The 72,089-nt window shown below is 43.8% G+C and overlaps 1 long non-coding RNA gene across 1 annotated transcript; it reads left to right on the top strand.

Annotated features, from left to right (window-relative positions):
* The first annotated feature begins 28,775 nt into the window (after nt 1-28,775).
* Nucleotides 28,776-62,210, top strand: LOC109137394 (uncharacterized). Its single transcript, XR_002041647.1, has 3 exons — nt 28,776-28,891; nt 55,293-55,381; nt 62,162-62,210. It is a non-coding gene; the product is annotated as an uncharacterized LOC109137394 (long non-coding RNA).
* Nucleotides 62,211-72,089: the final 9,879 nt, after the last annotated feature.

Below are 72,089 nucleotides of genomic sequence, written 5' to 3'. Positions count from 1 at the left end.
CTCACCTTCTCTGTCTGTCTGTCTTTCTGTCTGTCTGCCTCTCTCTCTCTGTCTATTTCTCTCTCTCTCCTGACCAGTGTGAAGTGTAATTGAAGGAGCAGTCTTCACATGGCCCACAGGCATGGAGGGGACATTGTGTGCGCTGTGGCGGCAAATTGCTCTCCTTGCTCCTCCGAGCCTATACCTCTCCTTCACTTCTCTCCTCTTCCTCCGCCTCCTCTCTTCACACCATGCCCATACTCTCACTACTTTCTCACTACTTTATTAGTCAACCCTCTCTGTCACCGCTCTCCCACCCCGTCCCTGCTGTTTTTCTCAAGTATTCCATCTTTTTGGTGCCCCTCGACAGGTTTAAAATACTTACTTAATATGATTTTAACATATTGTAGTTGGGCATTGTTGGTGAGAATACAGTGGAAGGTGGCAAGAAGGATGAGAGAGGGAATACAACCCTCTGAGGTCATAAGCTAAATTCTCTCCAAGGATGCAGACAACACCTGCTGCAACCTCCTAGACTAGCAACCATCTTTCATTATCTTGCAACTCCACTCTCAGGTGGGGCTTCATTACAATATGGCTATGGAAAAAATAAGCAATTAATAGTTTGGTACTCAGGCTGTATATTGGCCGGCCAATCAAATAGACAACGGAAAAAAACAACGCAGCACGGTGCAAAAGTGTAAGCTGCAATTGAGGAGATATTCAAGATGCATGAAGAAGAAAGAGAGTAGAGGGGGGGAGTGAACACACACCCACTTGGGTTAGTGGAAGTGACAGAGCATCTATGATAGGGGATGCGAGAAGTCTCCAATATGAAGAGCGATTTGAGCAGCCTGCCTGGAGAGAAGCACACAGAACAGGCAAGAGCTACAGAGAATGAGTGAGCGAGATAGACGGAGGAGAAAACCTGAGGGAGGGAAAAATAGGGAGAGAGGAGAGTAGTATTCGGTCCGAGACGAAGAAGCGCATGCTTCATTAAGTGAGGAAGTAATCCTGGCTAATTAAGGCTCTCCATGACAGCACTGTCAAGGATGACTGATCCTTCAAATGGCACCTCCCTCTCCTGACTGACAGCCAGTCTGCTCTCACCGCTTTGAAGGTGAGAACTTTCTTACTTATTCCCACAGCTTTTTTTTTTCTCCCTTCGTCGCCTCTTATCCCCAATTCAAAGTGTTTTTCTTTGTTTTTGTGTCTCATTATCGTTTTGTAGGCAAGTGTACGTGAGTGAAAAGTGTGTGATGGCTTGTCTGTGTATTTGTGTGTCTGTATGTATGCTTTTTTTTTTGTTGTTGCATGGAGTATGCCCTGTAAATGCATGTGTGTACGTGTCTGCAGTACCTGGGCTAAAATACTCGAGGAAATCAGGGGATGGAAGGCGCAGCCCATTGATTGCTTGACTAATTAATCAGCTGCATTGGCTCCATGTGGATCCAGGTTTATTGAGTGGAGGCTTGGCGCAGGGCCCTTTATGAGCCCATAATGATTCCTTAGCCCACAGAGTCAGGCCTCTTCTGGCCTTTAGCACTGCTGTGGTAATACTACACAGTATAGAAGCTTAGAAAGCAACCATGCCTCTGCTAAATGTTCACCCTGTCCTTAAATGTAAACTTTGATGTGACTGTAACATCAATGCATCGACCCGAGCAATATAAACCGTGTTTGGCTGAGATCTTTTTTCTTTTTTGTGGAGCAGCATGTTTAGCTCTTATTTATAGGGTCCATTTTCACAGTGGGGTGCTCTCTCTACATGATCCATTGTGAGCACCGAAAGACAGTCTACAACCACATGTGTGCACTGACCTATGCCATTCACAGAGGAGCTATGTTGACAGTTAGTGTCCCCCTGCAGGAGAGCCCACATGAAACAGCAACCTGAGCTGAAACCAGAGAGAGCAGAGGCCATGGTATATGACCCAGACGCCCAGACAGGGTTGTACTGTCCTGCCTGACATCAATCCTTGCCAGCAGCACCCCCAGCCCCCGCCCGCCCACTCTCCAAGCACGGCTCAGCCTAGCTCAGCCCAGCCTGTCCCAAAACGGGGGGACTACGACGAAGCGCTCGTAAACATGCCTATAAAAGTCCTGTTTGTATTGCACCAGAAGGCGGCTCTGTCCCAACCCCCAGGAGCTCACGTGAGCCGAGCGCTCAGAGATGACCGACTATCTTGGGGCTATGGCAATCCGAGTGCCACAACAGGTGCCTCTGTGGGTATGTGTTGCACAACATTTGTGCATATGTACTGTATCATTGTTGTGGATTCGGTCTACGCCTAAGCACCCATGAATGATTTGCATGCAATAAAATATTGAAATGTTTAACTAAATGTTTTCATGTATCATTAGTACATTACGATGAAATCATACCACATGTCTCTGTCTGTGATTGCATGTTTTTGTGCGTGGATGCATATTTATGTGCAAGTGCAAGCCTGTTGGTATGTGTTCAGATACTTAAAGTGTATGAGTCCACTCTCCTCAGCTCCGTGGGGATTTTTTAATGGGTGGCTACATTAACACAGCCAGGCTCTAATAGCCTCCTTGAGTTTTTTTTTTTTTTCCCTCAGAGTGCCAGCAACTCATGAAATAGATGATTTAACAGCAAGAAGCCTCTCCATCACATGCAGAGTTGGAGATAAAAGCCAACTCGAGTTGGAGAGGCAGAAAGCTATCAGTCTAGGGGATTGGGCATCAGTTTATCCATAGCCTCCAACCATGGGTAAAATAGAATATACACATAACAGGTAGTGGTTTTTGGAACATGTGTGACGTACTGTATGAGGTGGGTATGAGTATATATCAGTATCAGATATTGACAGGTATACCTATTGAACAACTTGCAAAATACTGTTTCTTTATTGGCTACACGGCGGTGTCAGAACAGCTGGCTCTGTGCTGTCATACTGCTGAACAACAGTGGCTTTCTCCCATTCAATCCCGTAAGCTCCCGCCATAAGCTCCCTGGTTCCCTCGGGTGGCTGGACTGGAGTTAAAGCACTAAGACCCAGGCAGTTAAAGTTTACAATGTCGTAAAGAGGTCTCACGCGGGCCAGCTCTCTAAAGATAACGCTAAATACACAGTGATTACAGTGTCTGGTCAGCGGGTTGGAACTTTGAACTGCAGATGGACACAAATATGATTTGCAGATTGTAACTGCAGTGTGTGTGTGTGTATCAGCATCGTTTTTTCTGAGGCAATATCCTTGTGAGGTCTCACGAGTGTGTGTCCACGTGCATCTTAACACCCCCTAACATATGCTGACTTAGCTTGATTGTACAAGCATGCATGTTATTATGATCTAACTCTTCTCCCAAATTATCATTATGCCTAGTACCCAGTGAGCGTTTGGTTATAATGATGCCTGTGAGTAACACTGCAGAAATGTAGAATAAGCTTAAATTAGAGAACACAGGACCACATGAGGCTTCTGTGGCTTCACATCCCCTCGTTTCCACTTTGCAGCTCCCCAAGGAGGCCATGTGTGTGTGTGTGCATGAGAGAGAGAGAGAGATAGGGACAGAGAGAGAGAGAGAGAGGGTGATTGTGTTTTAGAGTCAGTCAGTGAGCACATTGGGCCATTTTTAACCACAGTCACAAGACGCCAGTATAAGGTTAGAACAGAGATGAGCTCCTGCTCTCAGAATAGTCCCTAGGAGGCCATGAGGCCCCCGTCACTGACCCTGGCCCGCATTCCAGTTGGCAGACACACAGTTGTTGGGTCAGACATGGTTCCTGTGCTGGCGAGGGACAAGATGACATGGAAGGAGAGGGAGGGACGGAGGCGGGGGGGTGATGCAACGTGGCCCGTTTTACCGCTTACAACTGCACTCCATCTGAAACCCCCTCCCTATATGGGGAAAGAGACAAGGTGTGATAGTGTGTGATTTTTTTTTTTCTGTTTGTAGTCTCGGTTTCGGTGTCGCCCCTCCATGTCTGTGGGCCGGTTTCTATGTAAACCTTTCTGCCTCAGTCCAACAGCGTCACGGTCCCCTAAATCAAACATCCATGCCTTTTCCATGCAACAACCCTCCCACCCCCACCTCTTTACACCCGACCACCTGAAGCTCGACCATAAAAATATCCCCCTATATCTTGCATGATGCATACCTGAAATAGCTTCCAGTGGGAATAAATAAATACACAAGGGCAGTTTTGAGTGGAGGACAGAGGGGTCAGTGCAAGGTGAAGGGGTACATTGACAGTACGGGAATAGGACTGCAGAAGACTTGATGCTCCTGACATTGAATACATGATCCTAATTAGATCCAAAAAAAGAGGTGAGGTTGGTTCAAAGTGTGCAGAGTGTGACGGCATCGCTGATTAAATTTACTCACAGCCAGTAATCAGCAGAGAATCAGCGCAACTGAGTGTTTTTTTTCCAGGTATTGTGTCTGTAAGTGCATGAATGTGAAGCACAGTGCTGATGAAACAAACAGTCATAACTGCAAGCAGCCCTGTACAACCACACCACTCGTCTGTCAGCCAGATGGAAGTCAGAGCCTTGCTCAGGGGTGTTGTGGCAGAGGCTGTTGCTTTCTCCACCCACGGTTTCCCTGCTAGTCTGGCAATTCCAACCATCGACACTTCAGTCACAATCCAGCTTCTCTGACCTCCGGGCTACGAAGCCGCCCCTGAGCACAAGTGTTACAGACATTCAGTTTGGAGACTGGCTTGTGTATATGGAGATTGAGCACTGATCTGTGTCTCCCCAGTGGGAATGAGTATATGGAGTGGTATGGAAGAGTTGTATGGACTCTGTCTTTTATTTTCAACACCCTACTCCCAGGTGGTGACAGCCCAGTGCTAAGTGCGGTAATAGCCAATTGATTTTGTTCTCTTTTTTTGTTGGTGGCTAGACATAAATCAAAGTGTCTGTCAGGACCTCGATGTAGTTGGGAGGGAGGGTGTGTGTGTGTGTGTGTGTGTGTGTGTGTGTGTGTGTGTGTAATGGGGGTAGTAAGGGTTCTGTTTGGACTGGGAGAGTGTCAACAATTAATCCAGCCTCTGATCTGCAGGCCACCGCTTTCCTGACCCGCAGTCACAATCCAATTGGGACGGCGGCTTCACGACTGTGCTAAGATCAACACAGAGAATCCTCCTGCTGGTTCCACGTGATATTTACAACATCATCTTATATTACCGCTTTATTATTTGGCTCTAAATCCCAATATAGAAACATTTTTCGTATTCAGTTTCACAAAGGTTATAATGAACATTCAGTACAATCTAAAATTGTCTTTTTAAAAGCCTGTTTTTCCTTTCTTGCACAATCCTAAAATTGGTTTTAATTATGTCAAATCTTGCATTTATTTTACAGAAAATATTTTCCAAGGAGCTCCAAATCCCCGGTCCCCCCCTCCTCCCTCAAGAATCTAAGACATAGGGAAAGAGGTGGAATCATAGAGAACACAGATGTGAGGAACACTGGAACCATGTTAATCCTTTTAATTCAATTATGGTAATAGGGACAGAGCTTCCTTCTAAACAAAACACAGTATGCAGGAGTTCAGCAGGCAGTGGCAGAGGGAGCCTCTGATGTAGGCAGGCTGCCCAGTGGGAGGCCTGGTGGTCTCCTGGGATACCTCTCAGATCCCGAACCCCCTACTGAGGCTCCCCCCCCTAAAAAAAAGGCTCTCCCTGGCCCAGCACTAGCCTGCGGAATAGGGTGGCAGGGCTGGACAATATGCCTGAGACAATGGGCTTTGAACCACACACACACAGTGTGCCTATGTGGCCAGCTGTGGCCATTCCTATACAAGACTTAGTCAGGGAGGTGGAGGAAGAGGGAGAGGAGAGGGGTTGGATGGCGTGTAATGTGTCAGGATTGAGTATTAAATGGTGATCTGCCAAAGTGCTTTGGGGCCTGGCTAGCTCATTCCTCCTGAAATGGTTCTGTGCTGCAGTAACCTGCTAACCCAGGCCAGACTGACACCAGCACCTCCTCCACTATGAAAGAGAGTGTCTGTTCCCCTGGATGAACACAGGACAGAGGTGGGGGGTGGAGCGGAGCGGGGCTTGAGAAAGGGAGTATGTTTTTGAAACAGTTAGACAATCTGTTTGGATTAGGCCCACTGCCGAAGAGACATGGAAATGATGGGCAGCCGGGAACGAGGGGAGGAGAGGAAGAGGAGGGGGGAGGAGGAGGAGAGGAGCGAGGGAGGTAGACAGATGGAGAGGAAAGGTGGTGGTGGAGGGGTTGAGTAGAGGCAAAAGGGGGGGGGGGGAGGTGAGGCGAGGAGACGAGAAGAGAGGAGAAGGGGTCGGAGACTGGAATCTCAGGATCTAAGGCTCTTTTGGCTTGATGGTTCCCAGATGTTGTAGAGCCCCCCCCCCCTCCTCACCCCTCCTTCCCCTCAGAGTTTCTCTGCTGTGGTGAATACACAGGAGCCCAGTTAGCCATGCGGGACAGATGGGTCAGTGGCTGCGTGGAGATGGGCCTCCTGTGGAACAGGGGAAATGAGAGGCGAGAGGCATCCTCTCCTCCCAACAGCCACAGGCCAGAGGGGGCAGACCTGGCTGTGTTTTCTTATCCTCTCTCCACCCCGGGCAATCTCAGAGGGTGAGGGATGTGTGTGTGTTTCTGTGTGCGCACATGTATGTCTGTGAAAGTATGCGCCCCACTCGTATGCACATGCAAACTTCTGCGACAGCTCGGATCGAACAAACAAAAGTAACGACACAGCGGCAGCTCGCACAGTTTCTGTATTTCCATCGGACGCTGTAGTGTCTACATTGCAGACTGCATAATGCAGGTGCCTGGTCGCCCTGAGCCAGTGCTGAAATTCTGACGCCGTTAGATTTACAGCCTCTGGCTAGAGCCGGCCATGTTTCAGGATGACAGCGTGTTCTCGTCCGCCTATCTGCTAAAACGCTTACACCCCTCAGCCCCTGCTCCACACCGCCTCTATCGCCTGCCTCAGACCTCCTCAGCTGCAGAGGAGGAGAGAGAGCCGTGGCCGTATATTAGCGAGTTGTTGAATGGCCACTGAAGCACACATTTGTCAACATATTAGAAGGTGTCAGCACTTGAACAACAGCCCGTTAGGCCACCCACCCTTAGTTTACTTCCAACTTTATTAACTGAGGAATTACAGGAAGGGGGGAACCCCATTAGCATAGGTGGTAATGCTGTGAGTTACTTTTTGTGGTTTTGTGGTTAACTTTTAATGGATTCATTTTCAATTAGCTCATTTAGAATCGGGGCTAATTTGAAAAAACACATTGACTAATCACATTTTACAGTTCACAAATGAAGAGTTCAGAGAGGGGAAAACATTCGCTGCTGCAGTAAAAAAAAAAAAGAAAAGCTGCGTGCCACATGGATGCATTTACAGTAACGGTAGTTTTCATTACATCTGCTCGGCTTAGAGGTGTACTACGCGGTGAACTGGATTCGTCCAAATGTTCTTATCCCTAACTTTGCGAGACAAAGCTGGGTGGCTCAGAGACAGTAAGCCCTGTAGTTAGAGAGGGCTTGAGAGGGCTGTTGTATCACTTAATTGTAAATTGACGTTCGAGTGTTCGCGCGTATGCTCGCTTCTAGTCTGAGGAGTTTTCTGTATCCTTCTGGGCACTTTTTAAAACCCCGAGCCGCACAAAGGGAATATTTCACAGAAGCCCTCACTTAATTTGTGGTCATGGTTGCCAGATATGGAGAGAGACATTCTATCTCCCTAGAGAAGGGTGGATATCCTCCTCTGGATGGGATGGGGGAGGGTATTTTTGGAGCATCTTATGGCTATTACAGGAGACCTGGGGATGGGAATAGACTTGTATATGTGTGTGTGTGTGTGTGATGTGAAGGAGGAGAAGAATTGGTTCGGGGGGGGCTGCTGTGATCAAGATTCCACAGCTGGCTCATGTCACTCCTTTGACCCTTTCCCCCCACGTATCCCCCCCACAAAATAAAAAGTCTAGACTGCGCTTTGCGTCTCGCCGCTTCGCAGAAAGACACAAAAAGGCGCACGGAGAGATGGACAAGATAAACCAAGTCGTAACTTTCTCTTTCCCTTGAAGACTCAGTTCAAGAGTCTGCTCTTCATGGCAAGACACGGTGTCTATTAAGCGCATTAATAAATAAAGAAAGGCAATAGCGCCACCAAAGAAATAGATATCACACTATTACTTATTTAACCGCTCTGCTGAATTATTTATTGTTTATTCCAAATGATCTTTTTTTTTTTTTTTCGAGTGTACACTTTCAGCTTGGGTATCCCATGTGAGTGCTACCAGCGGCGGATGATTTGGACAGCCAAGTTCAACTTGGATGAGTTTGTGAGGGGGAATGCGCGGCTGCCGGTGCAAAACTACTGCAGGGGGGGTTGGGGAAAAGATCCTTGATGATCGTGTTACTGACATCAAAGAATAAGCACACCAAAGTCAACAGCCAAGCTGCATTAAACACCCACTGAAAGACAGACACAGACACACACTCTCTCTCTCTCTTCCTCTCTCTCACACTCATTTACTCTCTACGTCTTCCTCGCTCCGTTCCTGAAACAGTCAGGGTCCGTGGAGAGAGATAAATTATGGGCCTAGTGGCTTTTTGAAGTCTGCTCGGCATCAACACCAATAAACGCCAAGCATGGCCCGCCTCCCTGCTCCTAAATTAAGTACTTATTACCTCTGGTGTGACTTGGCCATGTGGACCATAGCAACACTGCGCCTGGGCAGGGCTTGAAGGCCCGGGGTCGGCAATGATGAGAGGCAGTGGGAACAAGCAGAGCATATGTCCTCTAATGAAATAAAGACCTCGGCTATATACAAGCTGAATGATTTACGCTGATGCACGGTGACCTCTGAGGATTCATGAGTCGAACCTTGTGTGTGACTTCTTTGGCTACCTGGCTCACATGTCCTAATGGATACCAATTATTCAGCCTGTCCACGGTGTGTTTGTGGAGAGTTTTTCTTTAATTTCCATACCTCTTAGCTTGCGGCACACACTTGAAATTAATCACCATCACTAAAATATCCCAATCAAGATGATGATTGAAACCCGACAGAAGGCTTTCAGGTGGTCGGAAAATTTAAGACAGCGTTCTGGGTCGGTTATGCAAAATCTGTTTCTGCAGAACTATAAACTAGTAACAGTAGCTGGCACTCTTATCAAATTAAAAGCCATAGTACCGAGTACAAAAAAAAAAATCAACAGCTTAAAACAAAAGGATGGAGAAGTGCCAAAGCACACTGAAGAGAGGAGAGTGAAGTTGAGAGAGAGCAGGCAGCTCATTCTCTTGGAGCACCCTTTAAAGTAGTGCCAAGGCCCGTTCTGGTGCCATTGCACTGCATCTGCCTCTAGGGAGAGATGAGGTGCCGAGCCCACACCTCCTTCTCCTCTCTCCTTCCCCCTCCTCCTCTCCTCTCATAGCCTGACACACGCCTGTCTGGCTGCTGCAGAGGGGAGATTGTATAATCCAAGTGTGTAAAACAGTCTTTTACGGCATTGTAAAGATTTACTATTGGAGTAAATAACGGTGGGAGAACAGGGCTTTTAAATGGAACCCAATCAATATGTCAGAGGAGGCTGCAGTAGAGGACAGGGCTGTGTCTGACGCCACACACAGGTGGACGGGGCAGAGAGGGTGAGCAAGCACGCCCAGGAATACCGGGGAGGAGCTCTCAGAATCTTACCTCAGCAGAAAACCAAACAAAACCTTAATGTGATCAATAATTCTGGAGTTTGGATGGTAAACCGCGACCCAATCTACTACACAAGATCAGGCACAGTGAAAGTTAAACAGGACATAAACTTGTCACGCAAGATAATATCTCAAACTTGTGTGGCATAATATGTAACACTGTCAAAGATGAATAATATCCACACACACACACGCACATGCACGCACACACACACACATGCAGGCGCTGGTATAAATTCAACACTTTGCTCCCTCACACGGACGCGCACATGCAGTGGTGTTCAGAGAAATGCAGACATGCAATAAATTTCCAACCCTGTGAAAGCAGCATTGGCTCTCAGACACACACACACACACACACACACACACACACACACACACTCACACACACACAGCCCCTATAGACACCCACACACATTCACACAGAGACACCCCGGCCTCATGAGCAATAAATCGCACAGCCCATCTAACAAGTTCATTTCCGGAGGCCAGAGAGGATGGGTCCTCTGACTTTGGAGTCAGCAGCCTTGTGAGGATCAATGGCAAGAGACGGAGAGCGAGGGGCAAGGAATCGAGCTGAGATACAAAAATCAATCAGCAATTTAATCGCTTCGGGAGGGGGAGACAGAAAAAAACGGGGGGACAGAGGAGAATTCCAGTGCTTTTTTTACTTAAAAAAGCAACACTTTGATTTAACCCTTCGACATATAGTATACATCTCTCAGTTTTATTGAAGCTTTTCTCTATGACAGGAGAAGCTCCGATGGGAGCGGATCTATTTTCAGACTCAGGATCACACGACTGCTGTTCCTCTCTACAGTCTAAGATAACACTTGGTTAATGTGTCAGGTATAAGGACTGAGACATAAACGAAAAGAAAAAAAAAATCCATTGTTGGAGCTTTAGCTTTTAAGTATGTGCATGCTTTTGTCAAAGCTCGAACACAGTCATTACGAGCAATCTGTGGGCGTCAGCAACTTCACTAAAAAGATGCAGGTAAATAAATGCCTCATTCCTCCGTGTAGCAAGTGTTTCTTTGGGGTCATTTTACTGCTGCTGGAGGAACAAATTCTGCCGAGGATGTGGTTGGTTCGGGGCTGGGCGTTGAGGAGGAACTCCTTTAGGTCAATGTCCGAGGCTTGGAATTGACACTATCGAACGAGCAAGCTTTAGACTAATAAAATGAGTGACAGCCTCTGGCTTGCAGAATCGAATATATAGATCCTCTGAGGAGAAAAAAAGCAAGCTGGAAAAAGGAAAACGTAGAACCACTCCTCAAATCAGCTCGGCTAGAGGAAGAGACTTAATAGAAAGGCAGTGAGTTAATTGAAAAATGTTGCTGTCTTTCTGTGAATGCCTGGCTGTGATTAAGTGTGTATATTTTGCATTTGCGCCGCCGTGTGTGTCCATATATTATTTTTCATTTAAATAAGCATCCTAACGTGACGTCGCGTGTTGTCTCTTTTCTTTTAACTTTAGCTCATTTTAAGTTCTTTGTGTGTTATCTTAAAGGCTGTTTTTGTGTATTTGCACAAGTCCGTGATTGTGAGCCCAATTGGCTGCGGATGTACACAAGTGTAGTCATGTGTACATATGTGTGCACGTATATAGTGTGTGTGTGTGTGTGTGTGCTAGATTGGTGGGGCGTAACAGACTGATTCCTCCAGAACTCAGGCATTGCTGAAACTTAGCAACAGGAGCCAGGGGCCTCCCTCCCCAGAGAGGCTGGCTGCCGAGACACATTCATTACCAGCCCAGAATCTTGGGCTGGATTAAAAATTCATGCTGTTTACAACAACAAAAGGCCCCCCGTTAAAGAATATGAGCCCTTCTGAACAATGGCTCCACCAAACCGTGAGCAGATCGCTGACATCTCAAAGGAGACCAGCGGTTGTGTATGAGTGTGTGTGTGTTTTTGAATTTTGTGTGCAGCTAACAGCGAGTGTTGTGCTTTCTCCGTGTATGTACACCCTCATAGGCAATGGTGATATAAATAATGATACTGTTTACTGCAGCAGGGAGTGAAAACAGCTTAAGGGCACTTGAATAAGGACACGATTCCCTCAAAGTCTTGTGCCTTGTCATGCTGTTTACACCCATACTGAAGGAGCATGTATTCTCAATGTGCTGCACATGTGTCTGTAGGTGCCAGTGCGCCTTCCCTGGAATGAGCCGGGGTTTCTGTGCCGAGTGTGTGACCCCGTCTCTGCTCGGCTCATTGACAAACGCCTGTGTGCTGTGCTGTCGGCTGATTTGTTGGCAAAGGGACCGCGCTTATGAGCTCTATTCAGTGTTAATTAGCACACTCCACAGCGATCATTATATCAGGTTCCTGTGGTGACGTCTGATTGCATTGTCCCTGTGGGGGGGGTGAAACTTTACCGATGGGGGAGCACCACACACATGCAGTACACACACACACAGGACCACACATGCAAGCGCGTATAAGTATAAGCGGGCACAGAAATCCTGCACATGCCTATAAAAACATACCGTACCGCATGGGTGCACTCAAAAATACAATGTGAAGATGCAATGTGAAGTACACCAGGATATAAAAGGGGAAAGCAGAGGGGTGCGCGGCCAGGCGCTCACATGAACAGCTACCCCCCATTCCATTAATGCCACACCGAACAGGTGCAAGGTCAAACCGCCACGCCAATAATAGACGCTCCTCATCATTCTCAGAAATAGTTCTCTCATAGCCACTAAATGTTTCAGTAAGGGTTGTGTGCTGTTTGCATTACCATGACGTGGGTGAGGTGAGAGGCCATGTGTGCACAGGTCAGGGAGATCTCCTCTGTGTGTGCAGAGCCCTGACCTTTGACCTGTCTTCTCCATCAGAGGGGCTGAAGGCACATTGTTGACCACCTTGGTCTCCTGGGCTGCTGTTTTCTGTTATTTCTGCTCGTATGTAGGTTAAAAAAAAAAAAAAAGTTAACTTGCTAAAATAGGTGACAGTAGCAGCACATACTCATTACTTTTTTGACAATGTAAAAAAAAAAAAAACGTGGCCTTCAAACGCTACCATTTTTAAAAAGGTTAGTCACTCTGTTGGGACTAGAGTTCATAGAGTTGATAGGTTGGTGTTATTTCATCAGAACACTGTGTCCTAACAACTCATGGCTATTCCTGAGGGGGTTACTGGCTCAGGAGCCCACTGACATTGCATGATGAGGAGGATCGGGGGGTGATTGTCACCCCCCAACCTAACGTCAGTCGCGTCATGTGCAGGGCACCTGTTTTTTTTTTTTTTTTCCTTTTCTGTGGGCTGCTCTCTTGGGGGCCTGGTTCAGGTTTCAGCATGATTTTTCCAGAGTTCAACAACTGCCATCTCCCAGCCCTGGCATCCCACTGTAACACTGACTGACAGGACGCTACCTTTGACTGTCATGTGCTCTACAGCGCTGAGCCTTTCTCATCATGGGGCTGTCATCAGGGTAGCACATCTACCGGAATAGTGGTCGTCCTGGTATGAGTGTGTGCATGTGAATGTGTATTTATGTGCACCAAGCATTCATTATGTTTTTTTTTTTTTAAATATATATATATGTGCAGACAGAATAAGCAGCATGAATTTATTTCTCACAGTTCAGCTGGCAGTGTGCTGCACTTCACGCGTTTGGATTCTTTCGGAAATAGGCAGCGACATCGCCGTGATTCAAGTTGTAGTTTATTTTTCATACGTAGTGATTAAAAAGTTTAGTTTAATGACTTAACATGAATACAAACATTAAAGCCTGTTATGTTTTAGACCTTAAAATAACTCCTAGCTTTAACACTCCACACCAAATGGGTATGATCACCCAAAAGAAGTACGTAATGTTTTAAAGCCCTACGTCACACACGCCTATTATTAACTATTTCACTGATTTTGGTGGAACTAGATCATAATTTGTGGAAAAAGTATTCTGTTTTTTCTGCCTCTAATTCTCTGTTATTTACCTGACGGACGGAAAGCTTTACTTGTTGCTAAAGTAAGTCATCCACAAAGCTGGTTAGCTCTGTCTGTGCTGTCTGGACCGAGGGCTCAAAGCATCAGGGGAGTGTTTTCACTGCTAGCAAAAGGAGCTTTTGGACTGCTGGGAGGAGGAAATGGAGCCGGGGCGAGCGTGGCAATCTAACCGGGCTCAGCAGCCTCTGTGGACATAGAGGCTAGGAGACCCAGGAGGACATTGACGGAGGAAGCTAAGAAGAGAGTGATCGAGCAAGAGGACGCCAGACAAAAGTAAATATGGTACTGGGCTATAGGCGAGAGCTTTGTAAAATAAAAGACAGATGCCGAGCTGGGCTTCTCGCTGTTGGACTAGTGAGTAATCTTGGCTGGCTGCTGTGTCTTGTGTTATTGATGTTTGGCTGTTAGTAAAGTTTTGATTTTGTTTTGTGGTTAGGATAAAGTATTACCTCAGGTGGACTTAGAGATAATATTTAGGAACTAAATCAAAGTATGCATTCAATTTTTATAATATCAAATCAGACTGAACTCTCGAATATTTCCATATTTTCATCTTTGATTATCTTTTGCATGCCACTGTACAGTAATAATAATTGATGTGATCAATAATTAAGTTTGCCTCATGGAAGTGCACTACAACAGTGAAAAGACCATTGTTTTAAATGACCTCACCCGAACATGTGAATTCCTGTTGCTTACACGGAATGAGTGTCTGTTAGACACGAGCCTCGGGCCAAAGCGAAGAATTCATTCAAGTCCTTGAAATTCGCTGCATTCAGGAAGACTTAATTGAAGCCCTGGGTTGGTGTTACAGTAAATGAGAGAAAATAGTGTATTGCACAAATTCATTTTACAAAGTAATGTGTGTTTGTGCTAATCCAATTTATGGTTGACGAGTGGCCTGGAGAAAACCTTTACTCGAGCTCGCTCTTGTCCACTTGGATGTGGTTCCCCCTCTCATCAGATGTGAAGCTAAAAGGTTCCCGTGGCGTGCATCTACAGCACCCTGACTGCTCATCCTCATTCAAAGCCTCAGTCTTCAAGAGGCGCAGGAGAGGCCACTTGATAGCGGCGACTGAATAAAACCAGAGGAATACGATCCTGATGCTAAGCAGGTAAATGCAAAAGAATGAGCTGCCCTCTCTGTCACCTAGGAAAGAGCAAGTGGCTTTTGTATTTGTGAATGAGGCCGAGATCATTCTATGAATACTCTCCCCCGCTCTGCCTCTCTGTGGGATTGAAATGCCAACTATCTCTCCATTCCACCCCTCGTTGCTCCCAGCCCTTCGCCGTCGCTCCCTAAATGCGAGGCCCTAACTTACACAACTTGAAAGAGAGACAGAGAGAGAGACAACACACAATTTTACACTTGTGTGCACACAAACAAATAAGGCGATATTGATTGGAGCCACGGCTGCGTTCACGCTGATGCTCCTCTCAATAGATCAGTCATGCTCTTGCAGCTTGGCCCTGCTGCAGCCCTGCAGTTTAACACCACTAGCCCGCTCCAAAGGACACATTCAATCCACCTGACACCTAAATAGCCCCACTAACCTCACACGCATGCACACCGATGCTCCTCGGAGCATGAACACGGTCTGAAAGTCTAAGTGTGATTGTTTACCTAAATTATAGCAATTGTACTTCTAACATAACAATAACAAAACTCTATCGATCTCCGCGGGGACATTATTTCTTCAGGTTACAGAACACAAACCCTCAAAGTCGACTAATGTTTCAATGTGTCGGAGTCTTGATAATCATGTGGCATTCACAGTAAACGCTAATGAAAGATTACCAATATAAAAGCTTAAATTAAACTGTCAGTTTGAGAAGATCGCTCCGTCGTTACTTCAGACATCTTCTGATCACTTCATTGTTTATTTACAAGTGCTCACTTTTGCGGGTATGTGTTTGTATTGTCACATTAGGGGCACATGAGATAAACTCCCCTTGAGTGCTGCAGAGCCTCGCTAGTCACACTTACTTGCAATCCAAGAGACACATTTTTTAGTCTCAAAGTGTGGGAGTGGGAGTTGCAACAGTCCTGATTCACACTGCCACCAACCCACAGATTGGCTGGCACCTCGGAGGGAGTGAAAGCTGAATCATAACGTGACACTTTTCTGCTGCGAGAAAGGGCCACGAGCATCCTTCCTCTGCTCGTCCTGAGGGTGGTTGATTTGGAGAATGTCAACCAGAAATGCTGTTTTACACACACACACACACACACACACACATACACCTTGTTTCATGCTTTTACAAATCCGCAGTGATGCGCTTGAACACTTGCGAGATAGACAGATGCATGCGTGTAAACATGCGGGTGATACAAGCAGGGGAAAAAAAGTGATATGCAATTTCTGTTTGACCTTTTGCTGATCAAATTCCCCCCATAGCACGGCCGTTGTCTCGACATCTTGAGATAATGCCGACTGTTTCCTCCGCATAGGAGAATGTAATCGCTAATCCTCATAATATTCCTCTCATTTGTTCCTAAATTTTCAGAACATCCCCCCCAACCACACACACACACACACACAAGCGTCTCAGGCCCGACCTCACCCTCCCACATGTGCAGTTTCCCATAGAAGTGTGGCTGCATCTGTTGTCTGCGTGGCTCGTCTACGGATTAATGACTCATTAAGGAGGCTACCGCCCCTGTTCGAGGCTGTTTGACATGCACAGACGCACACACACTTGTGCACAAAAACATAAAGTTTTTCTTTATATATATATTAGCATGCATGTAAATGTTTCTCTTGTGTAAGCAAACACAAACATGATTAAGAATAATCTAAAATGAGCGAGCATGCAAAATGATTCCTCTTCCACCACAAACAATTGTCTTGGTGTTGATTTTCAGAAGAATTCTTCCATTAAGGACGTTTTAAGGCTTGTGGAGAATTATGTTTTGGGGGTGTGTTTGCTTGATTGACAGGTGTCTCAGCTCCGTCACAGTCAGCTGTGGTGGCTGCCACTTATTCCTCCTCCACGTCTGCTTCACCGAGACATCCTCCTTCTCCAACCAAAATTGGATTTTGTGGCTCTTGCGTGGCTCCGACATGATGACGGGGGCTAGCAGTAAACCCAAATCAAGAGCATGAAAACATGCCGTCAGGAACCTATGAGTGATGGCACCGATGATAAATGCATGTTTTTTTTTTTGTGATCTGTACCCACAGTTATGCCAAAGCAAAGACAGTAGCGTTACTATCCAGTGTACAGGATCTAGATTCCTTTTTAAGCGGGAAGTGAGCCTAATGATTTAATATTTCTGAGGTTATGCTGTAAATCACATCAGTCACCACTTGGGTCTCTCCTCTTCATCAGCTGACAAAATGATGTAGGGTGGAGAATAATGATGTGATTGGATGACCACAAACTACTGTATGTGAGACCAGAAGAGATCAGCTGTCTCACAGTGCAGCAGAGACCGGAGGAAAATGATTTTGACACAGAATCGTCTCGGTTGGAGTTCTTTTTCTGTTAGATTCAAACATCTGTGATGTTCAACAAAACATTTATTTTCCTGAAAGCAAGCCACTCCTCTTGGAACACACACACACACACAACCCTGCGCTGCTCTGCCTCACACCTGCACTGTAACACTAAGGTGTTTACAGGAAACACCATCCCTGTTGCTCTTGTGTTTTCCTCTTCAGGCCCTGCGGGGATAGAGGCCACCTCACTATCGAGCAGCCATGTATGTGTCTGCTCATGTAGGACATGCCCCCGTACATGCACGCACAGCCAGCATCTCATGCCTGAGTGAGTCTGCTGGCGGGGCCCTGGACTGCCGAGTGCAGCCTGTACGGGCAGGAAAGAGTTAAACCGCTACATTCCTGAGTTTAGAGGCTGTAACTAATATTGGAGTTTATTAGTGGAGGAGTTGGAGGCGGAGTGCAGTGTAGGTGTTCGCATCTGGAGGAGTCGGTGTCTGCCTCCCTGTTTGACAAAAGCACACAGACACATGCAAACATTCTGAACATGCACACGCACACACACACACACACACGTTTAGGCACGGTTAAACAGAATGCATAGAGACAATAACAGACACACCTGCATGTCTTCTTCTGTTACTGCTCACCTGTGCTCAGCGTAATGTTTCTCACTCTGTTTTTACCCCTTCGGGTTAGCGGCTGCATATCATTACTTTCATGCATAATCGACGGTTTCAGCGATATGTAACAGAAACCTGTCAGTATCATGTTTACCTTGGGTTAATTGTATTTTGTAGGGGGGGGATATATTTGACCACATATTTGACTGGATTTTCCTTTTTTAGAGTGCTCTGTTTTCTTTCAGGTAAATGCAGGTCCAGCGTGTCAGATTTAGGGGGCTCTATTTACAGAAGACGGCAGAAATGGAATAGAACATGCGTGACTATGTTTTCATTAGTGTATAATCAACTGAAAGCAAGAATCGTTATGTTTTTGTTACCTTAGAATGAACCGCCGTGTTTCTACAGCAGCCTAAACAAACTAACTAACTAAATACTGGCTCTATACAGAACCTATAGAACAGGTTTCTTTTGCAAATGTCATGGCTACTATAGGTGAAGCAACTGCACTGCTAGATGCTAAATCCTTTAAATCAGGGGTCCCCAAACTTTTTTCGGTGCGGGCCACATCAACTTGCCTTTCAATGATGGGGGGCCAGTCTATAACCGGAAATGATATCAGTCCCACCAGGATTTCACAGGCCTTTTTTTGAAATAGTTGCAGCCTAAATGCCTGTGGGAGGAAGTGAAAGTTGCGATAAGTTGCGATTTGACAGTCGCGGAGAGGGCGAGCACGTCCACGGCCCCGGGAAGCGGCGAGGTCCGGGCAGGAGGGCGCCGTAAAGCTCGTGGCCGGAGCCGTGAGCCACCTTCGCCCCTGAGCCTTTCCAAGCCGACCCAGAGCTGGTCGTGGCGCACCGCCGCGGAGGAAATGCGCCCGCGGAGGCCAGCCAGCGCCGGGGAGAGGTCCCACGAGGGGATCCTCCTGCACCGACACCCGACTGCGTGGAAGTTGATCACGAGTCAAAGATATACCATTGTGTGAGGGGATGAAAATTAGCTAGTACTGTAAATAGTTCATAAATAAGGTATGCCAAGCTTAATCATTCCAATTGTTTAGGCCGGATGTGGCCTGCGGGCCGTAGTTTGGAGACCCCTGCTTTAAATATCCTTTTTTTTTTTGTGGGAGACTGAAAACAATGAAACAAAAACACTGTAAAAATGTAATGATGAGAATGAGCCAAGTGATAAACTGAGCCCAGAAGAAATGATAAAAATAACAGATAAAGTGACAATCCCTGCAGAAACACATCACAGCACATCTTCTCTCCCAAATAAGCAAATTTCCCCAAATGTTCCCAAAACATTCACATATCTTACACTGGAATAATTCTTTTGCATCGATAAAATCAGCCTGTAAACACGACTGTTCCCCACACTTGTACTGCCCGTTCAGGCCGGTGTTACGTCAGTTAACTGCACATGTTTTTCTTCCCTGACTCTGAAGCTTCTCCATAAATATCCCGCTCTTGCTTGTGGTGTCTGAAATTGCTATTTGCATAGCTCTTAACATAGTATTGCTGTAGTGTGAGTCGTGCCTTGAATGGCAGAAGGGAAGAGGAGCTGGGTTAACAAGTGCATGGCAACAGTCCACAGTGCAAACGCTTGTCACTCACAGAAAAAAAGGGAACCCCAGATTGTTCAGCACGCCTATGAAGTGTCAGGACGGTGTGGAATGTGACTTTCGGGTTTTAGGAGCTCTGAAGGCCACAGGTTCAGCATCTTTTCCTCTCTTTACCCTGCTTGGTACATTCCTCTCTGGTGTGGCGGAGGTAGGGAGTTGTTGCACACACATACTCGCACACACACACACAGATTGGGTTGTATCTGGATTTCATCACCACTGAACAATCCTGCTCCCAGTTAACTCACACAGAGAGAGGTAAGTGAGGCAAGAGCTCTTTAAAGTGAGAGCTGTCGCATTCGCTGTTTAAATGCTGATCTTTAAAGGGAATGACAAGGGTTGTGGTACATCAAAACCACCACCACTTTTTCTTAAATGAGAGTTGAAGTCACTGGTTTATCTCTCGTTACTCAGCTGTTTTGTGGCCGGTGATTTGTTTGTGCATATATTCGAGGAGGCTTACGTTTGGCCTACTCGGATCACGGAGCCTGGTCAGCAGGTGTAATCACGTTTTCTGCGCAGAGATAAACCTTTTTTTTTTTTTTTCCTAAAATAAACAACACTTTTTGGTTTACTTTTTCCTCTGTTGTAACATTTGGTAATTAAATACAGATACAGTGTTACATGTTAATTGCAATGGGAAAACACTGCCAAAAGCTATTGTTGCTGTCCAACGGCGCAGCAGCCAGATTTGAACTGACTAAAAATTTGCACCCAACAAACAGGTTTTCACTTGTCTGATTCTGAGGCTGTTTGAGCGAAAAGGAAAAAAAACAAAAAAACAAAAAAAACGATGGGATAATAACCGAAAGAGAAAAATATTGACAAATATCCCCTGCAACGTATGATTGCGGAGCCCCATTCGTTTATTGCCTCAGCCCCCCCCTCCCCTCACAGCCCCACCTCAATCCCCCCCACATTACAGCCATTTACCTAATTGGATAAAACGACTCCTGGATGTAAGCCAAAGGGGTTTTATAGTCCATGTTTGCGATTCGGATGTTTGATTATAAGCTCTCTTTGATAATTACTCCCAGTTTGCTACCAGCCAGCCGGGCCCTCTCTCTTTATCGCTTCCTCGCCGTGCTGTGAGCAGCAGTTGTGTGTGCCCAAAATCAGCCACCGGGCTGTAAAAGGTACCACAGCATGCCTTCTGGGCCCAACATCATAGGCGTGTTTCGTGCCCAGTTTACCGAGGCTAATTATCCCTAATTCGAGGTAATGGCGTGATCAAGTGTGTGCTATTATCACAGATCCCCACTCACCCTCCTCTTTTTAAACTGCTAGTCCTTCAAAGGTTAGCATTCCCCTAGCTTTGTTGTGCTTCTGCTGATTGGTCTCCTGTTTCCACTTCCTCCACACTAACACATTCCATCCTTTTATTCCCCCATCTGTTCGTTTTCGGCTCGCGCCGCTCTACATTCGCATGCATCTGAAACACAGTTAATGCATCAAGGAGCCATGATTGTAAGTGAGAGAGATAGCCAGCCTCACCTGCACCGGCCCTGAGGGGGTCCTTGAAGCTGATGTGGCTATCAGTGCACTGAGAGGGAAGGAGACATAATCCATTCTGTGGCACATGGGGGTCTTTCATCGACCTTCCCTGCTCTGAAAGAGTCTTTCCTGTAGGTCTTACCCAGGGCTGCGATATGGCCGGTCCTTACTATCCCTCCAGCCCTGCTGATATGGCCCAGCTCTATTAGGCCTTGTCTGCATGCTTGAGCTCATGTCAGTTATGGAGCCTCTCTACCCAGAGGGCATTACTTGGCAACTCTGGAAGGTAAAGACCCCAAGGACATACTGAAAAGTTGGATATTATTATAACTTAGTGCACTTTCTTAGTGTAGTGTTGGGAAGCTAAGAAGCATTTCTTTCCTAATTATGCTAAAACTTTTCCTGCACTTTTGCTTCACGTATAGATCGAAAAGGTCACGTACACGTGTTAATCACTCACGCGTGCTTCCGCTTCGTTTTCGCCAACCGCTGATCTGATGCACCGTTTCCGCTCACTTTTTGAATTAGAGAAAATAATGCACGTTGGAGTTGTTTTGACACAAAAAGAAGGGCCGACCCTGGATTTTAATTACACCTACCTCTTTTCATCTCATTCTCCCTGCCTCTCCTTAAAACGCTGTCTAAGACGAATTCGCATTGAATGCTTTTTTTTTTTTCCCCTGCACCTCGCTTTCCGTCACGCTTGCATGCATGCGTGCGTACGCAAACACACAAACACGTGCGTGCGCACACGTGCACGCAGCACCGGTGATTACCATTGTTCTAATCCTTTTTATTTTATTTCCCTCCCCATCGTTGCCTGCTCTTTGGCAGCCGGCATGCAAATGTGGTGGGTAATGAGCAGAAAAAGGCATTGAGAAAGAGGGGGGTGAGGAGAGAGAGAGAGAGGGAGAGAGGAGAGAGAGGGAGAAAGAGAGAGAGAGACAATTTCTATGCCTCTGAACAATCAAAAGAGCAGCACACCCCCATTCTTTGTACTTTCCTTTGGCTTGTGAGCTTGTGTGTGTGTGTGTGTGTGTGTTGGTGGGTGGGAAGGGGGGTTGGTGGTGGTGGTGGTGGTGGAGTTGTTTGAGGAGGTAGTTAGGGAGGGGGGGGCTGTTGCTGTCATGTGTCTGACAGATATTGAAGATAATTGTGCGCTTTCTTCGTCTTGCCTGTGTAATTCCACCGCTGCTGCAGCTTGAACAACACTCACCTGGGCAGAAGAGGAGGGTAAGGCTGATGCGGAGAGGGAGTTGCAGGGAGTGGGGGTGGGGTTGGTGTGTTTGGTAAGAGGTAGAGGAGTACACTCTAGTTACTGCTGTTAGTGAAATCTACTTTATAGTCAGAGTGGATTCATGGGTTTTGTCCTGTTGAAGGTGTTCTGCAGCGCTGAATACTGATTGCTTTCAGGTTGTGCTGGAATAAGAGACAGGCTGTGCTAACATATAGGCAATGTTTAGGTGTCCTTAAGAAAGTTTGCCTATACTCTACGGGTCTTTCTGCGAGCGAAAATAGCCCCCATGGTGCTACGGGAAGAAAGTCATGGAGACCCAAGTTTGCAGAACAGGTGTCTCATTGGGTGGAATACATTTGAATGACAAAAACCCAGGAGAGGATTATTCAGGCATCTCCAACCCTGGATGGAGGGCATCTACTATTAATGAGATGGAGGGATTCAGATTTCCAGACCAGCTCCTGGCTACGCATGGGAGCTCTGCACTGTTAAAATGTTGACTCTGGGGAACAAAAGGATTCAGGTGGGTTCGTGTCCTGGAAGTTCCTCAGCGTTAGTTATGATGAACTGCTCACACTGAACACTCTCCAGGCACTGGAACATTTTACCTTTATGCATAACACCTACTATGAGGAGTAGGTAGAGCAATCTAGGCTATAAATAACATCTTTTTTTTGCGAGTCTTGTTTTGACAGTATCAGCGGTGTAGATGACAGATTGAACTAAACAGAAGAAGATTCACAAATGCGTATAACCAGTGTTTTAATTTGCTGGGTTAAACAAGAAGTGATACATCCGTGCACATATTTCAAACACAAAAACGAGTCAGACATGTGGACTTGGATGTGCAAAACAGTATGACCCAATGCCGGCACTCTGGAATGTATGTAACATGCTTTCCCCTGATTAAAGATACCTATCACCATCTTAGTCATCTTGATGAAGTAAAGTGCCGCAACAGCCGATTGAATCAAGCTGAGAATTATTGTTGGTACCAAATGGAGGAGGAAAAAAAAAAAAAAAATGAAAGAAACAGAACTTGAACTCAGCCCCTGCATCTGTTGTTTTTTCCGAAGTTCTAGGAAAGCTGGAAGATGGGAAGAAGGCCGACTGTAGCCTCGCTTCTCCCTCCTCCTTCTCAGCCCAGACTTCTTCAGTGCTTCCACTGACCCCTCCTCTTTTAGGCAACGCTGAAAACACTGGAATATGCAGCCAAATCAAACAATGGTGGGTCCCATTGCTAAGCAGTGTCTAGAAGGACTGGGCCAGCCTCCAAGCTTGTGGTCACTGGAAACACTGGTGAATGCTGGGATAATACTAGGCTTTAACAGAAGCCGCACTCTCCAACCACTCCCCCCCTCTCCTCCTCCACCCACATGTACAAACTGCGCATGCACGAACACACACACACACACACACACGGACACTAAAGCATGCTCAAAAGCAGATTTGAGCCCCGGCTGCTCATCGCTGATTCTCATTTTGTCGAGCTCTGATGCAACACCAGCTGCAGATGCTGGTTTGTTGGAGTCCATAGCTATGATGATGATGATGATGCACCTCTTCAGCCTTTATTTTCAGCCCAGAGGAGAGGTCACCTGTCAAACAGAGAGGTCAAACTGTGATTGTGATACTGTATGAGGTGGCTCTGGTGTCTGTCCAGGACTCCATTCAATCAATGGGCTGCAAGTTCATCCTCTAATTACTGCAGTGGGCGCCCTCACCTTCTCTTTGCAACTTATCAATAACACACTTCCTTTTCTTCCCCGGGAGCCATAAATCTTTGGTGCTGAGCCTCCTTCAGTCTCCAAGTAAACGGCCTAGAGGAAGCCTGGACACATGTGTTAACAATCGTTGACAGGTCTGCACCCCCCCCCCCCCCCCCCCTCTTTCTGGTAAAGGCTGTTGGAGAAGGGAACGTGTTTACGTTTTCTTGTTGCTCCACTGACTTAACAGCATTGCTGTTTGTCTCCATACTTCTTGTTTCTCGCTATATCTTTACCTCTTTGTGCGTTTCCTCCCTTTGCTACTTCCCTCTCTCTCTCTTTCTGTCTGACTCTCTCCGTCTCCCCCTCTGCGTCTCTCCCTGTTTCTGTCTCTATATGGTCCTTTTCTCTTCGTTCCCACTCTCTCTCTCTCTCTCTCTCTCTCTGCCAGAGGGGCCAGGATTATGTCTAGAGTAGGGGGAGATAACCTGTAGGCCATGGATGAAGGGATTTAGAAGATGGAAAAGTTTTCTTTTTTTAGTTGAGGTGGGAGGGAGGGCAGAGCGATGCTGGATGCAGCGTGGAGGTGTTGGATTTATCACCGTATGGAAGACGGGGTATATAAGGGAGAGAATGACGCACGGTTGAAAAAAGGGAAAACCCACCCAGAGCACATGCTCATCATTCAAATACATGATACTCACAAAATAAGCATCTTATGATATTCATTATAGGCTCGACAACAAAAGGAATTACAGGCTCCTAATCTTGGAGCATAGGTAATTCTCGAGGGCCCTCAGCGCTGCGGGGAAACTGAAAAGTTAACAGTGACAACCTGTGTTCTACAGATAGAGAAAAGCGAATAGAGAAAGGGGAGTAATAGTTAATGTGAAGGATTAGAAAACTGGCTGAAAAAAGCAACGAGGCTTCCTCTCGTCTCTTTTATCTCAAAGGTGCAGATCCAGAGAGTTGACGCAGGGAGAAAAGGGCCACGTCATGACACTGCATATGCATTCATGCACATGCCACACACACTTATACACACCGCTTTTGGGGGCATTTCTTTTCATTGTCCTTTCCTTTTTTTTTTTTGCTTCCCTACATAGATTGAGACAGCGGCGAACAATGAGCTTGTGCAGGTTGAACGATTCCAGCATCCAGGTGATGCTCCCCCCCCAGACACATCCCAGTGTGCTGTCCTACAGCTGAGAGCTCCTACGGCTTTGAACCCAAACAGGGTGTGGCAATCCCATTACCTGCCTGTCCTCTGCTGTCTGCTCACTGTAGCACGGTGGAAGAACAGGGCTTTAAACAGACAGGTGGTGCTGTAGGCAAGTTGACACGTAGGGGTACAATATACGTTGCTGTCTTGCCGTTTGAATTACAACAATGTGGTTAGATTTCGCAGTGGAAAGAGGGCGCAGCTAACGGAGGTCATACGCTGTTGCACAACTTCTCACTAGAAGACTTTTTTTTTTTTTTTTTAGTTTTCGCAGAGAATTTATGTTTGAGACCAAATAATTGTGAATGAACACAACATGTATGCTGCATGTGTGCAGTAGGAACAAAAGAAAGCATTTACAGCTTGCAATAGTTTACCAGAGTTAAAATTCTGCATAGTGTTCAATATAACGTTTCATGGAAGTGAAATGAGATTCTCTCTCTCTCTCTCTCTCTCTCTCTCTTTTTTTATCATTTACAATAATAAAACCAAGATTCTCCCTTTGAATTTCGACAAAGAGCTGATGTCCAGAGTACCCTCTAATATTTTCCAGTTTCTTACCCAATAAAAATATAGAATTTTTTCCCGTGTAAGATGATACTCTTCTACTGAGCTAGGTTGTTTTGTAGATTGTGTCCTACTGTTGTAGCAACCCTGGTGTGTCTATTTTGGAGAAAAAGAAAAAATGCTTAAACAAACATGCGTAGCTGTTTGTATGAGTGTGTGTAGTGACTCCCTGTGTGTGTGTGTGTGTGTGTGTGTGTGTGTGCTAGGATACAGTACATATGTGTTTGCATGCTCCAGCAATGTGCAACGCATTAAGTCCTGGCAGTCCTTCCACATACATAAGTTTGATTCATATGTACAGTAGTGCTCCAAACGACTGGTTTTCTTTCCAGGAGTTGCCAAAGATGACTCACTTTAGCACTCAGGATACTCTGTCGAAGGGACTCTGAAAGCGCTTTTCAGACTAAGAGGACAAACAGGAGAGCCAGTGGTCAGTGACAGCAGATACATCTTTGACCATGAGCCTCCGCTGTGCTTCAAATACAGTTTCCTGCCTTGTTTTTGCTGGATCACAAAGCAGAACGTCTTGAGAATGTGCCCAGAATTTGCCTTTCTCTCTTTTATCCCTCATGTTGTTGTGGCTGATGGCAGCGTCTGGATGTGTGTGGGAGAGAGAGAGAGAGAGAGAGAGGAGGTGAGTGCAGACTTGGCACGTGGCCTGAGTCCCCACTGTTCAGAACGTATCATGCCAAGGTTCTTTTAATTAGGCTGATCAAGTGTTTTGTGGGAACCGGACCCACACTCCATGCCACTAACACATCCTCAAGCACAACTCCCACTCCCCCTCTGCATCCCTTTATCTTTCACATGTTTCCTTTGGTGCTTTTTTTTTTTTTGTATCTCCTTTTATTATCACATGAGAGTCGCTGCGTTTTCCCTCACTGTCTGCCAGTTTTTTATTTTTTACCTGTAAAGTTTTTATAAATATCACATCAATACGGCTTTTGTTTGTTTCCTTCAACATCAACAAAAGCACTTTTAAAAAAAAGATTTACTACACAAAAAAAGAAAAAAAAAACACTTTTGTGAATATTTTTTAATAATTTATGTGTATGCACAGTGGACAATGAGTTTACTGTACGACCTTCAGAATTTCAGCAGAACTATCGCTTTGCCGTGCACACGCAGAAAAAGTCAGAAGGCAGCGATAAGAAAAATAGTGATTTCTTTTCCTGACGAAGCACAAATGTTCACGGGAAAACATCAGAGCTGCGGAAGACATAGAGGCCTCCGAAGAAGAAGAAGAAGAAAAAAAAGAGCATTTGGTAAGGTCATTTTCTTTATATTTAAAAACATTAGCACTTTCTGATTTTTCTTTTCTTTCTTTATGTTTTGAAAGAAAATAGCACCTGTGCACCGGCCTCCCGGAGTGTGCTGTCCATCAGGGGATGTTGTGTGCTGCTGTTGTTCGGGGTTGCCACGGTAACTGTCCTCTTTATTTCTTAGGGGGCCCAGAGGCTTTTTGGGTTGCATATTTTATGCGTGGAATGTAACTCCCAAGAAAACGGGGAGGTGGGGTTGGGGTGGAGGGGCGTCGGAGGGGAGGCAGGGGGGGACACAAAGTACAAGTGGAGCAGCTGATCTTAGAGCGTGTAAACCCACGCCTCTGTGCATATCTACTTCACAGACATGATATAGTAAGAACTGGAGTCATGCAGCTCGGATGGAGACTTTCTTGCTCTTGGGGAGAAACAAATGAGCATTACGGGTGGATTGTAAGCAGAGTGCACTGCTGTGGCAGTGGCACCTTTTCTTCCAGTGATACATTTGCCTGCTCTCTACTGACTCCTACAGCATTTCTGCCCTCTGTGTCTGTGCTTTTCTTATGAAGCTGTGAATTTTCTATTTTTATAGATATGTGAAAACTTTTTTACATTGGCAGAGACGCTGAGCCGCGGTAACAAAAACATGTTGGGTAAACACTAAATTAATGACACCGTTTTACTGCTTTCCACGGATAGAGAGCATAATTCAATAAACAGAACTGCCTAACGAGAATTGAATTAAGTAGCGTGAAACCCTCCATTAGCAAATGTAAAGGCTGCACCCCTCTCTGTGATCCTGAACTTTAGTGCTCCCACTAGTTTGTCACGTATCACCCAAAACACAGGACGGAGATTTATGGTGCAGGAAAAAACATAATTTTCTCTCAAGAAGGCAAGCACCACATATAGGTTCATTATTCATCAACAGAGTGGACCCTCCCTGGCACTGCGGACCCCCCCACACACACTATACACACACCACACACCGACATGTGAAGTAAAATAAGTTAAAGCCTTTCATTACAAGCCCGGGCTCGGTATCCCTTGGGAGTCGTGGAGATGAGATCCTGAGCAGTAACATCCCAAAGCCCCCCCCCCTCTCGCCACCGCCACCACCACCACCACCACCACCTCACGGTCCACTGACCAAGTCCTGCCATGAAATACAAGCCTGCAGAGGTCACAGTGATTGACCTCTGTCGTAAAACGCCAAGTGTGATGCATGCTCAGACGCTGTCTGTTCACAGATCCACAGCTAGCTGTGTGTGTAGTGTAGCCATGTGGGGCTTTGTAGAGTATGTTTGTGATTGTTTCTGAATTTGTTTGATATTCTTTGGTGAGTGGATCCATCCAAATGGTAATATTTACGATTCAGCACATGTGTGTCAAATATTGCAGGAGATTACTGGGAGGGATCTCGAAGCATGTATTTTTTTTCCCTTCAGAAAAAAAAAAAACTTTTTCCGAAGCTTGTACTTGTCTGTTATTTATATGGATCAACTTTTTGTGTGGACAGATTTTAGAGTAAGCATGCCACTGAGTTGGTCCGTCTCTTGCTGAGCTCACTGATTTGCATTGAATATCCTTCTATCCATCCTGTGTTGCAGGGATAAGCTGAGAGGAAATGAGCCATTGCGCAGTTGAAAAACGCAGTTTCTGTTAAAGGCAAAAACTATTTGAGTGGGTCAAAAAGAGTCTATTCTCATGTCCTCATCTGTCACCAGTCCTGTCCCTTGTGTGTCTGGCCAGGGTGTACGAAGTCCCATAACACCGGGCTGTGTCTGAACACCATCTAAAGACCAGCACTGGCTCTGTATATAAACACTGAGTAGGAAATGATTTCCAGACCCCGCTTTTTCTCCATCCACCATACTTGTTTAGTCTCCCTTGTTTAACACTTTCTGCTCATTTGGAGAGAAAAGATTTAGACATCCACATCTGAAGCTTCAGCCTCGAGTGATGCAATATAAGATCATGTATACACTCTCTTTTCAGGTTCCACTCCCCTCCTGTCAAGGTGGACTGTATTCATCGGGGCTGGATGTTGGATGTGAATGCAGGAGCAGCATGGTCATCACTGCGGGCATACAGAGGAGTGGGAGGAAGGACGATAGAGGTGAGCTATCCTCAGGGGGAATCTCACAGGGGTAAATGAAGACGGGCTGCGTTGCGTTAGTCGAGAGGTCGGTGCTTGGCATGCAGGTGAACTCTTTGCAGGAAGCACGTGGAAAGCCTAACCACATCAAGAAAACTTGTGCGAGTGTGAGAGTCAGCATTAGGCAGGGCACCTTGTTTGGAGGTGCTGATACGGAATGATAACGGCCACATGTCCACGTACCCTCTATGTTATGTTGACCAGAGGAAAATACAGCGCAGGGCTTGGAACAGTGAAAACCCCTGCAATGTCCTCAGTGAGGATGGTGTGTGTGTGTGTGTGAGTGTGTGCGTGCGAGGTGTGTCCTAATGAAATTCAGTATCGATCCGGGCAAAATAGACTTTATACATCATTCATGCTCTCTATCAATCACACCCTGCTAAGTTTTCCAAGGCTGTTTGTTTTAGACGAGTAGAAAGAAGAAGAAAAAAAAAAAACTCTGAGCAGAGCAATAATTACTTTGAAGAGATTGTTTTAAAGTCTTTCCTTTAGCCTTTTCTCAAGGTGTAACAAGCTTATCTGTCAAAGACAATGTCCATTGAATGGACTGCTTAATTTGAAATTGATTGAGGTTCTTTTTGGTTTAGGTAGGGGAAAAACTCTTTTCCGCAGACCCGATAGAGACTTGGGAATTTAAAGCTGCGCCAAGAGACAGGTCACAGTGAGACCAGACAGAATTCTTCATGGTGGGAGAAGTATATCCCCGAAGAGATAACAAACACCTCCTCCCAATAGTTGAGATAGTGCCATCCTCTCTTTTGTACAGTTTGGTGGATGTTAGAAAAATCCTATAGGGTGGATACAGACGAAAAGCAAAGAAAATAAACACAGGACGTGGTAACCTGACACAGGAAACCCAGTGAATGCTGGGAGTGAGCAGTGAACCGCACTTCCTGTAGGACAGCACAATGGTACGCAGTGGCCCCAGATTCCTTAAAGAGGCTGTAGTCGCAGGGACAAGGAAGGGCAGCCTGTGTCCTCCGGTCCAGCGCTGATAAGACCATAGATAGAAATGGCATTTATGTCCCTCTCACTGCTTTGGGGAAACAAAACATCCTGAGGTTGCCTTGGTTACCTATTTCATTCGACATTAAATAGCAAATTGGGAGCGAAAGCATTCATTCTGAAGGTATGTCACAAATCCAAGCGGGACCAAATATGGTTTTGTCACCTAATGCCACCTTTCTGCGACGTGGAGGAAAAACGCCACAACGGGGTGGGAAGAAATGTCTCGGGTATTTTAGTTTTGCAGTTTTTTTTTGAGGAGCGAATCATCTTCCTTTAAGTTGATGCTGCATTCACAGCACTTTGTGAAAGAACAACATGACATTTTGTTTTCGACCTCTTGGGAGGGGACTGTGTTTAAAAAGGTCTGGTGTGTCAGATTCAGGGGGAATTATTGGCAGTATATGGCAGAAATGGAATATAATACACAGTATATTTTTCATTAGCGTATAATGACATAAAAATAAGAATCATTGTGTTTATATGACCTTAAAATAAGCTCTTTTTATCTAGAGAGAGAGTGGACAGTAGCCCAGAATATACAAACCAAACACATGCGAGTTTAACAGTCATCGTAGTTTCTCATAGACACTTGAAAGCCGACAGTATTCAGTGCAGCCTAACCGCTTAGCTGTCACTAAATCCTACATACATGACCTTTAAATGGACAAATACATTAGGTGGTCCAACAAAACTGTGAAATCAGATTAAATTTAAACTTCCATCAACATTGTCTGATGACATAATGTATTGTGCCTTTCCAATCAAGCATGACTATTATTATGATTCACTGCTGTATTTGCTGATGTGCTGATGCACAACCTGACAAATAAAAATATACTGGTTATTACGTGTAAAAAGCTTATACAAATGTTTCTCCTGGTTGGCAGGTTGTATTATTGTAAATCCAACATGATGGCATTAGTCACTTCCTTTGTGCCGCGGTTCAGCACACTGAAGATTTTTTACACAGAGGCCAAAAATAAGTGACTCCATGGTGCCATTGTACTGCTCTGTTAAAATAAAAATGACTATGACCCTCTGACGATATTAGCTACAAACTAAAATTAGTAGAGGCATTTTAATCACTCGACATGGGTGCACAAGAGTTAAAACATGAATTCCACTGCTTTTAACAGAATGTATAGCACCGTGTGGTGTTTTTAACAAGGTGAACTTTTTCAACACTGGATAATTGGCACATTTGTATGCAGGGAATTAAGTAATCCTGGAGGGTCCATACATCTAGCCAGAAGGAGATGTACCATCACTGTTAGGCTGCAGTCAGGTCCTACATTTCTGTTCTTTACTATAAAAAAGGCGATACATTGTCCATATGTGACCCAAACTATAATTACATGCAACAAGGCAGTGCTGTGCAAATGTTGCCCAAAACTTGAGTATGTCCATTTTCTGTAAGTTTATACGTCTTCACTGCAAATAAGAGACAAACAGTTTACATTACTCTGATACTTAAGTTCAGATTCAGATTAATAATACAAACTATAAGAAATAACGGTGTGTTAAAATAGATTAGGATAAGACTTTATTAATGCCCCTGAGGGAAATTCACTACACTACTACTACACTACCCAGTACTAATTAAAATTAGCTCCACTTTTACCAGCAATAACATTACAGTCAATTGATGAACACAAGTCTGATTATTATTATAATTATTGTAAAATAACCCATTCATTCATAATGAATACTTTTACTTTTGGTACTTTAAGCATCTTTTAATGTACTTTTACTTGAGTAGGAGACCTGGGTACTTCCACCGCTGCCTCAAAGCATATGAATTACACTTTTAGGGCCATTGAGCAGCACTGTATAATTATGTAACTTGGCTGCCAATATAAAAAAGTACCACGCTGAAGTAAGTATGTCTATCTGCAGACTGGTCCACCCTTCCTCCTCCTCCCTTCATCCTTCCCCACTGACCTCTCTCTCTCTCTCTTTCTCTCTGTTTCATACCACGAGTAAAAGTGTAAAACATTCTTGTAGGACTATTATCTTATTGGCACTGTTTATCTAAACATCCAATAATTCACTTTTGGATTCAGATTTGGGAACTCAAAAAGATTAAATATGCGCACAGATGTTGACTAAATATTGTAAATACATGTGCTGGTGTGCAGCAATTTCAAAAATGCTGCATTATATTTCAGCCCATACATGGTGAGTGTGACTCCCCACCTAACTTGACATGTTTAAGGTAGTTTGTCTGTGCAGAGAGGAGATGAAAGGCTCGCTCCAAATAAAGGTTCTGTAAAAGAGAAACATGGGTTAGTTATTTAAACTTATAAATGTGAATATTAATATAAAGTGAGAAGGCTGAGCTTTCACCTTCCCCCACACACACAAACTCCAGGCACAGGAACACTGTTTGATGCCTGTTCATTTTTTTTCTAAATGCCATGCCTTTGTGCCTTTTCCATGATACCCACGCTGAAAAAAAAGAAATATATGGAAGTGGGATGTCTGTGCTTCTTATCTGGCTGTTTTGTTTTGTTGTTGACCCCGTAGCGTGAGTGTGTATTCACGGCCAGTTCCTGCAGCCCCTCCCTGTCAAACGAGGCAAAGCGTGTTAGCTTGCCCACACCTATCTGCGGCATTGTCCATTCAATATGATTATCACTGACCCACACCGCCTCCTGTCTCCGGGGCTCACATGAACCAGTGCTTCCTCCAAGGAAGGAAACGTTCGTTACCCACGGGCCAGTGTCACACGAGTACACTGTACAGACCCAAAAAAAGAAAGTTTGACTGAAAAATTCATCTGCAGATGGATCTTGTTTTTTGCTCCCTTTCCTGGACATATTTGCGCTCTCACCGAGGAATCCAAATGACTCAGAGTTAAGAGGTATGAATGTAATCCACTTCAGCAACATTTTGTAATCACTAAGTAAAACTCCCTCTCTTGATAGCTTATACTTCTTTTTATCTCCTTCCTCCCTCTCTCTCTCTCTGTCTCTCTCTCTCTCTGTCTATCTCTCTCTCTCGAACACACACTGACACATGCACAAACAGTTGGGCAGTGGGACTACGAGGGAGAGGGATCATTTGTCTCAATCTGCAGTGATGATAGTTTATCAGAGGCTGGAGGAGTGGAGTGGGAGCAGGTGGTGGAAGCAGGCTTTGTAAAGAAACCACAGTAATCAGATCTGCAGCTCAAACTCAGAGCTGGGAGAGTCCAGTGCTGACCAACCAACCAACCAACCAACCAATTGCACAGGGTTAACTCCCCCCCAGCTTGATCCCTGGCTGGCCAATTAGAGATTGTGGACACTGAGCCAAGGGACGAAGGCCCACAGATAGTGCCTTCGACCTGGACCTTCCAGGAGGTGGAGCTCCCAGCATTCAACCTCCAAGTTAAGAAACTGTAGAGTACATTATGGTGTTCTCTGCTTGCTGAAACGTTATATTGTATCCTTACATTTCTCTGTTAATCTTCTCCTCTTCCTCCCTATGGAATTCATTTAATGGCATTTAATGTATCACCCATTTAACACCGAGTTGCTTCTCCTCGCCTCGTACTCATAGTCTTTCTTTTTCTCTCTGACCCATCCACTTGTGGCAACAATAGATGGTCTCTCTCTCATTCATACAGTGTAGTGTATAGTAATACTGTGGTGGTTGCCATGGCAACCCGCTAGTCAGACGATCTCATTACTGGCCCTTAGACATTTCTTTCTCACTCCCTCTCTAAGGAATTACCACTTTTCATTATGATTTCCCTCCCCTCTCTCCCAACTACCCCTCCTTCTTTATCTCTGTCTCCCCCCCCCCCCCCCCCCTCTCTCTCTCCCTCATCCTCCCTCCTCAAAGGTCAGATGTCCTCCATGGTGGGGAGAGAGGAAATCTGTAAAAGCGTTGAGGTCTATTCAGTAACCCCCCCCCAGTCTCCTCCACCGCCCCCCCACCCCCGTTTGCACCCCGCAATCATTCTGTTCCTTTCTATAGCTGCAAAGAAAAGGAGCTAGAAAGAAGGGAGGGAAGAGAGGAGCCTTGAGTCTGCTTTTCTTTAGAGCACATTTTAAAATCTGTTTCTTTTTTTCTGCCCTTCTCTTTTCTCTCCTCAAAGCTTTCTTTTGTGTGGAAAATAGCTCCTTGAACTGATGGCGGAGTACTGGTCTGTGTTGACTTTTTTTTTTTTTTTTTTTTTTTTTTTTTTTTTTTAATGTTCCTGTCCACAATCAATAGCCTCTAAATTCACACACACACACACACACACACACACACACACACACACACACACACATACATACATGTGCTGTGCGCACACATGCTTGAACCAGCTCATGCATATAGTATGTATGCATTTATTCGGGTATATATATATACACACACACATTCTGCTCTGTGTGATGTTCACTGAAGCACACAGATATTTATCCTTAAATATTATTTGTATGCACACACACTTACGCCTGTGTTCAAGTGAAAATAACTTCCAAATTGGTGTGTTTGCATGTTTTTACACGTATTTGCATCCGATCGCTGACGATTGCTGAGTGGGATTTTCCCACCCTCCAGGCAGGCCGTTCACTTTGTGTGGTGTGGAGATCAACTTGCAGAGACTTGAAACCTGACTGTCACAGGAAATCCATCGCAGTTTTCCCCCTTTTTTCTTGTCGAGACCACCACATCGTTATGTGGTGATGCAATCAAATGCGCAGACTCATTTGAAAAGTCTACTCGCTAATGCTGCGTTTACACGCCGCCCTAAAATCTGACATGTGACAGTTAGCTGCTAAACAGTGTTGTAATGTACATTTAGACGTCTATAACCGAACCTGGAATCCAGATGAATCTGCGAGCTCTCGTTTTATTTGCTCTGGCAGATGCATCTGGTCTCCCTCCTGTTCAGACAGATTTCCAGCCGACCTGGATCTGGTCAGGCCAATCGCAACCGTTTATCTAATACGGCGCTGGGTTTGATACGATGATTGTACAGAGGAGTGCGGCCTTATTGGCCACTGAGGCATTTTTGTGAACACATGCTATCATGTCAGTGTTAAACAAACTGGTCGGTGTGTGTTCTTTAGAAGAAGAACAAACACTTACAGCTGTTGTTGATGAAGGTGTTTTCTTCTGTAACTCCGACAGGATTCGGTTAGTTTAATTCGCCACCTGATTACACACCAAAAAATGAACTGAAAGGTTTCAGAATAATTTGTGAATTGGTGCCAGGCCAACAAAAACAACAACAACCAACCGTTATCCTTCATCATATGACACGTGATTGAACAGCACTGACTTTTAGGAATCATCATCAATAGGAATATCGGTGACTAAAAAAGTGATTGACCGTATCCATAATGCAAATATAGTCACCACAATGAAACTCAAGGGAGCCGGCTCCAAGCTGAATCCATTCCTCTCACTCCCGTGCTCATTGACGAAACGGTCTGTTATGGTAAGAAAGATGGCAGAGCCTGTCTTACCTCAGCCTTGATATCCACTGTATCTCTAGGCTTTCACTCTTTCATTCTCCGCCTGCTACAAAGAGACGGTGGACAGTGGGCAGATCCATAAGGCCTATTGCTCCATCACGCATTGATCCATATGGGGCTCTATTCAACTGCATTGGCAGCACAATTGATCCCGGCCTCTCTGCTGCGGTAAACATTTTACTCAGCGTGCCTCCAACCTGATCAATAGCCTTCTTTTAATAATGTATCTCATTGATCAGTTTGGCCCCAGAGTAAATTGATCAATTATTTTAATCTTTTTTTTTTTTTTTTTTGTGGCGCGGTACCAAACGAGGGGGCAAATTGCTCTGGGTTAAATGTTCGGGTTCTCTCGCTCTTTGCGCTGCTAAAGAGAGTCTCCGAATGATCGGCAGCCTAAATCGGTGGATATGATTTCAAATATGTTGTTTTATTAAATCATGTCACTGTGTATTAATGCAAAAACGGGCAGTGAGTGATCAGTGTTTTCAGGACCAAAAAAACGCTATGCAAGTTCTGAATGGGATGTAATTAATCACTTCCTTTTTGTTGTTTACTGGAGAGCAGATAAAACAGACAACTTCTTTTATGCGCTCGCTTTTGTTTATGTGTTTTCTGTGTGAATGGCGGCGTGCTGATCAGGCTGTATCTCTCCACCTTCATCCCCCTGATGGACTTCAAGGGCACTGGTCATCAGCGTCGGTGAGGTAAACAAACTCCACCCACCACATCTCATTACTAGTCCTAATTACCCAGACAAGTCACCACTGGTTTCTGTATATGTGTGTGTGTGTGTGTGCGTGCTGTTCCCGGTTTTACAGACACAAACAAAGCAGTAAGAGCACACAAGAGCACGAGCGCGTTCATTCTTGGCAGAGACACACACACACTGAATGCACAGACATAAAGCAGTGACGCAACCGATCAATAGCCAGCTTGTGTCCCTGACTTCATGGAAGGCAGCAGAAAAGGTATTTGAAATCCAAAGAGTTATCAGAGGCAGGAGAAAACAGGGAGGAGGAGGTAAAGTCTTTGTTAGTCTGACCTTGCTGGGATTTATCTTCTGCAGAGATATTTCCACAGATTGGCCGGGGATAACACCGGGAAAATTTTTAAAACGGAACAAAAGAAAGTCAGCCCCTCAAATACTTGATCATTACACGAGTGAAATCCCCTTCCCTCCGCTTATGCTAATGCGCACAAGCACATAAACATATTCAATTCTGGCAGATTCTCTTTGATCCGTCAGGATTTTCTGTCTCTGCTTCGCCTCCCTGAAGGCTGGGGGACGGACGATTCCCATGGCAATCAGGAGCTGATCAGGTGTGGCGAGTGTCGTCATGTTGAGCTCGGTAGCTCATTAAAGTCTCATCTTCATACCGTTCTACCCCCACCTATCTGAAATGACGTGACAGAGCCCAAGGCACTTTAAACAACCCCCTCACCACCACCAAACAACACCACCGGCCCTCCCACCCCCCACTAGCCACGGCAAAATGCTCTGATGATCGCCTGTCACTTGCGTACGATGCTGCACCACGGCTCGCTCGCTCTTCCAGAACACAGGTGTGACGTATAAGCGGAGCAGAACTTCCTTGACGATATACAACACTCGCCTTTTCACGCTATTATCATGCACCATCCCGACGGATGCACTTCACTTCCCAGCTCATGCCAAATGCTTGACAACTGCTATGGACATCAGCGAAGATATGCAACCATGGAAAGGACGGAGGAGGAGGAGGAGTATTTTCATGGGGAGAAATCTCACCGTGAAGCTACAGCACTTCCAGATACAGATGGGCTAAATTTAAAGCAGAAATTAAATTAGTAGAAGGCTGCTACAGCTGTTTCCACTGCATTCATGTGGCCAGTGGAAGATTTGTGCGTGCACAAACATGGGAACGTGCATCTATGTGTGACTCGTGTTAGGTTTGCTCTATTGTGTGTGTCTATAGAGAGAGCGCTAATTGTAAAGGATGTGGCAGGTTAAGATAAGGTTATCTTGACGCAGTGAAACGTCTGAGAGAGAAGGCCAGAGCTTGCAGACGGAATTAGATTGATTAGAGGAGCCATATTTGGGCCACAGTGCTATTTCCAGATAGCCCTCGGTGAGCCGCATCCCCTTCGCCTGGCACGGCTCTGCTTTCGTCCTCGCCCTCACCCCCTCTCTCCCCGACACTCCTGCTGTGCAGCAGGACAGCTGATAGTGCCACAGGCTGTCACTCACGCGCTAACTGACTGGCCACTGCAGGGCTGAGATAGTCCCAAAGAGTCCCCCCCTCTGACATCCACAGTGAAAAAAAAAAAAAGAATAATTAAAAGCAACAAGCAACGTATGCACCGTTGCAAAAGAGAGTTCATTTCTGGGTGCAAAACCGCGTCCTCTGATTGGACAGTTCAGTTCATCTTTATGTCTGCTAGAGTGTGACTTAGCCTAAAGTTTTTCATTTCAATTCTGCCCCCCCCCCTTTTTTTTCTGCTCCTAAGACCTTGAGGTAAACTGATTCTCGCCGAGACTCTGTGGTTTATGAGAAGAAGAAAAAAAAAAAATCATCTTATAGACTTCATTTTAGACGAGGATGTGGCGAGGAAGTCAATCCCAAAAAATCCAGCACTCAATTCCTGTCATCAGGATCCTCCATTAGCCAAGCATTAGAAACAAATTAACTCTTCTCAGTTGAATGGCTTGTCAGAGGAAGTGTGGGAAAATCCTCTATTAGGCAGGAGTTAAGTGCCTATTGGAAAGCTGGAGATGGAATCCTGCCTAATAAAGGAATAGTCAACCATTGGAACGCCGGCTGAATGGAGGAGAAGAAGTGCTAATTAAGAGAACAAAGTGTCGTCTTACAGGCTGGTGCATTAATGTGAGTTTTAGGGCTCATCTCACTGGCATCCCCTGATTTTTCCTCAATATGAGTATGTGGGATTGAATGTGTGTATGAAAGAGAGTGATAAAATTTGTTTATTTCGGGTAGTGGTGACAGTGTGTAAACAGATAAATAATGAATCTTCACTGCTCCCAGAGGCCACACTTTTTTAGACGAGCCTCATCTCTGACTTTGACATGTCGTAAGCCGCGCAAACGAGCACGCTGCTCTGAAACTATTTGGGGCGTTATGTCTCAGATGAGCCGAGCCAACTCAAACCACAGCTCCAGTCTCCTCTGCCTCACAAACGCTGAGCATTTTCCAATTTTCAAGCTGTGAAAAGTGAGAGGGATGGCGAAACAGCGTCATGGACCGAACCGGGCGGAGACTCAAAATAAACTCACGCAGGTTTGGCTGAGTACGGGCTCCATCTCTGTTTATCTTAGTGTGAGTGAGCATGGGAGCCCAGTGATGAAATCAAAAAAGGGAGGAAAAAATTAAACAGAGTTGAACAGGCCAGTGTATTTGGTTGGGGTTGCCATGGCAACAGAGTGCATGGATGCAGATAAACAGCACGTTGAGTACTCGGGGAGGAATGCAGCCCTTCTGCCTGCGGTTTGGAGAGGAGGTTAACACTTCTCTTTCTCAACAGCTTCACCACTCAACAACATATGGGATTGAGGATGGGGGTGGTGGGAGGTGGGGGGTGCAAGGAGAGGAGATTGCACTTTAATTGCGCACATCCAGGGATAAAAGGGAATGTGTAGGAATATTTGGAGAAACGCTGAGAAAAAAGGGAGCGATGCGTTATGGCCGATTGCATATTATAACTTGTCTCAGTGTTTTCACTTAACAATTGGAATCAGGCAGAGGGAGAGAAACGGGGGGAAAATTAAAAATGAGAAACAGAAAAGGGACTATGGAAAATTACAGAACAAGCGGTTCTTAGAATCGGGAGAATGAGGGTCTGACTCTTTTGGATGGCCTTTTCCGGCGCAGCAGATTGCACTTTGAGCAACCTGTGAAGTAAGTGAAGTGACCTGTCATCACGCGGTGCAATGATCTGAACGAGTGATGAAAAAAAAAAAAAAGGGCCTCCTTTGATTTGTTCAGTTATATTAAAAGTTATAAGAGCGAGCAGGAGCTATGGATAAGCAGGTGGGAATGGTGGCGAGTAGAAATCGAGCTCGGGAGAGAGAGAGAGAGAGAGAGAGAGAGAGAGGGGGGGAGATGGTAAGGAGAAGCCAATTTGGTGAGGAATGGCGGCTGTGGCTTGCTGATAAGAGGCTCTCCTTCTCAGCTCCCCCTGACAGAATGGGGAGGCCTTGTCTGCCGCCCCATTAGCAGCCATACCTACAAGGCCCTGCCTTTTCTACATGGCCAGCCTTGAATGGGGGGGAAAGAAATGGAAAATGGCTACTTAACCAATGATTACCCGATTGAAAGGTACCTGTCATGGGAGGGAAGGGGGCCCGGAGAATGGAGGGGGGACATGTGGGGGAGGATAGGAGTGAGTGATTTCAGGTCCTGTCTCTTGCAGTGAGATGAACGTGTTACTGTGAGATTAAACCAGGAGTGCGTGTTTATTAAAGCCATGCAGGGGTTAGGGGAGGTGGGAAAGGGGGAGAAAGAACCAAAAGCCTTGAGCACAGAAGAGAACATGAGCCTGCCCATGCTTCTTTACCTCTATGGGTAACTTCATGCTCCTTTCTTGCTTTTCTAATATTTTATTTATGTGCTGTATTCAGGTACTTTGTTAGCATTTCATGCAGAGCTGCTTGAGAAGTCCACAAATCATCCCGGAGAATAGAAATGCCATGCTTAGCTGCGGTCCCTTCTAATCAGAAAAACAATTCTCCTGGTATTACTGTTAATCAGAGCGCTGCTCCATCACTGCAGAGCATTCACCTGTAGTTTCTCTTTTTTCCAGCATAATGGCCGCTTTTATTCTCCTCTCTAATTGCTTGTCGTATCTGTCCCTCTGGCTCTTTGTTTCCACGAGTCGCTCTTATCACCTCACTGTACTGCCATCCACCAGTGTCACGCAAACCGCAACACTTCTGCACAGATCTTGGGAGGGATGCCCTGAGCCAAGGCATTTTTAATGGTCCCCGTAGGCCTGGCCCACAGTGCCAAATGAGTGGCTTTATGGAAGCTATTATTAGTGTTTACTCACTGGCACTTACAGGGTCGACAAGCGTCCTGTGTCTCTCCATGCGCGGTGAAGCACTGCAACCCTGACTTCTGATTTTAATGTTATGGGTAACGTTATGGCTCTGTCTCTTTGCTCAATCGTTAACTCTGTGACCATTTTATGGGGTATTAATTGAGTTGTAATTTTGACTCAATGAAACCATGTAAGAGTTTAATGCCGTTTTAACTTGGGATCTAATTGAAAACAGGCACTAAGCTCTCACGCTTGACACACTGTCCAAAGTGATGAAGATTAGAGTTTTTATTTTTATTTTTATAAGTTATGTGTATTATTCTTCACACACCGCATTTTAAAACAAACAGGAAACAAAGCTACACATCAACGAACGCAACCTTTAACTTAAAACATGAAAATATTTAAGACACACACACACACACATGTGCACACATGTGTGCACATGCACAAAAGGGAGAGAGAGAGTAAAGGGAGGTTTGGATGGCGCTCTGGACTGATCACATTACCTCATCTCACATGTATTTCAGAGGCCTGAAACCTGATATGCATGCAATTGTTATTTTAAATCACCGTCTGGGAAAGCTGGACCCAAGGTCTACAGAGTCACAAACCCAGGGGTTGGGGGGGGTTTAGAAGGGGGAGGTACAGAGACAGGATAGGCCACAGGGGCAGGTGGTGCATTATGAACCGACAAGTTTAGGAGTGAAGCAAGATATCAAACTTTTTCATGCACACTAGTTTTTGGTTCAAATCCGAGATGTTAAATATAGTTGCAAACTCCAGTTAGAGAAATCACAGCGTGTTGGTTTGGCCCTTGACGGCGTTGCAGTACAGTGAGGTGAATTTCTCTCCCCTCTTTCTGTTCTTTCTCTCTCTCCCCCCTCCTCAGCTGCCACCTTATCTCTTGTATCCCTTCTCTCTATCATCTGTCCCAATCTTTGTCCGCGTTCACACCTGCAAGGTTAATGTGTATGTGAAGGGAGAGAGAGAATATTGCGTGGCGCTGACTTCGGATCCATAAGAATATATTTCACCTCTCACGGCTGGACAGGCACCATGCCAGAGGCCACCGGATAACTGCTCCTTCCCTCCTATCTGCAACCCAGGTTAATTAAAGTTCCTCACCGCCCCCCTCAAAGTATGCTTTTAAACAGAGTGCTATGTGTCATTGGATTGTATTTTAGTCCTTTTAATGATGGACTCATTGTGTGTGTGTGTGTGTGGGGGGGTGATTGAACATGGTGTACAGTTGATTTAATCAATCGGTGCCGATTTTAATGCTCAAAATTCGGCTGTGTCTCACCAAAAACGGCAGGCCTCTCACAACAACGCTTAACCTTGATACGTTTGATGAATGAAGCACGTGTGTGTGTGTGTGTGTGTGTGTGAGCCCTACAGCGTCCAGTGTTTGCAGCAGTGGCTTTATGTAGACCTCTACATGCCCATAAGGGAATGATTACTATCAGTTATCCCACCCGCACAAAGACGTTGACGTTGCATCACCTGCATAATGAATTCACCAGAAACTTGCCACTGATTCGGTTTCAAGTAACCGTACACCAGAGGCCAAATGGGAAATACTGTAAAAGAAGAGACTGGGGGTAAATACAGGAGCTCGACTCGTGGATTTCTCTCTCTTGAACAAGTCACCAAGCCACAGGCCCTCACATTCCTCTGTAATGATGTGTAATACTTTGAATCCACAAGGTTAAGTATGAGTGGAGTGGGCTGCCTGCCGGCGGACTTAGATATGGGAGCCTGACTCACACGGCTAACGCAACTTTAGCTCACAACTATCAGTGTGAAGTGTTAATGAACACCTGGGGGAGACACACACATGCACACACGTGCACATGCAAACTCACACACTGCAAATATACAATAATATAAACACACTGAAAATGTGCAAATTGTTACAAACACAGATAGATGTATGTATATGTATGGCCAGGCACATTAATGCATGCATGCCTATATACACACACTCTTTGTCCACATGGCAACAAATAAACACTTACACACTTTGTAATAGTGTGATGTATGGAATTATGCCAATATGCAAACAAAAACAAACATTTGTTGCATTGAAGCTCGTGTTAATAATTGAGTTTTCCCCCGACCTTCTCTTTTTTTCAACTCTCATCTACTTCTCTTTAATTCCTCATCCTCTTTTCTTCCATCCCATTGACTCTTTCCGGATCATTGAGCTGTGGCAACCGGCAGCACTGTACGTACTGTAGAATCCATGTATAGAATCCATAATTATTCATATCATTATTTACTTTATTGGAATCATTGAATCGCTGTGTGGAATCTGCTGCAGGGCAAAAAGCTTCGATGAGGATACACTAACTCCTCTCCTCTCTCTCTGTATTGCTTTTTCCCCCCCAGTTCCACTCACTTTTTCTCCTCCCTTTCCCCTCTCCCCATCTCTCCTTTCCTTGGGTGATTTATTGAATGATGATCCCTTCTTTTTCTCTAAGGGTGAGCGCGTGCTTTGGGCATCCAGCCAACGGGACCCGCTTTAATTGATGTCAGTAATCTGGTCACCTTGAGAGATAGTTAAAAGGGCAAATCTCTATTAGCTTTAGTTTATGGTGAGCAAATTAATACATAGACACACGCAGACACACAGTTCCCAAAGACAACGTTGAAAGCTGCACAGGACAGAGAATGTACGTGAATGTAGTACATCCTGCAGATATTAGAGACGATTCTCTGAGCCCTAATCTCATCAACTGCTGTTTGCTGTGAGTAAACATGAAGGTGTAGTCTCTCTGCCGAAACCCCTGTTCCCTTAAACGCTGTACGAAATACATTACGACTAGTGCAGAGCCAAGATAAGTTATTTCTGGTTGGATAAGCACAAGGGGATGTATCTGAGGGAGCCAAAAGAATCTACATTAAGGAGAGATATCTGTTAATTAAATCTGTCCCTGCCTGATCTCTATCTGTAACACGTAACTTACACCGCTGCTGCTGCTTCTGCTGCCTGTGCTGCTGCTGCTGGATGAACACACACAAACACATGCACATATACATAAAACTTAATACCTGTCTACCTATTTCTATCATGCCATCTCCCATTGCAGACAGGAGAGGAAACACATTTCCGAACATAAAGGTAATACTGGGTGGCGTAATATATTTCCACACAGGTGATATTGCCAATTCTTTATAGTACCATAATATCTAATACCATAGCCTTTATGTCCATATTATATGCATAAAGGCTAATGATCCTACTGCTGGAGAATCAGGCCTCACAGTCACTTTTCATACGGTGTTTTCTCAATCCAATCTATGAAGAAGAAGTAAAGAGCCGTCCATTACCATTTAGACTGTGATGAAAATCAAAACTCTTCATGAAGGATGTTACATTTTTGAAGGTTACGTCAGTAATCTATCACAAATTCTACATGTCATTGATATAATACAGCATGTTTTGCTTTAAAACAATGGGTTCTGCAACAGAAAAGACTTTTGTTTTCTGTGGCTTCACTTTTATTGCTTTTTTTTTGTGTGTGTGTTGCGTGCCTCAATTTTGTCTCCATCGACTTCCTCTTCGTATTTGTGTTTTTCTCCGTCTTCTTCATCCTCTTGTTCTTCAACCGCTCAAATGTCTTGGGACTCTGTCTGTCTGGTTATTCCCGAGAAGGACAGGGGCTCGGAGGTGACTGGGGGGGGTTGGAGGATGAGGACTTTGGGGTGTATGCGGACCAGATGTCTGGGCTTTCATGAGGCTGGGGAGGGGCAGCGGGAGAGGACGGCAGAGAAGTTGGAGGGGGACATGGCTGTTCTCAATTACCCTGATCAATGGAAGGGGGGAGTAGGGGAGTTGGAGTGAGCAGGGGCATTGGGGTGGAGAGAGGGTGGAGGGGGGACACACCACTGTATAAAAAAAAAAAAGACAGATTGTCAAGAATGAGACAAAGTTACGGGAAGATCAAGTGAAGACGGGAACATGTCATAGATGCAGTTTTGAGACCAACCTTGTTCGCCTCACTAAAGCTCGACACAGTATTTTTTTATATATTTTTGCATGCTATAATATGCTAATATACTTGATGGGTTTGCATTAATTACAATAAAATTGGACATTTACAGACGTTAGGTAAGGGATTAAAGTCTAGATTATTTATACAGTAATAACCTTCTGACGAACGCTTTGAAGCCATCACATGCGACAAATGGAGGTTTGCATAAAGTGAAGGTATTCATTAGAGTAGTGTAGGATAGCAATAATGATTGCTTGATTTGCTTCTTTAGACTGTGACCATTATTTCATTAGTGTGGCTTCAACAACAATAAAAGATTCTGGACTAGATGATGGTTGAGCTAAAGCCGAGGCCCCCCTTTAGATCAAGTGGTAGCTCTGTTCTGTGTTTTAATTAGGATTATATGTCCTCTTTAAAGGATCCTTCCTCTGAAGCCCGTCCCATTTAGAGCCCTATAGGGTTACACAAGATTAAAAGCGCTTTTCCATCTTTACCCTCTGATACATCTTTGAAATTGTGCTTAGTTCCCTGTCTCTGGAACACTTTATCTCCCCCCCTAAGAAGGACCGAGGGGTGAGAGGAGGGGTAACGCGAGGATTGGGTGGTATGCCAGACTTTTTTCTTTTTTTTTTAACCTCATTTGCTTTGTATTTACTTATACATTTACTGACTACAAGGTAGATGTTATGTTATTTTCATTTATAATATCGCTTTGATCAGATGCGGAGGAGTGTCGCGTTACACACTACAGCTTTACTGCGTCCTCCACTTTTGATACAACAGGCCTGTGTCCAATCACAGAGATCTTCCCCCGTCACCTCTGACCTTTACTCCTGTGAGCAGAGAAAGAGAAAGGCATTGGTTTCAAGCAGAGGGAGGGGTTGCAGGCTTGCTGTCTCTAGCTGTAGACAGCTCAGTCCCCCCCCTCCGCTCCCCGCCTCCTTACATTTTCTTTTCTTTTTTTTTTTTTGCTTCTTCTTGAAACTAACTTTATTCTAAACACTTGAAAATCCTCCACATGTGCAAGCAATTAGGTTTCACGACTTGCTCTGGATGAGAAAGACCCACAGACATCCACAAGCACACACACACACACACAGCTCTCATTCAAACACACAGGCACGCACATATACAATATGAATACACACAGGCAAACACAGACACATATAGGTAATGCATTACACAGATGCAGATTTGCATAGCTGAGCACATAAAACACACACATGCACACCGAGCTGTACTATGAATATACTGTATAATTCAACATTTAAATTAAGAAACACATCATATTCTGTCCGCCCACACACGTAACAACATGACTCATATTTTTCATCTACCTCTATAAGAGAAATGTCTCTGTTTCCATGCCAATACTTGTGCAAAAAAAACCCCAAAAACTAAATGATGATTCTTACTGTAAGATCTAATGATTTTTTTAAAAAAGCATTTGAAAATATTTTACATTCTTACATGTGCCCTCTCGCAATGTTGGGAAACAATTATAGACTAAACAGAACTGTTTTCTGTTAGTTCCAGTGGAAAAATGTCCAATGAGGTTCTTTGTGCAGGAGAGAGGCAGAGAGAGTTTGCTGTGTTCTGTCATCAATGAAGGGAAAAAAAACAGGGCTACTGGTATTTGTGTCTCTCAGACCATCATAACCATATAAAGCAAAAAGAATCACTGTCGACTGTTGTTCCTGCTCATTTCTGGGACACCATCAGTCAGTCCTCAGTACACATCATGTGCTTTTTGATTCAAAGCGATAAATCGTGTTTTATCCACTCACAGATTAATTGTTCTTTTTCAGAGTGCACTCAGCTACTGAGCTAACCTGCCAGTGTGTTCCGGGTTCAAGTTAGGTTTACATCAGACCCGACTGAAACAGTCAGTGGGCCATTATACAAACGGTAATTGGACCATGAGCCAAAATTTTTGTGCCTACCTGAGCCAAAAACTCTACTGACACATTCATTACCAGTAGCATGAGCATGAAGCCTTTCTTATCCCAGGAATTTACTGGATGAACAAAACACAAACTGCTAGAAAATATACACCCGCAACAGAAAAGACTGCAGAACACCCTGTTGTCTGCACAATGCTGCCCACTCCATGACACAAACCCGCTCACAGTCATGGGGCCCGGGGCTTTAGCCAAGACAAGCTCGTGTGTTTCAGTAATCCATGTGTGGAGACGGTGTAGTTTGTACTACAGCTGACAAGTTGTAAATGTTTCACTTTTGTTGTTTACAAAATAATATTACAGGCAGATCGGGATAATGCTCCCGCTTGAAGTCACAGATCTGCAGCTAATAAGCAAGAAATGAGACAAAAATGAAAACATGCAACAGGAGATAGCCCGTAAATGAAAAGTAACGCGATCGTGAAAGTGACTGGAGAAGAAAAGCGTCTTAAAACAAATAAAGAAACAAAAGGAGGATTTGTAAATGGTTGGAACAGATTCATAAAACAGACAACAGACAAAGAAATGTTGTAATGTGTAAAAGATATTGTTTCATGCTCATCTTCAGACCGCTTCCTTCAGTAAACAGGCTGTTTTGTAGCTGCCAGCTGGTTGGTCATTAGAGGTTAGTCGCCTGTGTACACGCTGCACATTAACAACAATTTACTTAATTAGCCAACAGCGATTTGTATACCGAGGGCTAATTTCTTAAGTGACTGTCAGCTGGACATGTGGTGGCTTTGCTTTAATTGATTATATGTACTTTTACCTAAAAGCCATTGACCGTGCTGTTGTACTTTGTCGCTCTAAAATGACCTGCAATGACCACCAGGTGTGTAAAACGACACCTGACCAACCCAACTCGACGTTGCCGGTTCAAACGTCTCACTTGTGGATTTTTCTTTAAAATGTTTTTTTGTCTGAGCGGATCACGTCCGTGTTTGATGATGAGTGTGACATGTCACCTTATCGAGACTAAATGGCTAAAGATTCACTGAGGTAACATTGGTGTGATGTGGATAATCATTACATTAATGACACGCGCTCACATGGAGTGTAATTTAAAAGCAATTATGGGATCGGTAACCTTTTTAATCCAATCATCACCTAGAGTAGGCGCTGTGTGTCATGCTGTATCACCTGAACCGGCAAATGGAAACATTAATAAAATGTTAATCAATCACAGAGAAGGGGATTTGAGCTGACAGGTAGGTCAGGTAGAGTTAACATATCGACAGAGGTGTTGACTTTCTGGAAGATACTGGAGTTAGAGAGAGGCTTCTGGAGAAACATTACGTTACCCACATCTTCCCAGAATGTGTGCAGACAGATTTTCCTACTAGTTTAATTCAATATACCTTATGTGTTTTTCCAAAAAGTGCCATACACCATATATAAATAGTAACAGACGCATACACACACACACATGCATTCATGCACGCTCAAGCACAGGCCTCCAGTTTTGCCACAGGATGCTGTTTTCCAGCTGTTTAAACCACGGCTCAAATTAGCTGCTCAGCCATTGGAAGGAAAGGCGGGCAGGATACCAGTAATTACTGTCTGATTGGTAGAGTGGCTGCAATTAGCAAGTTTGAGTCTTGACGATTTGCATACATATAAAAAGCTCAGGGAAGCAAGGTGCGGTTACTGTGAAGTCCCTTATAGTGTAATGTTCCACTTCAGGAGCTGAGAGCGAAGAACAGAAAATGATTTAAAAAAGGATCCCACGGATCTTAATGCTAAAAAATCTCTGCAAGGACAATTCAGCTGTGGCCAGTGTTGTATATACTGTCTGTATACAGCATCATTGTGTCATCGCAGCCAAATCAGCCAAATACGGAATAGATATCATCCATTAAAGACAGTGTGGTGGAATCTATTTGCTCCCTGTACAGTATTCTGTGTGCTTCCACCCGGCAGCAACGAGGAGAGTCTCAGCAGTGGTCCTCCCTTATCATAGCACATTTAACAGGGGGCTAATCCAATCAGGTGGGATAACAGGGTTGCTCTCTGTGAGTGGAGGAGGATCAGGCGAGTGCTCCTCTGCTTCCCATTAGTGTGCGTCTCTCCAGCCGGGCCTATCCTAATCCCATTTCCCCATCTAAAGCCTTAACCCAAACAAGCACACAGGACAATAATCTCCGGTCACACTCCTGTCGGCTGCCCCGGGCCTCCTGATGCTGCTAATGGAGGGCCAGCAAGAGAGATGCCAAGAGACTGCAAGGGGAGACTAGATGTGGCTTGTACAGCCGAGGAACCACAACATCCACAGATTTTTTTTTTCTTTTGTTTATCTCGCCGCTATTGTTTTTCTCTTTTCGTCTTTAGTAGTATTGTGTATCTGTTGCTGGTTTGCGTTTCCTCTGCACCACCAAACACATTTAACCACAGAGAAAATCTGCTCTTTGCAGAGATCATTTTTCAATTTGGCGTGTCAGCAGCATTGTTTCATAAACATGTTTGATTGTAATTTGTATTGTACTTACCGTACTCAACAAAAGCTGTTTAAGAAGAATGCATTGTAAAGTTATAGAAAGGCATAGGTGCAGATTTGTGGCATGGTCCGCCGGAAAGTCATTCAATTTATTTATTTTTTTAAGTTCAGACAAAGGAAAAAAAGACACGGAGAGAAAGAGAGAGAGAGAGAGGGAGGTTTTGGCTCTACATCCCCGTCTTTCTGTCCCTGTTGACGGCACATGTGCCCCAGATGCAGGGTCCTGATCCAAACCCAGGCTCATCCAGACGCCACCCCGAGTGTCTCAGATCACTTACACACTCTCCAAGGACCCTGGAAAAAACAGCCTCATCCACATTTCTCATTTCTCTTGGTTTCCATAAGAAAAATGTAGCCCCAACTTCCTAATGAATTCCAACTGAAATATGGTTGGTGCAACAGCATGTACCTCAAACAAGGCTCAGCGTTTTCGTGTTCCATATGGAAGATATTAGTTTCCCCTTATGCCATTGTACAAATTTGATCATTGCGTTTTATTTTTTCGGGGATGAGGTGGAAAAACTAACGAGAAGTGTCACTTTTATTTACAGATAAGGTTAAGACTCACGGCCTTCATCATCATCTTTACCCAGTGTGTTTAACCACCTCTGCTTCACTGTCGTCGGCCGGTTGAATGAATGGCTGAATGATAGAGGTGCACTTTGTGCCGTGCTCTGTGTCTCTGTGTACACAGCTGCCAGCAGAGCTAAATCACAGCCATTAGACTAAATCAATTATCAGGATGATTTGTCTCCTCATTGACGAGGCTCATGCCTGAGTGTGATGGCTGTCTGTTTAAAGTTGTAGAAACAAGACTTTCACACACATCAGCGTTAGCCGTTTGCTCAGTTTAAAACAACTCGGTATGTTTATGTTTAAGTATAAGAATATATAATGTGTATGTGTTTAAGCTCCCAAATGCGAATGGCAAAATAAGTAATGTATTCGGAAATTGTCCAGTGTTTTCCAATCAGCCTCATGCAGTACATGTGGTTATGGTTCAGTTCATTTTAAACACTTGGTTAAGGTTGGGGAAAGAGTGTGATCATGGTTATATGGAATGATTGTTTCCATGGCTAAAAGAAACACAAAAATGTTCAGCCCACGTGTCAGCAAAGCAAAACTGCAACAAATAGACTTTTTAGTTTCCTCTTCTGGAAGGAAATAACAGGAAGAACCAGAGTTTCTGGTGAGTTCTGGGTTCAGTCAGAGGCTACGCTGAACACAAACACAGACCTCCAGAGTCACGGTCGGCCCAGCTTGAAGCAGCCGTACAGTTGATACATTGGCTGTTTGGCAAATAAACAGAAATGACATGAGGTGAGAATCCGCTTTGCTTTCAGTCATGTGTCATCAGATGGTTGTATATTTGAGGAGATCCATGTCTCTGTTCAAAGATGGCCTTTATCATTGGATGTGAATGACCAGACAGCTTAGGGTTTATGTTTTTTGTCAAACTACTGTTTCCCAGGTCAAGAACTTTAAAACTCCATGATGTCATTTAGCTTTGGTCTGCTAACTCCTGGAAAAAATGATTTAGATATTTGACGCTTCAACAGCCACTTGTTTACTTGAACTCTCTCTCTCTGTCTCTCTCTCTCTCACGCCGGACTGCAGCAGCTTACAATTATGTGTGTTTATGCACCGAGATGAGTTGCCACAATTTTATTGCTGATAAGAGCAGTTAGTAAACCATTTCCACACCATCAGCGCGAGCAACACTCGATTCAATGGTGATATCAAAATTGTTTTTCAATGGAGCTTCTTTTTAATTTTGGTAAATGTCAGCGAGCTTATGGTCTCAATTGCGCACATCTCTCTGAATCATTCCTCAAATCTCCGAGATAATTTTTGTGAATTCAAGATGCCTGCTGTTGTCAATTTACTTAGCGTCATTTAATGACTGCATGATAAAAAAGATTGCTGCTTACTGGCAAACAAACTACCATGAGTCTACTAAAAAAAAAAAAAAGTCGTCAAAATGATTCTAAATTGTTCCAAAATTGTTGACAGCTGTGGTATGTGGTAGGAGAAAAAGTTCAGCCATCTAAATCATCAGTTGTGATCTCGTTTTGGAGACAGTCAATTCAATTATTTTTACCTCAGTGTTTAACAGTCATACAGGGAGAAATTCACTCTGAGCGCCACCAGTTTCTTCACCAACAACTGTCTCAGTTATCCGTTATGTAAGGCGTTTACGCAAGGAACGACTCACTTTTTCTCAACTGGCAACAACAGTTAGTGCTCTGTCCACCCACATGTAAACCAGTTTAAAGGCTGCGTGCAGCCCACATCAGGCTCCATCAATCAAGCGGTTAAGGTTACCGGTGAGTTTGGACCATCGAGTCTGCCAGGTGGATTTCTACAAAAGCTGTAGAGCAAATGCCACCTCAGAGCTTAAATTCAGGGTAAGAAAGTCCCTGGCACCCCATCTAAAGAGGCACTGTGCTGCGTTTTTTTTAAAGGTTTATTTGTTTTGTACACTGGTGCAGATATTCTTTTATTTTTTTTCTCAACCTTGAGCCGATTTTACACATAACAAGAAGAGAAAAGTCTGCAGGTACACCGGTGGCTTTGTGAGGCTGGCACAGTGGTGCCTTGAGCTAAATGCACGCTAACGTCATCAGTGGCCAAATTGACATTTTGACCAGATGATTGCACTAGATGAAAAGTCAGGAATAACCAGTTATTCTAATTAATTTTTACTAACATCACCATAAAAGTCATGACCTCATTAAAAATGTTCTAATTTGCATACCTTTCCAGATCAGAAATCTGAACATTGGATAAAGCCAGGTTCAAAATTCTTGTTTTATTTTGTTGACGTATTAGAGTCAAATGTTTTCACAGAGGGAATTTTGGATCGCTCTTTTTTATCACTCCATAAATCAGAAAAATACTGTCAACAGTCATAAAAAAATAATCAATTTCCATCATGTTTTTAGGAATAAATTGTTACGCCCCTCCTCTGTAAAAACCTTCAGAATGTAGATGGGAATAAAACTGGAAGGTTTGGAGTTTGTAAGTGCTACTGAAGTCCATCACGTTCACAGGATCGCCTACTGGGACACTAGTCAGACGTTACTAAACTGATTTATATTAGAAGAATATGAACTCAACCTTGAATGTGATTGATTTAAAGGTGCTTTATCAAAATAAACCAGTCGTCACAGAGAAGACAGAAACTCTGCAGTCTCAATCTGCAGTTCCTCTTGCCTGGTACAACACAACATGTACAACTGTCTAAATTTACAGCATTCCCTCTGGGCGACACCTGCATTCATAGGTTTAAATTTTTGATTTCACTTGACTCCAGCGTTACTGGCATGTATCTTGGCAGGAAAAGGGATCCGTGCCTCCACTTACAAACGGAAAGAACTTTTTCACAGACCTGCAACCACTGAATGGAGAGGTCGGCGTGTTCCACAAAAAAGAGCCATGTCTTTGTCATAGACACCGTAATTAGACTGAATGTTAAGTAAATTAACTCAGGAAACACTAATCAGTTTCTGGCATTAAATTCTGTTGTTACACATTTGCCGATGGTCTCAGTAAATAGCCTTCGGTAACTATCTTTATTACGCAGCCAGTTTGGCACAGCTGGAAGTTTGACTTGGCTCGTGACCTCGGGGAAACATCATTCATAGCTGTGGGTGAGTTATCATTGACTTTCGAATGGTGCCGATACAAATATTGTTTCCAGCTATATTGAAGCCAGCAACACTGAAGCATCTGTTCTTATACTGACAATCTGTCTTGGCTGAACGTCAGACAGACAGGCAGCCATTTGATTGCTGTCAAATATCTCTCCAATAGACATGCCCAGCAACCATAGTAGCAATGCTACCCTATTAGTGGTCTAACATCTCTGCTTTGCTGTATTGGATGTGTGCCAGCAAATATTTGCATACTTGCAATGTTTGCCATTGAAAATAATTACATTCATGAAAGCTTGTATAGGTGATCAATCGTTTATTGTCTCTCCTGGTTTCTCATTCAATTTCCCTCCTTACAATGATGTAATCTGAGGAGCTTGAGTGCACAGACCTCTCCTGTTGCAAAAGAAATAGCACAAGTCTTGATCTATTTGTGCAATGTGTAATTTATTACTCTGAGAGTAATCCAAGATTGTGAGACTAATAGCTGTTTTGCTTTTGCACCATGGACAAATCCAAAAGTTTTCTCACGTGCAAATTAAACCAGAGGACCGATCATGCTTCTGCAGACCTTGAACATTTTGTGTAATTAGTCCGATCTACAAAGTTTGCCATGATGTCAATCCATAATTGATTGAGTGTTCAGTCCACTTTCGATCTTAGATCTGTGATATGCATGATATCTGTCTGGTGGACATGGATGTGTCAACGCAGGTGGTCCTTAAATGACTCATCACTGGCTCCCCCTTAGCTCTCCGCCTTGCCTTCATGTTACCGAGAACTAAATATGCCAGTGAAGTGTAAATTAATTCCAGCATGGCTAGAAATGTAAAAACTGCTGACTCCTCACTCCTCTTAACTGTCCGCTAGAGGCTACAAGTGATCAACAACTGCTATGCTGAAAAACGAGGATTACCTAGTCTGTTGCAGACCACATGTCCTTTGTTGTGACTCAGAAACCAACATCCATAGAAACGTTTTGGTCTCAACTCGAACCGCAGCATCTGCAGATTAATTCCAAACCCGTTATGTTATGATCCACTAAAGTCAGACATGCCATGAGATGAATAAATCCCTGTTTTTATTAGTTTCGCTGCCATCTTGACTGCAGGGGAGCCTGCCGTACGTCACCGTTTTGCGTCTGCATGGTCACCATACTCGAGGGATCGCTGTCAGCGCAGTCAACATATCAGAGAGTTCGAAATCTGCTAGTAAACAAAAGCACTGTGTTTTGAAAAAATAGCTTATTATGGGCAACTATAAATTATTTTGAAAGTAATTCCACTACCCAAAAGCTTCTGGGAAATGTAGTTCAGCTAGTAGCATCACTACATGCACTGACACTACTCCCCAGGCTGCCTAAATATATACTCATCTTCAACGTATATGGCACTTTTCATTATTCAAAATAATGTGTAAATGAAATAATGTTTGGCATTTCATGGTTGGGAGGGCTCATCATCTCCAACTGTTAAGGAATTGCTTTTGCCCGCAGACCAGTGTGGGGCCTGTGGATCAATTTCCTGATGCTCCCCTTTCAAAATATACACAGTGGTCTCAACGGAGGGTGGCATGGTACGCATGAGCGCAGAGAGAAAGAAAGTGATGGAGGGAGGAGGAGGAGAGTTTGGCCCTGGAAGTCTCCACCTGGTGGGGCGGTTAAGGGCCAGCAAGGAGCCCCCACACTACACACAAAGCTTGCCTTGTGTGAGATAAGCGGCGGGCACCAGGAGGGCCCTACGGCACTATTTTCACAATCAGAGCCAGTTTGTTTTCTCTAGGCCTCCGAGCCTGAGCCTGTCAGGAGAGCAGCATGCTGGCAGGGCTGGAGGTTGTGTTGGGTAGCACCGTTAAGGGAGGCGGGGGGTCTCCTACAGGGTGGGCCAAGACAACATTTAGCTCTTATTTGACTACATTTGTTTACTTAACTATCCCCCACTCAACAGATTTCCAATTTAGGTTAAATATGTACGTGATGTGTACCAGAGCCTTGCAATTATTAGTGTGTAATAGTTTCGATATAACCAAATAATTTGGGGGAATTATGCACTTAATTACAGACTCATAACATCTGTATAATGCCTACAACCATGACTAATATTCAGTTTGTCAGAATTGTTTTATTTATTATTTTCTTTCTCTACAAATCAGCTCCATTTCAGTTGTGCCAATATTGAGACTTTACGCTCCAAAGTGTATGTCAGTGCGCGTTGCTTAACGCTCTAATAGATGTTGTACATATTTTCATCTAACCCCCACCATGCAAAATCTGCTGCTAATGTTTCCGTTTCTTTTTCTCTTCTGGCAATAAAGTTGTGGTGTAATATTATGAGTGTTTATAGTGAAAACCCACAGTGCAAAAGACTCAGAGTTATAAGAATGTTTTCTTGGTAAAGACTATTCGGAAAATGATACTAAAATTTAATTAGAAACAGTTGCTTTACTGTCGTAAAGATGAGATGCCTAGAGCAAGAATATTTTGAGTTGACTGGTTTCATCCAGAGAGCGCAACAAAGAAAATACAAAGAGGTAATATTCAAAGAGAAGAGATTTTTCTCAGTAAGTGTAACCACAGTTAAGCAACCGCAATATGCAACCATTCCTGTGATTATTTTGAGTGCTTATCTGATTTTAAGTTAATTTCTCATTAGACACTGCGAGCGCATAAGGAGCGCTTCGAGCCTTGCGTTAGGATTATTTAAAAGTGGTTTCTCTGCAGGCAGGTTTCATGATTTTTCTCCCCATTCCACAGTATGTCTTGGCCCATCGGAGGCGGCTGGCGGCCAGGACTCCTCTCAGCTCGCTCCCTGAAGACCCCTGGCTCCACAGAAACAGGAAATGGTAATAGTATTGCACTGCTTTTCCTCCCCCTATCTGTATCCCCATTTCTCTCTCTCTCCCTCTCTCTGTGAATGAACAAAAAGGGAGAAAAAACAGATGTGTAATAACATATATGTGTGGAAAAAGGGACCTAGACCATAAAATAAACCAATGGTACACATTGTGTTTTTGCACTTTCTTCAAATCCATGTCCAAAAAAAAAAAAAAAGAGAGAGCACGTTCAGTAGGCCTCTCTGCTATACAATCAATCAATTACAGTTGTTAGACCGTGTTGAATCTTGAGCTTGATCTATGTCTACCCAAGAGTTTCCACAACCAGAGATTTGACACAAAAAAAACACGTTTTTATTGTTTTTTTTTTTTTTTTTGCTGTTATGCACAGTTTGTTAAGTTGTTTGGGAGTCATACTTTTCTGCCACTGCAAACTTTGCATATTTAGTTTTTACTCAGCTGTCAGTTCAACAATGATGGTTGATTTCTATCACGATTATGCTATGATGAAAAAAACAAAACAAGAAAAGTACAAAAAGTTCAAGTGAAATATTTCCAATCTCCAAGTCCCGAGCAGCGGATCAGTTGTGTCTGTCTGCACTACAGGTTGTAGTCGTTCCACAGGTGGATGAACATGAACAACCCCCCCCTACCCCATCCACCCACCCAGCCCCCAAGTGTTTATGAGTCACTTCACCCCTGGCCAAGCATGTGGTGAAGCCACCCAGCTCCAGTCATATCACGGGGATCTGCTAACTAGCCCCTATGGACGCTGCCAGGTTTTTATAGTAAATCGTGGAGAAAAACCACAATTGACTAAAAAGAGATAGGCTTGCTCTGACTTCATAGCGTTTTGTGGTCTACATTTCCCTTTGAGTTCTTTTTCTCTCCAGTGTTCTTTCCCTTCTCTTTTTTCCCCTTTCATCTTAATTTAAAATGCAGCTGGATCCACCATTGCTCTTAATAGTTTTCTTTGTTTTAGCCCTTTAAAAACATTGTTTTATCGTGTCGGCTTTCCATTGCGAGATTTATTTGTCATGAAAGCCTTAATGTGTTCAAGAAGTCCCAAAGTTAGCAGCCGCACAAAAAAAAACACAAAACTTTGTACAAAGACGTTTTGTCCTAGAGCACAGTTCTATAGGTTGGAGTCCGCACCTTAGAGTATCCAGTTAAATATGATCACCATACCCTATTCCTCTTATACAGAGTTTGCAGTGAAGGCACAAAATAACCCCTGTGGAGCACAGATGTGTACAGCTCAGGCCGAGAGCGCCAGTTCATTTTCTTGCCAAAATACAGCCATCGAATTCTGCCTGCAGTAAGTAACCATGAAACCAAAATGTCTCTTTTCCTATAGCAGAACTGTGGGATCTACCCCATCAACCGTGAACCGGAGTTTAGCAGGGGAACCCGAGGGGAGCGCTGAGGTCTGATTGGGTGGAAAACCATCTGGGAGGCTGAGTTTGTACTGGACAAAGAAGTCAAAAAACATAGTGTGTAGTTGCGTACAGATTCTTACAGGGATCTCTGGTTTTGTGAGGCGTACATCCCGTACAGGCACCATCTGTAAATACAGACATAGTACATAACATTCTCGTAACCTCTCCTTAGGCCACGCCTTATGCTGATATCCATTTTTGCCATTCCAAAACACATAAGTAGTGCAGAATCGTGGTGTTGCTGCCAACAGCTTCTTAGTCCAGTGTCCAACTCCACAGCTTTCAGCCTGGGCGGAGAAGGGCAAAGTGCTAGGCGTCTGTTCTCGTTCCCAGGACTGGATTCTCTGTGTTGCACTTTACCCCTGTGGCTTCTCTCAAAGCAGCAGTTAGGTGCTTGGCAGAACTGCAACTTTATTCATTTTTCATCTCGTTTCTTCTCAGTGTAGTGATGGATCAGGGCAAATTCCTGCTCAGAGCTGCACGCATGTTTAAATACAATGAAGTGTTTGTATTATCGTCTCTTTTGCATGTTTGTTCATTAGTTAAAGGTCCAGTGTGTCAGACTTAGTAGGCTCTATTTATAGAATATTCAGAACTATGTTTCATTAGTGTGTATAATATTTATCTTTGACACCAATCTATAATTTGACACCTTATCTTTGGTCCTCTTTTAAGAAGTCTGCCATGTTGAACCACCATATTTCAGAATGGACAACCATAGTTTCTCTTTCACCCGGGGAAGGACGGGGGTTAAGGTCAGCAGGAGGGTCGGGGCGAAGTGGATGCAATCGGCACTTCTACACACTGGCCCTTTAAAAGGTGCATTATAGTATATAGTTTAGTCATACTGATGAATATGAGAGATCATAGAGTGAGGTTTAGAGAAATCATTTTCAAATTAATTGAATCAATTCAAAAATTATTATTACTTATTTTATGCTATATAATTCTGTGTGGTTGGTGAGGAGACACGTTTTTCACCTGTACTCTTGTATCAGAGAGAAATTATATCAATAATTTAATTTATTCAAGTGTTTTAACTATTACTTGTTTCTTTCGTTTGTTAATGTTTAATGCATATGAAAGATAGACCGACGTCTGAGCACGTCTGCAGTGAGAGAGGTGTGAACGGAACATTTTGTCTTTATGTAATAATATGCTAATTCTCTCTCTCTGTGCATTGGAGTTGGCATATGAGGCCTTCATTGAGTTTGCTGCTATAGCAACACACACCCCACCTTCTCAGGTCTCTTTCTCTCTCACTGTCACACACACACACACACACACACACACACACACACAGTGTTGCTGTGCGGCAGTTTACTCATGTAATGTGACCTGGAGGGGCGCCAATGAGCCCAGGGAAGGTCCGTGGCCTGAGGCCTGCCGACACCTCTCCCCAGCCCTGTTGAAATGTTTATTTATAACTCTCTTCCAGCTCCACCTCCCCCTGTCGTCTGCCAGCCGCCATGCCAATCCAAACACACTAGGCCTCTCCAGACTGATCCAGAGCATGATTTCAGAAAGAAGAGAACCCTTTCCCCTCTTTTTCCCCCTTTCTCATGCCCAAACTCCCTCCCCCCCTTTCCTCCCTTCCCCTCCCTCTGTCTCGCTGTGTCTTCCAAAGAGTAACGCTTAGGGAGAGAAGAACTGAGTAGAGACAGAAGGGAGAGGAAAGGAAAGGGAGGGAGGGGGCAGAGGTTTACTCCATCCAGCATGGGCTGCTAAATTGGTTTCAGAGCAGCAGTTGGACTCCGGGGATGAACGGCACACACTGCCGACTAGCTGTGTTTGCTTTTGTGGGGTGTAGGAAATCTGATCTCCATCCATGTAGCCAACCCACATCCCACATCCCTCCCATCACTACCACCAAGAATGAAGGGAGCTACGAGGACAGTCGCCCCAAAACAGGTATCACTGATACTTTAGTAATAAGAATAACAAACATTAAATCAGAGTGTGGAAAAGTGCATATTTCACTAAAATGTTGAATGGTTACATCATACCACATGAGCCGTCTTTGTTACAGGCAGGAAGTCACATGTCTGTGGAAGGTAGGATGACATGTTGAGTCCCTAGTGAGCCCAAGGCTGAAGGCTCTCTAAATAGGTTTAATTGGGCCAGGCCTAACACTGCCATGCAGACATCGCCAGACAGACACAGGGCTACAGGGAAAAGCAGCGCACCCAAGAGACCTCAGGCACTGTGTCCCTGTATCTGACTTGGTGCTGCTGTGTGGCTCATTTGGTATACTCACAGTTTAAGGACACACTGCTTACACATTGCCGTGTCCAAGGGAGCTGTGCCAAATTACCAATACCAGTTGTTTATCTAAAAAACATGCTCATACAGCAGAGCTATGATTGGTTTGTTGCCCAAGGCATAAATCTAGCTCTCAAAAGTGGGAATTGTTTACCTCCCTGTGCCTGTGTGTGTGTGTGTTTGTGTGCTTGTTTACGTGTCTCTGTTTATGCGCAAGTGCATTTGTCTGCATGCCACAGTATGGGCGTCTTTGTAAGAGCCCTCTCCAAACTCCAGCCAGCGAGGTCTGTGACATCCCCTGCAGCGAGTGGTAAAATGTAGATCAGCCATAACAAAATTGAAATATATACCATATTATTTCCGCTCGATAAATGAAGCTGGTGTCTGATAAATAATATATGACGCGTCAAATATTTATTCAAACAGCAGCAGAAAAAAGGGGGAAAAGGGAAGGAACATGAAGACAGGCACATATATGTTTAAAATATATTATATATGCAGCGTGTGGTAATAGACAGCGGTCCAATTAATGCAGCCATCTTCAAGACAGAGAAGGGACGTGATGTGGTGTTAGGGCCACGGTGTCGCTTTGATGCACAGGCCACTTTTCTTTTAATTTCTGTGTCTCGTATCTGTATTGCTCTTTTGCTCTTCCACACATATTGTACACACACACACACACACACACACACACATGCAAAAATATACCCGTGTTCGGGGCAGATCCTCATTTCTCTCCCCGACAGTTTGCTTGCCTTGCATCCGAATGGACTTGTCTTACATCGCGTGTGTATATGATGACAAATCCTACATTTAATTTACTCTGCCTTTTTGCAGCGTGCACCAACTTCTTTTATTTAATAAATGATCGTGCTCTAAATGCAACCAAGTGTTGAATGAACCCCCTGCACACACTAAAACACCTTCCGTTACAGCAAGAGAGCGAGTTTGTGGGGCTTGAGAGTGCCCAACTGTGTGTGTGTGCGTGCGTTCAATCTGTGCGTTGTGGGTTCCTGCGTGTGCATTTTGTGTGTTTGTGTTCTTGTTTGTGTGTTTGTCATGAGTAAGTCCTGGGGGAATGCGGTCTCCACAGTAACCGTCTCTCTTGGTGGTCCGTCATTAATAGTCTGTCTAGTGTTGATGATTTAGATTCAGTCAAAAAAAAAAGGGTGCAGTCAGATTTATCAAGTGAAATCCCATAAAATCATTTAGCAACTGGGTATAATAAACACATGGACAAGTGTATAAATAATCAGTAAATCAAGAGGTCAGTTTGAGCAACCTTTTGCAGGCTGTGTGTGTGTGTGTGTGTGTGTGTGTGTGTGTGTGTGTGTGTGTGTTCACGTATTTGGTGTTTGTTTTTCCTCTTTGTCTCATCTCCCCCCGCCTCTCCTGAGTGAAGAGAAATTGAGAAACCAATCTAAAATCCATCAGGACTTCCCTGCCCACAAGCCCCTCTTCCCTCCACACCCTCCCCACCTACCCACCACCCAACACACACACCCACCCCCCCCCCCCCACTCCTGTTTTTTGTGTTGCAAGCGTCTGGAAATTGGATGAGATGTTCGTTTAGCGGGCAGCTGGTCTGGGGCCGATATGAATTGCGTTTCCCCACGCCAGGAAAGGTCAAGCCCCCTCGCCTTGACGGAGTGCATCGGCCTATTGAGTGGCGCTTTAGTCCATTTACCAACCGCCAATGGCAAGGCGGCAGAGGGGAGAGAGGGAAGCACAGGACTCTGTGTAGAAGAGAGAGAAGAATGGCAGCACGTTGGATATAAATTCATTGTTTCTCATCACCCAGCTGGGGCGGGAATGGCTGGGACTGATTGCTGGGATGGGGGAAGTGAGGTAGGAATATTACCGTCTGAGTGGGCTGTGCCTGTGTGACAGAAGAGATGAGCAGCACCTCTTTTTTTTTTTTTTTTTTTTTTAACCACCATTGGCTCCACATTCAGCCTCGGTGCCCAGAATTTTGAAACACAATGTGTAGAGCTTACATTTGCCTTTGAGACACCCAAATGAAAATCAGATGACACGGCCTCCGTGAGAATCTGCTCAGTACACTGAGTGTTCAAAAGCATAGAAAATAGGTTCGCCCCTCTCATGTCACACGTTCAGAAGTATACCTTTATATTTGACGAGAACAGGAAGTGATGCCACACCACAGTTGACGCCTTTGTAAAAAAATATATATATATATTCCAAAAACTTAAAATAGGGACAATTAATAGGTCGGTAACACGCTAAAAACAGGCACAAAAACAGTACACAAGCACGCCTCAGGGCTCCCATCTCTGCCAGTCTCTCCCACTCTGACTCTCACATGCACACAGAAAAAAAGGGTTGCTGTCCCTTTAATTTTCATCCCTGCGTATCTGGAGGAGTTAAGGCAAAGCAATTAAAACAAAGGCATATTTAACATGGGGTTAATGATTGGCTGACCCTGCAGTCAGCACAGTGACAATATCTTAATTATTGAGAAACCTAAAGTCATTACGCCTACGAATGGCCTGAGGAGCGTCTCTATTGATCGGGATCCAGTCCCATTACAGGCCCAGCCTGGCCCAATGAAGCCCCCTATTATAGACAGTCTCTCTTTCTCTCTCTCTGTCTCTCTCTCTCTCTCCTGATCTCTGTCTTTCTTTCTCTCTCTCTCTCTCTATGTCTCACTGCAAGCTATTGGATGTGTTGAACGGTGAGACAAGAGCCAGACGAGGCTTGTGGGCTTTATTGCTTTCTAAAAAATTCATAACCAAGCCTGACATTTTTGCTGAGGAATGATTATTTTCCTCCCTCCCTCAATCTACTTTCCTTTATGGCCCTTCTCATTTTTTTTGGTTTAAGTGGCAGAAGTGTTCAGAATCAAGCACTAACAGGATTGATCAGTTCTCTTATCCTATACAAGGTTAGACACCTTTACTGTAATCCTGTGGCTCGTGTATTTTAATACTTTATTTTCATTCCTGCTATTTAAAACGAGCGCTTGATGCTGTATTGCAGGAAAAAAAACGTGTGTTAGTTTTAAAACGTGTAGATTTGTTGTGCTCTTGTTCTTCCTCTCTCACCATCTCACCTGTTTGTGTTTCAGCTTGCTGATGACACCAAACCCTCGTGAGAACGGACAGACAGAGTAGCAGGTGAGAATCTGGTATGTTTCACAGCCTTTTCTATGTATACATACAATTATTTCATTGTTTGAAAGGTGCTGCTGCACTACCTGATACAATTATTATTAATCACACACCTGAACTACAGACGGTGTTGGAAAGTAACTGAGTACATTTACTCAAGTATACTTTTAAACTACTACTTTATACTTCCACTGTACTACAATTCAGAGGGAAATATTTTTACTGCATTGTATTGGTATCTTTAGTTACTAGTTACTTTGCTGATTCAAATTATTAATTCAAAATATGATCAACCTAATCTATTGTTATAGATAAAGATGATACTTGAAATGTCATACAGATTATAGATTGGACACTGCATAATAAGCTTTTTTTTGTATTTTAAGTCTGTGTTGATGCTACTACTTTAGTACTTCTACTTGAGTAAAATATAAGTATATAAGTACTTGTTCCATCACTGTCCACAGATCATGCTGTGCTGAAAAAAGCCTTATAAAGATCTACATTTGTCACACATAGTGATGCTTTACAGGTCTTTATATGCAACAGTGTTAAACATCACATTTAATCTGACCTGTGGTGTTCAGCAAAATGTCTACTCACTGTTTTAACAAAGGAAATTCCTCAGTCTGCATATTTAATAAGAGATTTTACATAAAGATAGAGCTAAACATAGAAAATGAACCATAATAGCTACAGTATGTCGTTACATTAATGCGTTAGTGATGACAAATAGCTTACACTATTGTTCTTTTTACTACAAAAATATATAATTTCAACTGTTATAAAAGGTTTTATTCAGATAGTCATATTTCACTTAACAGCTGCTGTAGTAAACTATGATACTGCATGAATCACTGTTATGTAATTCTGATAAAAAATGAAATCTGGTGTTTAAATTCATTGTATTATACATCTCTAATGTTTTATGAGTGCGGTTACAATGCATCGATACGTATTATGAGTTCTTATAAGCATAACACAATATGAGTGTCTTTATCGTGTGCTGTTGCATAGTAACCATAAAGATTTGTTATCTGGCATTACCTTTTAGTGTCACCGGTTTCCGTGTTTTATATGAAGTCTTTTGTGCTGATTTATTATGGCTGGATATGAGATGAAAGTAATGACAATGATTATTTCAGACTTGGAAGCGTAAAATTAAATTAGTCTGTTTTAACATAACTTACTTCAGGCTTATTTATTTTTAATTTAAAAGTTTAGTTGTTCGAGCTGTCATTTTGTCATTTTAGTTTGTTTGATGTGTAACTTTTATTTCTGCTTTCCTGTAAAGACAGAACCCTTTTCAGCCGAACCCATCCATCTATCTTAAAATGAAGGCAAGTGTACACAATGTCCACATGCATGCAGGTTCATGCACACAAACATTTTCTTGTTGATTGATTGCGCAACTGCACCCATTTATCCAATAACCCTTTCATATGACTGCTGTGAGGCACAACCCAATTCGATCTCTAACGGGAGGCCAGTGAGTGGGACTCCATGTCATGATGTGTGTTTTATGATAAATATAGAAGCCAGACAACTTCTCCACTGTCACATTGCTTCCTCCTCTTGTGGCCCCAGAGTGAAGCAGCATGGGGAGAGCTGAGATGTAATTACCCAATCAGTGTGTGCCATCCTTATTAAAACACTACTAACAGTGCTCCATTATTGAAATACCCCCCACCGGACTCTTCTTAATTCATTAAATAAATTAGCGCCAGCGCCTTTAATAATTCATAGAATGATGTCTACGTTTTTTCTCCCCCGCAGAGGGTAACTATGACAAAAAGCCATGGAACTGAAGGCAAGGACTGTAAGATAATACTCGACTGAGTGGCTAGTCATGAGGAGAGCAGGCGATCAGTGAAAGTGAACCTCATGAGTTATAGAGAAAGAACTGAAACATGTTCCTGTAATAGGCTGAAAACAACGTTTCTCTGCAGATTCTGGCTTAACTATGTTTTAACTTTTAAGTTTTTTTTTACATATAATATAAAATGATATGTTGTATTGTCATGCAAGGTGCCATTCATTCATTTATTTTTCATAGATACCAGCCTGATACTTGGAAACACTAGCCACATAAAGTTAGGACAAAGCTCCCATGCTAGCCCATATGAAGTGACGCACATTTTCCAAGAGCACATCTTTATTTTTTCCCACTTGGCTTCCTGGATGTCTCCTGTGTCCCTCTCATTTGTGTTGCATTAATGTGCTATTGAGAATATCCTTGAGCTAGGCAGAGAAGCTAAAAGACAAACAAAGCGAGGAGTCAGACGAAGGATCTCGCTGTGTCTCTACGTATCTTTAATTGACACATCTGCATCCCTGATGAAATATTTACCGCCTCTGACGATGGTGCTGCGATGCGTGGCGATCGACGCTGTGTTGCCGATGGTGATGTCGACATGTGATTGTGTTATTGATGTTATTAGCATAGAGCCAGCTCCTGGCGAAGCTCATCCAGCTTTTTCAGACGAATCGTCAGCGTTTAGTGACGTGATTGTCCAGGATTTTTTAAATTTGTTTTAGTTTCATCTTTTTTTTTTTTTGTATCTTTGAATGGTGTCGTGTTAGTTTGTGGCTGCAGCTATACTGATGACATCATGTTCATGCTTCAAAACCAATTGAAATATTTTTGCCCGTATGCACATTTCTTCTCTCCAAATTTTGACATTTTTCTGTCCTCAGATGTTTGGCAATTACAATATCTAACCATGGAAAAAATAACTCAGTGGTGGCGTGAGCCTCTCTATGGTGAGACTCTCAGCTGTCAACCAGTATTGCGGGCGATGAGGGTGACGATATAAGGTGTGTGTATGGTTAGCCATGCAGTTAGGACAGAGGAAAGATTCAAAATGTCTGTATTTCTTATCCCGCATCACTGATCGTATAGAATAAGATTCATATGTGTGCGAGCGCTGATTTGTGTCTGTCTCCGCCTGTGTTTGCATCAAAGAAGTGTGCATGCATACATGAGAGTTCTTATACACTGTGTATATGTGAGTGTGTGCTGCATGTTTGTGTATTCACTGTGCTTTTTTGTGTGTGTGTGTGTGTGTGTGCGCCATGCCTTTTGGGATGTGGCGGCCCTCTCAGCCATGTCAGGGACAGCTTCGTCGAGGGTGGCAGCCGGGGAAAATGATGATGATGAAATTAAAATTCTGCGCCCGGCAGAAGGGGCTGCCGCGATTTCACTGGCGGCTGTGCGCATCGATCTGTTCCAGCATTTGACTTTCAACCATGACAAAACTGTGGGCAAATTAATTGTTCTCCAGGATATTAGGCATCAGAGTCCATTAATCCTCTCTGGAGCGCCACGCCGCATGAATACTAATCGTCTTTCCAGGCAGCCGTCTCATCCCTTGCTCCCTTCTCTCTTCCTCCTCTCTCTTTTTTTTCATCCTTATCCCTCTTCTTCTCTGACTCTTCTCTTGCTCTTTACAAATATTCTCTGCTCTGTTGTTTCTTTGCTTTCTCCTCTCTCGTTGCTTATTTCTGTCCCAAATATCTTTTTTTTTTTATTAGTCCCTGTAGGTTTTATCTCCCAGTCTCTCTCCCCTTAAAAACTGACAACAAAGCTGGTGTTGTTTTATCTTTGAGCCTTTTCATAGCCAAGTGAAAAAAAGAGAAGGGGAAAAAAACTGATAACTGATAAAAATTTATTTCCAGAAAACAATCAAGTGATCTGCAGCAGGAACATTATGCTCTTTTATTGATTAATTTTTTTGGGCTTGACAATAGGAAAGAAAGTGGGACCTAAAAAAGGCGATGATTAGGAAACATGCAGGAGATAGTCTGTCAAGCCACTGGAATGGGTTTTTGAGTTATACAGTACTTTTTCTATATATTTCATCCATATTACTTTGCCCAGATAAGATTGCACTAATGGTGTAATATTAGTCTCTATAAGGATCAGAATGGCATTTGAGAGAGGGAGAGAAAAATAGCCCCCAACACCAATTATGTAAGATATTAACACATTAGTCGGCGCGAGATCTAATTGGATGGCAGCCCTGTGCACCATGACAACAATCACCTAGACCCTGTTTATCTCGTAATTGATAGTCTGGAGCTTAAGCAGCAGAGGCATCAAAAATTCATACAGCACTGTGAGGACTGGCCCTTCCTTTCAGACCACACATTGATTGGTTTTTATTTTCCTCCCTCTAACCAGGGTAATTTTAAGAGTTTTGGGACGAGCCTCTGATATTGACGTTTTGCTGTGTTTTGATAGATGGCCGGTGGGCTGTGGCAGTAATAGTGTAAGTTATCTGACATTCAGGCAGGCGGGGTCACGGATCCAGACACAATATATTCACAGCCCTTGCTTATTGACAAACCATCGCAGGTATCGGCTACGTCCCATAATAAATATGTATGCTTGCAGATTGGTATTTTTTTTTTAGCCACAAATAATCGGTTTGCAGTGTATTGTTGAGCCACCAGCCCAAGGGAAAGGTCTGGCATCATCATAAACTAATCTGAAAAGCATTATAATAACAAATCTATGGCCTGCTTTGATGAAACCTGCATTAACTCACCTGACAACATGGACACGAATGAGTGTAGAAGAATCATTAATTGTGCTGCACCACTACATTGTACATGTAGAGAGGGAGCTCTTATTGAGATGATTGGAGGCTGTAATTTAAACCATTTAAAGATGGACAATAAAACATCTCCAGTGGATCTCCTCTGCATTACTTCCAGACCTGCTATTTCAGCCCAGTCTCAAGCCAAAGTGTAATAGACCAGCCGATCCACTAGAGGATAACAGGACAGTGTCAAGTTTTGCCTCCTTGAAAAGTGCACGCATGTATGAATGTGCAATAGCAGCGTGGGGAAATAACAATGGGAGCAACGGACTGACCTAATGCTGTATAAAAACCAAGAAAGTTCATGCATGGAGGAGGTTTGGGTGAATGGAAAGATCAGACAAACACAGTTTGACCCAGAGAAAAACACTGTTTGAGTCCAAACCAAAAGTAAACAATGACTCATTCTAAGTTACATTCATGAGTTACGTAACCTACTGAAGTTACATTAACTCAAGTAGTTTTGTTGCCTAAATCAAACACGGCCTCAGCAAGCTTCATTTTGAAAGTGTAACCAGATGTTACGTATGTATTATTGCTCCTTTTACACCATAGTGGACAGGATCTATTACAAAGGTTATATTTATTATTTTAATATGTAAAACAAGTCACTTTTGGTGATGAAGCTACAGAGAATTATCAATTTCCACCCACCCTGAAACTAACCCGCAACTTCACTGTTGTACACTCACACACAGCTCTCATTGGTAGTGATGGGTGGATGATACCACATGACTGTTGATGTTCAAAGCTTCGTCACTGTTGCTTCAAACAGACTTTCTGTCACTTTGACACTTTGAATTTTTGCAGTTAAACTATGCACAAACACAGTTGAAAGACGATATCATAAGAACGTTTCCACCTGATACCAACTAATGATATGCTAAAAGTAACAGGCTAATCTAATGACTATCATCCTATAATCATATCACACTGACACTCATATGAAATGTTACATTAATATTGACCATGGAGTTAAAACACATGAACCCACGTTGGACACTGAGCCTAAACTACAAAGGTACATTATTATTTTACTATAGCCTTTTGCACAATAATATCTACATTTAATGCAGAGTATTATAGGTTTAATAATAACACGTAGGCTTCTCTGACTTTTATTGCACACATATGAGACTAAAACTATTAAAACCAGCGAGGCGTTGTAGTGCTTCGTCTCCAGTCTTGAATAGCTGCTCGAAGTTTTACAAGCCGCCAGATGTCACTGTGCTCGCTGAGCCACGAAGCTTTGTATCGTTTTTTCAGCACAAATAAAACGATTTTTAAAAAGCCCAAAAGCTTCTTTAGGTTTCATTTGTCCATCACTACCAAACGGCAAACACAGTAAGCAACTAGCTGGTTAAAGTTGGGACGCATTTAGCGCCTAAAGAGCCAAATATTAACCTTGAATGCTGGAGGAGACCAAAACAGAGCTAAAACTTGAGCGAATATAAGATACCTTAACTTCAAATGAATGCTTATGTTGCTTCATATGTGCTAGTGTAAAAAATATGCCACTCTTTGCTCACATTTATGTTCCCAAACACCATTTTCCATGCACGTGGTATTCTGTATTACACATATTCTGCATCTGCTTGTGCCAACACTTCCACAACACACCCACATTCCTATATTGTGTGAAATATTTAATGGCGTGAGCTTCACGTTCAAGCAATCCTAGATAGCGTTTTATGGTTGTATAAGAACAGATGTCTTTTGCATTATTTTTACACACGTTTGCCATTTGATGTCTTTGGGAATCTTTTGATCTTGACTCCTAAACTCAAAGTCCTGCGAGCTTAAACAATGGTTTTTGCAATAATGGACCCGCTGGGTCACTGAGGAGGCTTTAAAGCAAGTTTCTATTGCCATAGATTCACCCGAAACTTTTCTATTTGCAGGCAGCGTTGCTTTGCTCAGATTTACCTAATGAGAACATTTCACAATGAATTTGTAATACACACAAATTGGAGAAAGTGCAACGGCTGTGTTATCAAAAGCAGACTATTATACCGGTGTCTTGGACCACCAGAAAGCTGTTAATGACAGAGGGAGAGCATAAGGTGAACCAGGAGTCAGAGGAGCACGGTGTAAGAATAAAAGAATGAGCAGGAGAAGGAGGGAAATAGAGCATGGAATAGAGTAAGGGTGAGGAGGTAGGAGCAGGAGAGCGTGTCCCTGGTGGGCACTTCCTGGCTAAATCTCTCCTCTGCACTCTGGCTGCTTCTCCTCTCTTCTACTGCTAATTAATTGGGCTGGGGAATCAACGCTCTCATCTTAAATCTGCTCCCTAATTGAGCAGTCCTTTCTGCCAGCATCAGACAGCTCAGCATGCGTCTTCCGCATGATTTGGAGCTAAACGCACTGTCACTTTATTACCCACCACATAACTCGTAAGGCACTATTACACCAGTCAGATAGTTACCACAATTAGCATGTTGCCATTTTCAAGGCTCTTCATTACAGGCCTACTCCATCTATGCCACGAAAAGGTGAGAATGAACCCATGTGCATGTGTTTCTTAGGAGCGTGTGTTGAAGTTATGATGAATTCACACACGCTGACAATATTCTGGTAAGACAAAGACGTCACGTTTGAAAAAACAGAAATGTTAAACGGATGGTTATGCTTTTTTTATTAACTGCTAGCTCACCTTAAATGGTCTCGAGACCTTTTCTCTAAAGAAATCATTTGCGATGCTGTGAGATATATGCTTATTAACCTTCTTGCCAAAAGTTAAATGAGAAGATTGATGCCAGTCATAGTACAGTGAAAGTACAGCCAGCAGTCCGTTTATGTTAGCGTGATGACTGGAAACAGTGGGAAGCCCAGACTCTGTCTGAAAGTCATAAAAAACCCGCCTGCTCGCACCTCAAAAGATCACTAATTAACATGTTATATCTCGTTTGTTTAATCTGCACAAAGCCAGCGTGGAAAGGTCATGGTTTTACGGGGCATTATGTGCAGGACTCTTTGGATGGATGCATTGTCGTCCTGGAGTCTTGCCGTCTCCATGAGGTTGCTGGACAACCAGTGGAGATCTGGATGTCATTCCCTCCAAGCCAAAAAAAACAAAAACAGTTGTACTCTTTTTGTACTCATTAATCAAATAATATATAATGTGCTAATGAGTGAGCTTTAGAGCCTCTGGTAGGAAGATTCTGTGGCTTTCAGACAGAGCAAGGCTAGATGTTTCCTGTCTTTGCACGTGCGTTATTAAAGATGTTTTGATTGTTCTGACTTCTTGTGTTTTCTGAAGATGCAGCGCTTTGAGCTCTCAGGGTCACTTATTCTCAAATTAGAAATCAGTTTCCTCAAACTATGCTTTGGCGTCGTAGTTGTAAAATTAACCACATCTAGAGGGAAACAGAATTAAATACCACACTTGAGGGAGAGATTTTTATATATTTTTTTATTTTTATGATGATATTCAAAGCTAGAAGTATAATTTTTTAGTAATTTGGTGATTTTGTGGGTACCCACTTGTGTTAATTCAAGATACTCATTCGGTCACATGTTCAAATTGTTATCTTAAACTGCTGTTTGGGCCACATATTATTTCATAATAGTACTGAATTGGATCATTTAAAAAAAATAATACATGAAGTAAAGGAATTATCTGTACAATATCAGGCCAGCGGTTCTATATGACCAATGATATATTACTTCTTGTGTGTCTAGTGGTCTGTGGTGTTGAGATATTTAACTCTTCTCACTTTTTGCGGTCGTAAATCACGACATACTGTACGCCTGTTTTTATAGGATTAGCTGTGGAAATATAGGTAAGGGGAAAAAGTTATAAGGTGTTTGAAGCGATAGGTCATGGTCGTGTCAGTTCATGTGTCTACCTTTCACTGAGAAATGCGTTTCACATGAGCAGCTTTCAGGAGGAGATCAAGCATAAAAGAAACGTTGGGCATATATGCCTGAAAATCAAATCTGGTTCTACTTATGAGAAGTTCCCGCCCACTTCTTCTCTTGTTTCCATGGTGGTGAATGGTCACATGCACACACACACACAGACACATTAGAAATAATAGTTTTGTAATAGCATGTGTGTGTGTGTAGAGTGATGGTCCAGCACCGCACTGCTTTGATTCTCTGTCTTGGAATGAGGGAGTGATGTCATTGTTCCTCTGAGGTTTCAGGGTTACTGGGATGAGGTCACGAGGGGTCAAGACAACCTTGAATTCAACGCTCTTCCCCCCCTACACACACACACACCACCATCACTTAAACACTACCTTTCTTCTCCATACGTTCCTCATACAGAAGTCTCCCTCTCACCTGGATTGGATTCAAATCTTGTACTGTTTAAACCTGGACTTTAACCTGACCCTGATGGAGAGGTAAAATGAGGGCTGCTTCAAGGCAGAATCCAACTCCAGATTTGTTGACATCCCGTCGCATGGACTTTGTGCTAAAGCAATCATATTCCCACATTTTCCAGAAAAAACAGAAAAAAAGTGTTTTGCTTTGCTGGGACCGTCTTCCTTTAGCTCCATGTTTTTCAGTGTTGGTCGTAACAGGTGTATGTTCGTCCACCTCCTGTGTCGAACTGTTGACCAGGGAGGAGAGCCAGAGTAAAGCAATATGATATTTCATTCAGATGGTTTTCCAGTGCGCAGAAAAATCTGTGAAGCGGTCGAAAATTCTCCACGAATGGCATTAATGCAAACATCTGGTATATTTATGAATGTATGCATAAAAAGTGGAGCTCATCTGGTATGTACATTTAGTTTATGGATACGCTGCATCTATGACTATATTCCATGATCATGGTCGAGATTTCTACTTTAATCTCCACACAAACGCGCAAACACAGCTTCAAACAGAAACACTGCCCACAACAGAAACACGAGCGCCGTCATAAACACAGATATTAAGGAGACATTCCCTATTCCCAATACCTGTGTTTCGCTCAAATATGTGTTTGCATGAGCGTGCGTTGAGCGTTTTCGTGTCCAATCGGATGTGTGTGTTTTGTCTCTTCATCAAAACAGGGGGCGGAGGTAAACATGACTTTTGGGACAAGGGGAACAGTGGGTGAGTAACAGTGAGCTCATAGCGGTCATTATCCTTTGCCTCCATCCTTGGACCTCCTACATTCCCCAGAAGCACCTGGTCCCCCTTTTCCCCCCCTCCCTCTCCCTCTCACTCTCCTTCCCATTGCCCCAGCGCGGGTCCTTGCAGTAGGGCAGGGCGGCCTCAGGGTTCGAGGGTCCCAGCTGTGTAAATGTTTTCAGTTGCTGTGTGACTGGAACTGGGTCCTTCTTTTTGA

Source organism: Larimichthys crocea, chromosome III (assembly GCF_000972845.2).
Source record: "Larimichthys crocea isolate SSNF chromosome III, L_crocea_2.0, whole genome shotgun sequence".
NCBI classification, from domain to species: Eukaryota; Metazoa; Chordata; class Actinopteri; family Sciaenidae; genus Larimichthys; species Larimichthys crocea.
The sequence above is the reverse complement of the archived record's forward strand: the minus strand, read 5'-3'. Positions and strand labels throughout refer to the sequence as shown.